The sequence below is a fragment of the Cryptomeria japonica genome, chromosome 5, assembly GCF_030272615.1.
Source record: "Cryptomeria japonica chromosome 5, Sugi_1.0, whole genome shotgun sequence".
Taxonomy (NCBI): domain Eukaryota; kingdom Viridiplantae; phylum Streptophyta; class Pinopsida; order Cupressales; family Cupressaceae; genus Cryptomeria; species Cryptomeria japonica.
In genome coordinates this window covers 93,999,966-94,072,054 of record NC_081409.1, presented here as the reverse complement: position 1 = coordinate 94,072,054, position 72,089 = coordinate 93,999,966, and positions in this window count along the sequence as shown.

Genomic DNA, 72,089 nt, shown 5'->3' with positions numbered 1-72,089 from the left:
AATTAATCTTTTCGAATTAACTATTTAATAGATGAATTATTATTAAATAAATATAAAATATTTATTTAATTGCTCATAGCCAATTTTAGGTGTATACAATAATGACATTTTTACTTAAGTTTTTCTCATCCACGCTGAAGGAGGGGGGGTTTTACAGTTTTGCACTTTATAATCGCATTCGCCAATGCTACTACAAATTGCATAGAGTATGAGATTTGTTGCATTGATATGATATAACCTGACACATTCTCTCAAAAATGGAAGTGACAAGGATGCACTGCATCTATACCCAACTTGGTTCTGGAAGATACATGCTTCTCTTTAAGACTATTTCGCCATAAAATTGATGCACGGGCATGAGCCAGGTCGGGCCCCAAAGTGGGTCTGACTAAAAAAAAAAATCGTTTTCATGCAACTGACCTTTGAAATGCCTCACGAACTTTAAATATACCTCTGGAAATGATTGGCATCATTTTCGGATCATCAAATTGAATTTTGCAAACTTTCAGGCACTTGCGCCACATTTTCGCATTTAATCGCGAAGACATAATTTTCAAACCAGTCCAAACACCTTTCTGGACCTCGCCATCTGACAAGCGTGTACTCTGATATACAAGCATGAACTCTACCAAATGGTTTTTCAAGATGAATTCCGAGTGAAGAGATATTAATTGTCAAAAATACCAACTGGCTTTGTCGGCACTACAGACCTGATGAAGTCAACGCGCAGGCAACACATGATGCCTGTCTTAAAAATACCAAACGACCTCCATAGACCCTCAAATCTGAGACATAGGTACCTTGAATTACATATCAAAACTTAGAATTCTCAGTTTGACCAAAAGTCTAACTGGGTGCAAATGGTGCGCTCATGAAAATAGTAACTTTAACTAATACGGCAATGAAAGTACGGATCACTAAAACAGATGGCCTAAGAAACCCTTTTGAAAACCGATCAAACGGATTGGCAGGAGCTTGAAACTGGAAACATATCTTTTCATTCATGCCAACAATAACTTGGGGCAAACATTCTGACATGACATTCACCGAGGCAACTTTTATACTTATGCAAAACAGGGCTCCGACTAGCAGCTGAAACAGGGACTTGTCAAACCACACCAACTGCAAACGGATTGAGCTTTGAAAACTGAGAAAATGGATTCATAAGGACTTGAAATTTTGTAAGATAACTCACATTTGTACATATAATTGGATCCATTTTGAAATTATTCATGACGATCAACAGGGCAAAAGATATAGGTGGTCAAAGTGGGCTACTTGGTAAAATCTGCATTTGTGCCTAAAATGTACTTTCAACTCACCCCCTTGAAATGGGTACCTGATAAATTGATCCAAACTAAAATCTAAAAGTTGCACATCACTGCATAGGCCAAATGAAAGGTGTAGGACACACTTCCCAAGCCTTACTCTTTGAAAATCAACTAGCTCCATTTTACCCTCTCTCTAACTACGCCATTCAAACTGACTCATTTTATGATCATTTGGAAATGCAAAGCAAAATTTTGAAATGGGCCTCTAAACTTGACTCAAATTTAATGAGTCCCAATAGTGACTCTGACTGGGGATGGTTGATTGCAAGATCAACACAAGAATCTAGAATCTAGGGTTAAGCAGACCACCCAAAAATGGAATACATCTCTTCTCTTCTCAAAAGCAGGGCTTCCTTATTCAACCCAAACAGCAAGGCACTTTATTGAAAACAACACAACTAAAGTAAAGCAACTGCACAAAATATACAAACATACTCACAACTGATCATAAGCTACTCCACTTTCCTCAGCATTTACCTTTGTCAAAAATCTGATTCTCATCACTTGATATTATGATCCAAACAAAGGCACCTTCCAATAACAACTGAGCATAATCCTTATAATCCTCCTCTTTCATCTCATTACTATAACAGCTGGTGTGCATAACTTTTGTCTAATTTTGAACTTTGTAATCATACACTATTTCAACAAAGGTAAAATCATGAGACAAATCACTATAGAGGCCTTCCCACAAACTGCAATACATTTCACTATCCCAATCAATTCTATCATTTGCAAAGGCATCATCATGTTGAACTTCAAAAATAAAGCATTCATTCTCACCACCATAGTTCTCATCAGCACTCACCTTGTTATCATTTAAATTCATAGAATTGGGGGTATTACTAACCAATTGATGCAAACAAGGAACATAAATATCACGATCCAGATGTGATACTTCACTACGCTGATCACACTCTATACTATCCTTGTTCATCAAACTCAACACATCCGCATCCTGAATATCCCAATCATGGAAAAGAATGCATACCTCTAGCTGAAGAAAATCTTCAACTAAGTCTTTCTCATTCAGACTTACATCCACCCGAAAAACTTCCATTTGTGGTCTGAAATAATCATCACACAACCCATGCTTCTTATCTTCATCATGAAGTAAAATTTTACAACACATGCTACTGCTGTTCGGAACTACATCAGCATTACAAACTTGTTCAACACAAGGGGAAATTTCAGCATTTTCATCAAAGAGATCAGCACCATGAACATTTATATCAAAAGAAAAAAACTCCATATCCAGTTCAAGCATACTATCAACATTCACATTCTCTTCATGGTACTTCAAATTCTGCAAACATTCAAATATGGGTTCATTTAAATCTGAAAATAGAATATTATCCGCACTTTCACATACATTTTTATCTTCAAAAATACTTTCATTTTTGTATTCATGACTGAAGTATATAACTTGGTCTCCTCTTATATCATCTTCACAAGATGAATAATAAGAATTCTCATAACCATCATCAGCTGCATGACTGGCATTCATTTGCTGATCAAAAGAAAGTAAATAACTTGTGTCAAGATCACTCTCATTCTAAAATTGCTCTTCATTATCCATTTGTATACCTTCAAGGTGCTGAAAATCGAACTCAGTATCCTCATAATTAGCAGCACCACTCTATTCTAAAACACATTCATCACTGGGTATACTTGCATTGAAAACACTATCAGCATCATCCGCAATTCCATTTTCAGATTTATTAGACTTAAACAAAATCGGATTTGCATCATATTGCACATTTTTACTGGCACAATCAGCAACATTTGGTGATCCTTCAGTATTTGGTATTGCAACGTTAAACACATCAGTAGCATGTAAAGATTGATGGTCATCACCATCATTGTTTTCATTATCATTATCCTTGAGAGATGCACGATTCACTTGATAATTGGTAGCTACATAATCAGCATAACCGGCATATAAATCGAATGGTACATATCCCTTATATATGTCTATCTTTGTATCAGCACTATCACAATATTTCCCACTGATCATTCCATCAATACTATGAGAGACAACCGGCATTGCCAGCAGAGATTCTTGACTCTCATTTAAATTTGAATCACATATATCAGCAAAACTATTAGGAACAGCAGGGCTTGACATATTTTGACACGGAATGTTTTGATCAGTTTCACATGGTATTTCACCATTGAAGGTGCTTTGACAAGAAACAACAACAGATACAAATCTCTTGAATATCCCAAATTTTAAATTATTTTCAATATCCCTAGTTGTGTTAAAGGCTTCATACAAAATTTTGGGTTCTTTGTTTCTCAATAAAAAACCTATCTTCTTGTCAAAAGCACTCATATAAATATCCACACATACTTTATCATCAAACTTATACTTCCTGGAAATTTTAGACAATGTTTGTGAAAACCTTATGTTAAATGTTGATACCAATTCATCTTCCCTGATCTGTATATACATGAATTCTTTTAGCAAATCATAATCACTCACCTTTTCAGCAAATTGGTCTATGAAATCTGAAATTAATTCTTCCCATGAGGAAATACAATCTATCGGCAAAAAAGAGAACCAATCCCTTGCATCCTCTTTCAATGATTGAAGAAATAACTTCATGCACACATCTTCTTGACAAGCTTCAAACTCTCCCATCAAATCTGAAAATCTCTTCAGATGTTGACATGCTGATTCTGATTTCTTCCCACTGAATATTGGCAAATACTTTCTAATTTTCATGGGTATGGGATTTGGGTAACCCAGAATACCTTCAAAGTTCAGAGCAGCATAATACTTCATACTGAAACTTTTCCTATTACATGGTTGTGACATTTCACTGGACATGGTCATATTGGAAATACACAATGTTGAAAAACTTCACTACTCATTCTTCTTACTCCCACAAATGACTATACAACCTTGCGTTGAATAAATGAAACACTTCAAGCACATATCCTTATTCAAATCTATTCATAACATTACTTGACACAAAGCTTTTCCAAATTTGCATACTACGGAAGAACATATATATTGGACATTTCAGCATAATGGATATGCAAATTAATTTGTGATTCCTCTCTTTTCCCTCTTTGCTAGTGTTGTTCACTTAATGGGAAAACTATTTTACATTCAAATTTTCAGAACAAATGTCTTGCATTGAAACTTCTGAAAATACATGGGTGTTTGTAGCTATAAGACTTGTAGATCTGAGCATTTATTTCAACTTTCATCATTGTCTTTTACCTCAGAGTTGCCACCTCTTGCATAGAGGACATTTTGAACAGCAGAATACCATTCAACACAAATTCAATTCTCTACTTATTCCTATAATCTCGCTACAACCAATTCACTCCATGCTATTTGACACAAATCTAGAAAATACATCAGACTTATGTACGAACTGAAATCTTTTACTAAACTTCTCTATAAAACTTTTATGATGAAGAATTTATCTGTAAATCTGCATTAGCAGTGATAACCCATATCTCTGTACTATACATCAAACCATAAAAACCTTATGCAATACTAATTGCAAGGACATTCAACACTAGTATGAACCACAAAGTCACCACCCAAATAAGGAATTGGGGAAAAATTTGCATACAGCTGCAAGGACTTGCTCACAACTCAGCAACATGAATTTACTGTTACTCTTTTATAATATATGACATGAAAAACATATCATTCTACATATCCATAACAAGGAACATTCTCTTCATCATAAACTCAATTTCAAACTCTTTGCATACACAATGGACTGACTAACTGGATGAAATTAGGCAATTTCTATTCAGCTTCCCCAGCAAAGTCACCATTTTTGTTGTGGTGACTCGAATGGGATAATCTCAACATTATATGAAGTAAATTTTCTTAACTAGAGACTCTTAACAGTTCACATTCTCCCCAGCAGAGTCGCCATTTTTGTTGTTCATCAAAACTGATTAACCCAAGTACACCTGCAATTGATCTATGAAGTAGCCAATTCAATCTATGAAGAACCTCAGGGTTTGGACAACATGGCAAGGATATGAATCCTTCTACTCTTCGAGCTCTACAAAACCTGGGCGGGTATACCTTTGATGCTTAAAATTAAACCTATTACACAAATATGATAGCGTCAACAAAGTAGATAGCTCTCACAAGGCTTAACAACTAGGAGGTTACTGTAGATGGGCTAGATCCACATTAACATCTCAACTAAGTTGAAGCATGAGATGGATGAAACATTCCAACAAAACATAAAATAAGGTAGATATTCTGATTTTTTATTTTAAATCTCTGAGAAAACCCCAAAATCTGCAAGATCAGTGCCTTATCCAAGGGTAATAGAGTCATACATCAAACTAAAAATGAAAACCTTTATTGCAAATCCAATTTATTAAGAAAGATATCCCTGTATTAATGCCTGACAATAATACATTCTAAACTCAAACAGGGGATTATACATATCTAGACATTATCCTGAATCCAAAATGATTGCTCATAGAATTTAAACTCTTACTTGAAGAGTAGCTGAAAACAACCCTTACACTCCCACTTTGAGAGGACAAACCCAAACTACCTTGAAGACTGGATTTATTGAAAACAGATAATGCTTAGAGACAATCCAATAAACTGTGTATATGCCTTACACATACATGACTTGCAACAAAAATAGTTACAGCAAGAAGATACTCTATTACTAAAAGAGAAGCACTGCTCTATACAATCTTGAGGAATACTCAGAATTGGAAGCCATGAAAATAGGGAGCCATTCTCCAAATTTTTAGAACCCTTACAATGAGAAGAAAATGAGAATAAGAAGGAGAGGGGAAAAGATTAGGTCTACAACTGAAATTGCCAAGTGTCTCTTTTTCCAACTGAATTTCAATTTCTCTTCTTTCCCTTGGAAACTGCTCTCAAAATATCCCAAATTCATTTAAACTAACTCCACTACTGTATTCCTCATCCTGAGAGCTTTCCGGCGATATATGATACTTGGTATTTTGGGCAAAAATGGACCTCTGGGCGAATTAATCCTTTTATGCCTCCTTCATTTAAATTTTTCAATTTTTTTCTATAGTCTGCACTATATCATTTAATTTTGATTTTTCACCCCTTTTTGGCCTGACACCCTGCCACGTGGTAGTCTTTGATTCGCTGATGGGATCCACTGGGCACCACCTTAGATGACACATCATCTGTCTACCACTTGTCCGCCTCATCACTGCCACTAGGCTGCTTGCTCATCGCCACATCATCGCCACCTATACGCCATGTCAAATCCACTTGTACACCACCTCAGCGCAACTGGATGGGACCCGCGAGCTGGACCTCCACCTGGACCACCATGTCATCTTTCGTTGTTTCACAAGGTTTAACCGGCATGCATCTTCGAGCTCCGAAATCAAGTGAGTCATCGGATCATCTTGAACTTGCATAGTCTTTAACCTCTGTTACTTGAGCTTTTCGCCATTTCGCAGAGCTTCACTGGCATGCATCTCCCTTTCGCGAAATCGCGTCGGCCGTTGGATCTCCTGAACTTGCATGTTCTTTTACTTTTTGTTGTTTCGCGATGCTTATTTCTCGCACATCTTTACCCCGCGAATCAACGCACGTCGTCGGATCTCCTCCAACTTGCTCACTGGTTAAGCCGCTATTTCTCTGCAAAACTCACCTACCTCGGGATCTGTGCTTGCATGGGGTCCACCTAGTCACCACTTGTTAGCCTCTTTAATTGCCTCAAGAAGCGCGCCCGCGCACATGGGGTCCACTTGGGAGCCCAACCGGGACCTTGTGTCAAAAGCCCAAAGCTTTGACACTATACTTGTGTGGAGCTTTGCTTACAAATGCTAAAATTTTACCTTGCCCAATCAATGTGGGATAAAGCCTCATGCTTGGGAATACATTTTGCTTGAAATTTTCACATGTAGGGAGGATTTACTTTCTTCTTTGGCTCCTTGCCTGGGAATTTTAATGGAAATCGCCTTACCCATACCACACAAGGGAAGAAAATCAGCTTTATACCTTCCAATTTGCATCTTTTGAAACCTTTTAAATCTTTTTCAGCCACGCAAAGGAGATTAACACCTTCATTTGCCCTTGCTGTTGGAGGTTTTAACGCCTTTGCCAGTGTGCATTTTCTGAAAACCTTTCATAAACTCTCTTCTCCAAACATTGCATAGGGGTTATGCTTACACACCAGCCAATGCATTTCCTTGGAACCTTTTAATTGCCTCAAACTAGACACTTCATTCTACGCAGGGAACAATTTCATTTATTTAGAAGTTTTAACATTTACCCAATCCACTCCATGCAGAGGGAGTTGGGATGTTTGGCATTTACCATTGTTTTCACCGGCCTTTCCACCATGTCACGCAAGAGGAGAAATTGACTTGTAACTTTGAATTGCATTTGGTCTGCTCATGTCGGTTGTCGTTTGCATCATTAAAGTTTGATGCCCTTCCTCATCCACCATGCATAACCTGGCAATTTCATTTGCTAAGGTCTAAAAACCCCCACGTACCACAAGGGAGGAGGCACAAGCTGCTGATGGCATTTTGCTTAAAGGTTTCTATGCCCTTTTCAAACAGCTACGACAGAGAGGGAGGAGATGATCCTACTGCTTTTACACCTGCAAAATCTACATTTGTTGATTTAACCCTCTTGCTCTCCATTCAGGGACTTCATTGGTGTTTGCACAGGCTTCTATCAAGGTCTTGCAGTCTTGGTGATATTTTCCTTAAGCTTCCTTTGCCTTTGTGATTTCTGAGTTTCCTCACCGCCACTAGACATATTACACTGAGATGAAGTTGCAGAGTTTTATTGCATCCCATCCACTTGAACAGAGGATTTGTTAACATCAACATGAAGCAAAATCTCCCCCAATGACTTTTCAAATGCCTTTACAAGGTCAAAACCATTTTCTATGAAGCTTTCATGGAATTTACATAGATATGTGAATGGATAAACCCATGCACTACAGCAAAATTATAAATACTTTCTACATGCAAGCTACGACAAAAGTAAATAGCTCATATCCGGAACAATAAGATAAAGAAAAACACTAGAGCCATTAAATCTTTTTCCAACATAAGGGACAAGAATACAAACTAAGTGTAGCTCCCATAAAACCGTACTAGAACACCACCCTCAATTCTATCATTTATAATAATGTTTTTACTTAAGTTTTTCTCATCCACGCTGAAGGAGGGGGGGTTTTACACTTCTGCACTTTATAATCACATTCGTCAATGCTACTGCAAATTGCATAGAGTATGAGATTTGTTGCATTGATATGATATAACCTATCACATTCTCTCAAAAATGGAAGCGACAAGGATGCACTGCATCTATACCCAACTTGGTTCTAGAAGATACATGCTTCTCTTTAAGACTATTTCGCCATAAAATTGATGCGCAGGCATGAGCCAGGTCGAGCCCCAAAGTGGGTCTAACTAAAAAAAAAAAAAATTCATGCAACTGACCTCTGAAATGCCTCACAAACCTTAAACATACCTCTAGAAATGATCGGCATCATTTTTGGATCATCAAACTGAATTTTGCAACTTTCAGGCACTTGCGCCACATTTTCGCATTTAATCGCGAAGACGTAATTTTCAAACCCGTCAAAACACCTTTATGGACCTTGCCATCTAACAAATGTGTACTCTGATATACAAGCATGAACTCTACCAAATGGTTTTTCAAGACGAATCCTGAGTGAAGAGATATTAATTGTCAAGAATTACCAACTGGCTTTGTCGGCACTGCGGACCTGATGAAGTCAATGCGCAGGCAACACATGATGCATGTCTTGAAAATACCAAACAACCTTTGTAGACCCTCAAATATGAGACATGGGTACCTTGAAGTACATATCAAAACTTAGAATTCTCATTTCGACCAAAAGTCTGACTGGGTGCAAATGGTGCACTTATGAAAATAGCAACTTTAACTGATACAGCAATGAAAGTACAGATCACTGAAACAGATGGCCTAAGAAACCCTTTTGAAAACCGATCAAACGGATTGGAAAGAGCTTGAAACTGGAAACATAGCTTTTCATTCATGCCAACAATAGCTCAGGACAAACATTCTGACATGACATTCACCGAGGCAACTTTTATACTTATGCAAAACAGGGCTCTGACTAGCAGCTAAAACAGGGACTTGTCAAACCACACCAACTGCAAACGGATTGAGCTTTGAAAACTGAGCAAATGGATTCATAAGGACTTGAAATTTTGCAAGATAACTCACATTTATGCATAGAATTGAATCCATTTTGAAATTATTCATGTGGATCAACAGGGCAAAAGATATAGGTGGTCAAAGTAGGCTACTTGGCAAAATTTGCATTTGTGCCTAAATGCAGTTTCAGCTCACCCCCTTGAAATGGGTACCTGATAAATTGATCCAAACTAAAATCTGAAAGTTGCACATCACTGCATAGGCCAAATGAAAGGTGTAGGACATGCTTCCCAAGCCTTACCCTTTGAAAATCAACTGGCTCCATTTTACCCTCTCTCTAACTAGGCCATTCAAACTGACTCATTTTATGATCATTTGGAAATGCAGAGAAAAATTTTGAAATGGGCCTCTAAACTTGACTAAAATTTAATGAGTCCCAACAGCCCCAATGGCTTTGATACCATGTGAGATTTTGCCAAGATCAAGGGCACAATGAAAAGTATAAAAGAGAGACAAAAGAATGACAAGAACAAACTGTATTGTCATCAATATGCAAATAATCAACTAGATTCCCAATACAATGAATATAGGCCTACTTATATAGGCAAGGCCATATGGATGTACGAGCACACAATCATGACATGTGGCTCAATGAGAAACAGGGGTAGGTAAGAAATACTAGGGGTACGTAGGAGAAATAATATAATATTCCACAAGAGGTGGATGACCCACCGAATGTGGAGTGTAACAGCAAAATAAGACCACAAAAAGTGGAATTTCTCCTACAAGCTATATCCCTATGTGCACACTTCCCTAAGTGTCTCAAATCCAAACTATGAAGAGATGCATTATACTAAGTTAACTTAAGTAAAGTGTAATAATATCCATAATGAATATTTATTTATACCAACAAAAATCATTAGAGAAAAATTCACCATCATTATCAGTCCTCAAACATTTAATTTTCTTTCCAGTTTGCAATTCAACCATTGTTTTAAATTTTTTAAAATGGCTGAAAACTTCAGATTTACTCTTTAGCAAGTATACACGTCATTCTACTAAAATGATCAATAAATAAAACATAATATGTGGATTTTCCAATCGAAGGAACATCTATAGGACTAAACACATCAGAATGAATAAGATTCAAAACACCAAAAGATTTATGAGAACTCAAGTAAAACTGAAAACGGTTTTATTTTCCATAAATGCAATGCTCACATAAATCAAAGTCAATATTACAATCATTCAAACCTTCAATAAGGTTTTTAATTTTCAAGGTCCTCAGACCTTTTTCTCCAATGTGGCCAAGTCTCTAGTGCCATAACATAGTCTTCTCTGCAGGTAACTTTGTTTCAGAAGAAAGAGCTCCCTTAGGTACCCAAAAGCCATGTCCATCCGCTGAAGGTGAAACCCTCAAATCTTCCAACAAAGTATCCATAGATTTACTTTTTACTGAAGTGTTATTACACTCAACAGTGTATGCCTCTAGATTATACAAAGTACCTCCAATTACCATAGCACCCTTAATCATCTTACATCCTGCATCAGAAAAGACTACCTGCACACTTGCATCTATCAATTTTTTCACAGATAATAAATTTAGTTTTAATCTAGGGATATGCAGCATACTGGTAATCTTTTGTATTCTACCATCAGGAAACTTGATCCTAACTTTACCTCGACCAACAATGTCTAAATGTGAATCATCACCCAAGTATACCTTGCCTCTATTAAATTCTCCATATTCAGAAAACCAATCTTTATTGGAATTCATATAAAATGATGCACCTGAGTCAATTAACCATGTGTCGTTACCTGCATGAGTAGCCAAATTTGCAATGAATGCATCACCATCTTCCTTCTCGGACTCAGAATCAAAATAAAACTTATTCTTTTTCTTGTTCTTTTCTTCTTTGTAGTCCTTACAGATGTGACCTAGTTTACCGCAATTCTAGCATATGACTTTTGACTTTCCATGAGATTTGGATCTCCCTTTGGATTTGGACTTATTGTGCTTCTCATTCTTCTTGTCTTTTTCCTTAGGTCTTCCACGAATAGTTAGGGCGTCCTTTGTACTATTGGATACCTTCCTTCGCATCTCTTCACCAAGTAGTGTTGAATATTATTGCTGCTAGAATATGTTATTATCATTGATGTCAACATATTCCTTTGGTGATCTGATGTTTGGAGTGAGTTGATCTAATTGGTTTATCTATTTTCTATGATGAATCAACTAGAGATACTTCATTTTATATTGATTCCATGATGTTATGTTATGTTATGTTTTCAATGTTCAGTGTTGCAGTGTTCTAGTGTTCGATTCATTATGCTTCGATATGATCATATCTTGTGTTGCAGATTTGGGAGAATGTTTGGGATGTTCGTTTGTATCTTCATGTCAGATGGTTCTTGATTTGATACTCTACAAGCTATCTTTCTTGTCTGAGTTATTGTTGATAAGTGTTCTTGAGTGTTAGCGTGTTGATCAATAAAGATTTGATTGTGGTGTTGGTGTAGCTATTGTGGATGGTTTTAACGTGCTTGTTGGTTTTTTCTTTAATCATGTCCTATTTGTTTTGATGGTCTGCATTGATCATTGTGCATGTTCTTGATGATCTTATGGGTCCAGTGATATTCTTTGTGTTATGCGGTATTTTTGGTGGTGTAACATGTTGTGGTTGATCTTGGTGAGATTTTCGATGATGGTGCGCATTTGAGGAGTTGATTTAGGTTCATTTTATATTGTCTATGACATCATATTGGTCTGGTGGTTGATTTATGTATCGTGTGATGTAATTTTGTAATTAGGTGTTGAGGGTTTGGCTGACCTTGCAGTCAAGGTTGATGATTTATATAAATGGATGTAATATTCATGTAATTTGGGTGTTGGTGGTGAGTCTGCATTATTAGAGAGTGGTGTATGTGCGAACAAGTGAATTCATCTTTCAGTGTGGTGCATTAAGCAATGTGTATTGCAAGGCAAACATATGAGCTTAACCGGAACTGTCATCAAGCATTAGCAGATGCTATTTTTTGCAGTTCATCTTTTCCAAATTGTAGTTTCAATATCTTTGTAAGGTAGTGAACCTTCCCTAAGGGTTGTAGCCTTCTGGGTCGTTGTATTTTCAGCAATGAGCTTTGATAATATGATGAATCTATAAAGATCTAGTCAACTACTAAGAGGGGGGTGAATCAGTAGTTGGAAAATCAACTGAATTTTACCAAACTTATTTTCAACTTAGAATCAACTCACAAAGTTTACCGGTTTAGTCACTTTAACAAATTTGCAACCGCTTTGTTAAACCTTACTGTTTGACCTAATACTTCAGTGATATAATGCAACAAATCTTAAACTTAAATATCCTTTGACCAAAACCTTAAACCACTTCACTAATACTAATAATCATATTTCAGATCATTTCCAATCATTTAAATATATCTATGCAGATTTACCAATCATTCATATCAACCATACCAAAAACACATCCTTAAAATCATTCACCACTTGACATAATGATTTTTAATGTGGAAACCCAAATGGGAAAAACCACGGTGGGGATGAGTACCCACAAGTATTATTTGAACTCTTTTGAAGTTCGCCCTATTAGGAGCCAAGCCTAGTTAGAAGATTATACAAGAATGTTATGTTAGGAATAGATTCAGTTAAGGACCACCCGGTTAAGGGATTGACTACAAATACCATGTTAAAGGAAACCTCAGTGGAGGATTTGAAATCCAAGCGAATGGATCACCTGGTAGAGGATTTCAGCAACAATCCTTTTAGAGCTTACCCAATGAGGGGATTTCAAACTGTTGTAATGGTTAGAGAACAACAGGTTCTTTGACCAATTTGGAAATAGCACTTCCTTACTGAATCAAATCCTTTACTACTCATGTCTGCCTTCACATCATTCTACAGACACACCTTCTAGTTCGACAACAATCACTTTCGCACTTTATCAAATTTTCCAACCACTCTTTCAAACTATCCATCGACCTTATGAACAAATACATTAGGTCGGTAACACAACACAAACACTAAAATTCTCATAGAGATTACAAACACATCGGTTCAATCTTGACTGTTAGATTACATTACAATCAACTTTACATTCTTCTAGACATCTACAACCACTCCTAGATCATCGCACTTTGAATCTTGTAACACAACACATGTTTGTCACTTCAGACTATGAATATGATCATTCCCAAGATAAACGGTTATCTTTATGTGCCAGAACCTTCTAGAAACTCATCACGTGCAACATGCTTTCATGGAATCTTCATCACCGATCATCATTCGATCATAAATCATCACAACTAATCTCCAAGCTTCATTAGTTAGGGTTATGCATCTCAACTAGATAGGGTTACCGGTTGATCTTCACTTCTTCATTACCAATTGCTTTACTGCTTCATTATCGGTTGCTTTACTGCTTCATTACTGGTTGCTTTTGACATCAATGACAACACTTCCTAATATACTTCTTCAATGCAATCTTCATGCAATGCCATCATGCTCTAGGCAGTGTGCCTGAATAAATGTGCATTCCCCATTGAAATATTTACACATACTACTACAGAGTGTCATCTTATTGTGGGTAGGTTCCCCCCATGGTTTTTCCCTTGACCAGGTTTTCTACGTCAAAAATATTGGTGTTATGTGTGTTGTTGTTATTGTTGTTATCTTTCTTTCTTCTATAGTTGATCATATCTAAGATAGTGTTTAATTTGTTTAATCTGGTGAAAACTGATTCACCACCCCCCCCCCTCTTAGTTTTCTTTCCTTGTTGTTGCCAACAAGTGGTATCAAAGCTACATCCTCTGGAAGAAGCTTAACCACTTGAGGAGATATAGGATGGCAACCTATGTGTTCAAGAAGGAGAGTCCTAGATTTGATGGAAATAGTTATACTGTATGGAAGGACCAGATGGAAGTTCACCTGAAGTGTATCGGAGAAGATTATTGGAAGATTACAAAGAATGTCTACAATGTTCCTCTGGATGGACAGGATACTACTGATGAAGTCAAGGAAATTGAACATAACATAAGAGATAAGGAAGAATTGTTAAGTGCCTTGACCGATTCAGAGATGACTAATGTGATGGGACTTCATACTGCACATGAGATAGAGAAAAATTTAGAGATCTTGTATGAAGGAGATGCACAAGTTAAAGTTTCTAAGTTGCAACATTTGAAAGGAAAGTATAAGACACTGAAGATGGGAGAAGATGAGAACATAACATCCTTTATGGCTAAACTGAATGAACTTGTTATGAACATCAGATGTGTCAGTGGAACTCTTGAGGAAGATGAGATTGTTACTAAGGTGTTGAAATCCTTGCCTTCTTCTTACAAAGCTAAAGTTGTTGCTATTGATGAGATTCGAAGTGTGACTACTGTGACAAGAGACATGTTGGTTGGTAAGATAGCTTCATTTGAGTTGAGCGAATTTGGAGAACCACGTGGAAAATCTGAGACTCCATTTAAAGCCTCTGTATCCGAGAAGCTGAAGTATGATTCGAGAGAGTGTTCATCTAGGGTTTCAAAATATGAAAGAGAAATGAGAGAGATGGAAGAGTAGGAGAAAGAGTTGGATGAGCTTGAAGAACTTATTTCTCACAGATTTCCTAAGGGAGTCGATAAGTATGATGGAAAGCTTCCTTTGAAATGTTTATCTTGTAATAAGATAGGACATTTTGCTTCTAGGTGTCCTGAAAGGGTGTCTTGGTATGATAAGCATGAAAGACGTGATAGATTTGATAAGCATGATAGATATGAGAAGCATGATAAGTATGACAATCTCTATAAGCCTAACCAAAAGTACGAACATCAGAAGAGATGTTATTATGTTGCTGATGAAGGTGTGACATATGAGGAATCCAAGAGATGAATTTGTATTTATTTCTATCAAGGAATATGATCTAGTAACAGTTAATCCTACAAGCTATATTGTTGAGGAGAAAGATGAATGGGTAATTAATAGTGGTTGTTCACATTATATGACAGGTGATAAGAGTAAATTTGTGAATATGGAAAGGTATGATGGTGGCATAGTGATATTTGGAGATGATAAAGCTTGTGTGATTCGTGGTAGAGGTTCTATATCTTTTGATGATAAGAATAATACTGATGATGTCTTATATGTTGAAGGTTTAAAGCATAATCTTTTGAGTGTTGGACAGATGGTTGACAATGGATATGATTTGAAAATTCAAGAATGGTAAATGCAAGATTTTGTATGCCTCCAATATAGAGATTGCAATAGGGACTAAGACTAAAAGTAATATCTTTCAATTGAATGTCGGTGAGAAAAGTTGTTTAATTTCTCAGATAGATGAAAGTTGGTTGTGGCATAGAAGGATGTGTCATGTTAGTTTTGACTACATGATAAGGATAAGTTCTACTCAAGCTGTTAGAGATTTGCCTAAAATTGAGAAGCCCTCTAATCTAGTATGTAAAGAATGTCAATTGGGAAAGCAAAAAAGAAATTCATTTAAAAGTAAGTTGTATACATCTTATAGACTATTAGATCTTGTGCATACTGACTTGTGTGGTCCTACAAGAGTGAGAAGCATGTAAGGTGACAAGTATTTCATGTTGTTGATTGATGACTACTCTAGAATGATGTGTTTGACTTTCTAAGGGAGAAATCAAAAGCGTTGGAGAAATTCAAGATATTCAAAGCTAAGGTGGAGACTGAGACATGATTGAAATTGAAGTGTCTGAGATCTGACAGAGGAGGAGAATTCACTCTAATGAGTTTGATACATTTTGTGAGAGGAATGGAATTAGAAGATAGTTATATGCTCCTAGAACCCCTCGACAGAATGGAGTTGTTGAAAGGAAGAACAGAACAATTTTGGATGCTACTAGGACAATGTTGATTGAAGGAAATGTTGCGTAAACCTTTTGGAAAGAATTTGTTAGCACTGCTATTTACACATTCAACCAGATGCATATAGAAGGTGATTTTGGTAAGACTCCTTATGATCTTTGGTTTGGTCATGTTCCTACAGTTAGATATTTTAGTGTTTTTGGAGGTAAATGTTATATCAAAAGATATGAGGATATAGGAAAGTTTGATGCAAGATGTGATGAAGGAATCTTCTTGGGATATTCTACTAAGCGCAAGGCCTACCGGTGTTACAATAAGAGGTTGAAGAAGATAGTGGAAAGTGAAAATGTGAAGGTTGATGAATTTCATGGGAAGAAGACCAGAGAATGGGGATATGAGATTGATGATTGAGATATTGTTTCTCAGCCTGCAAAGACTGAGATCCTGAAGCAAAATGATCTGATAGAGAGTTAATTTGGATATTGTTGTTGTCGGTAAAGAAGTTCAAGAGCCAAAGAATCAAAATAATCAGAAGACTCTGAGGTATGTGAAATTGAATCATTTTGAGAATCATATTATTGATGATAAAAATAAAATTGTAATGACTAGGAGAAGACTTGTTGCTGAAGAGATATGCTTGATTTCCAAAATTGAGCCTAAATATGTTGTTGAAGCATGTAAGGGTAAGAACTGGATAAAATTTGTGGAGGAAGAGTTAAATCAAATTGAGAAAAATAACACTTGGGATCTTGTTCTGAGACCTAAAGACAAGAATGTGATTAGTACTAAATGGGTGTTTCAGAATAAACTGAATGAAGTCGGTGAAGTGGTGAGAAACAAAGAAAGATTGGTATGTAAAGGATGCTCTCAGATGGAAGGAATTGATTATGAGGGAACTTTTGCTCTGATAGCTACAATTGAAGTTGTTAGATTGCTGCTTGTATATGTTGCTTACAAGAATTTCAAGGTGTATCAAATGGATGTCAAGTCAGCCTTTTTAAATGGAGATTTGGAAGAGGGGGTCTACATTGAGCAACTAGAAGGATTTTCATTATTAGAAAAAGGAGATATGGTATGCAAATTGAAGAAAGCATTGCATGGACTAAAGCAAGCCCCTAGAACATGGTATGCTAGATTAGATAAGTATTTGATGAAGTTGGGATTCTATAAAGGTACTGCTAATAGTAAGTTATACTTTAAGGTTGATAAAGATAACGTTTTGATAGTTGAAGTATTTCTGGATGACATTTTTGGAGGAGATGATGGTTTGAGTATGAAGTTTGTTGATGATATGCAAAAAGGGTTTGAGATGTCTATGATAGGTGAGATGAATTTTTTCTTAGGATTGAAGATTGCACAGACCAGTAAAGGTGTTTTCATTTCTCAATCTAAGTATGTGAAGGAACTATTGAAGAAATTTGGGTTAGCTGATCCTAAACCTGTTGGAACTCCTATGGTGAATGGATGCAAGTTCTCTAAGCAAGATGAATCTTAGAAAGTTAATCAGATCTTGTATAGATCTATAGTTGGTGGATTGTTGTACCTGACTCAGACTAGACTGGATATCGTGAATGTTATTTGTCTTTGTGCCAGATTTCAAGTTGATCCTAAAGAGACTCATGTTACTGTTGTGAAGAGGATTTTCAAACATTTGAAGGGAACTATTGATTATGGGTTGTAGTATCCGAAGAATGATGATTTCATGTTATGTGCTTATACAGATGCTGATTGGGCAGGTGATGTAGATGACCGAAAGAGCACTATCGATGGAGCTTTCTTTTTGGGGAAGAAGTTGGTTTCATGGGAAAGTAAGAAATAAGATGTTATATCTCTATCTATTGTTGAAGCTTGATACATTGTTGCTGCTAGCAACAGTACTCAAGTAGTTTGGATGAAGCATATGCTGAAAGACATTAGAGTTGTGTATGATGAGCCTACTATTATGTATTGTGAAAATTCAAGTGCTATAAATATTTCCAAGAATCCGGTACTGCACTCTAAAACAAAGCATATATCAATTAAGTATCACTTCTTGAGGGAGAAAGACAATACGAGGAAGTAAAATTGGAGTATGTATCTACAAAGGATCAGATTGTAAATATTTTTACTAAGCCTTTGCCTGCAGATACATTTGTGTGTTTGAGAGACAAGTTGGGGTCTTTGCCCCTCCTAGTGAGAACTAGGTACATGGAGATGCATCAATTTGATGGACTTCACAATCTTATCTTCTTATCTAGGTTGATGAGTTGGTATTGCTACTCAACTGGGGTAGTCAGTGTGTTGTTCAGAATTGTGATTTTATCCTAAGGGGGATAGAAGCTTGATATGTTTATGTTTTTGGCATTGTTGTCAAAGGGGGAGAGAAGCATGTGAAAAACTATCTTATCTTTGGAGCTTTGTGTGCATGATCTTCATGAACTTAGGGGGAGTTTCTTGAATTTTGTTGGTGTTGATTTATTCCTTTGCATTGATTATTTTTCACATGCATATATTGCCATCAATTCCAAAGGGGGAGATTGTTAAATATTGTTGCTGCTAGGATATGTTGTTGTCATTGATGTCAACATATTCCTTTGGTGATCTAATCTTTGCAGTGAGTTGATCTGGTTGGTTTATATGTTTTCTATGTTGAATCAACTAGAGATACTCCATTCTTTATTGATTCCATGATGCTATGTGATGATTTGATTGAGTTAAGGATTCTGGTATGGAGATTAGTTTTCAGTGTTCAATGTTGCAGTGTTCTGATGTTTGATTCATTGTGCTTTGGTATGATCATACCTTGTGTTGTGGATTTGGGAAAGTGTTTAGGATATTCATGTGTATCTTCATTTCATATGGTTCTTTATTTGATGCTCTGCAAGCTATCTTTCTTGTCTGAGTTGTTGCTGATAAGTGTTCTTGAGTGTTAGCGTGTTGATCGATGAAGATTTGATTAAGTGGTGTTGGTGTAGCTATTGTTGATGGTTCTAATGTGCTTGTTGGTGTTTTCTAATCATGTCCTATTTGTTTTGACGGTTCACACTAATCATTGTGCATGTTCTTGATGATCTTATGGGTCCGGTGATATTCTTCGTGTTATGTGGTATTTTTGGTGGTGTAACGTGTTGCGGTTGATCTTGGCAAGATTTCCAGTGATGGTGTGTGTTTGAGGAGTTAATTTAGGTCCTTGTTATGTTGTCTATGACATTTTATTGGTCCAGTGGTTTATTTATGTATCGTGTGATGTAATTTTGTAACTAGGTGTTGAGGGTTTGGCTGACTTTGCATTCAAGGTTGATGATTTGTATAAATGGGTGTAATATTCATGTAATTTGGGTGTTGGTATTGAGTCTGCATTATTAGAAAGTGGTGTATGTGCGAAAAAGTGAATTCATCTTTTGGTGTGGTGTATTGAGTAGTGTGTGTTGCAGGGTAGACATATGAGCTTAATTGGAACTATCCTCAAGCATTAGCATATGCTATTTTTGTAGTTCATCTTTGTTGGATTGTAGTCCGAATATCTTTGTAAGGTAGTGAACCATCTTTGAGAGTTGTAGCCTTCTGGGTCATTGTATTTTGAGCAGTGAGCTCTAGGTAGTGTGTCTGAATGCATGTGCATTCCCCATTGTAATATTTACAAATACTACTGTAGAGTATCATCTTATTGTGGGTAGGTTCCCACCGTGGTTTTTCCCTTGATCGGGTTTTCCACGTCAGAAATATTGGTGTTATGTATGTTGTTATTATTTTTATCTTTCTTTCCACTACAGTTGATCAGATCTCATATAGTGTTTAATTTGTTTAATCTAGTGAAAACTTATTCACCCCCTCCCCTTCTCAGTTTTCCTTACTTCTTGTTGCCAACAAGTAGGGCACCCAGCACATCTTCAGACTTCAAAATAATAGAAGTACTATCGATAGCCATAACAAGAGAATCCCATGATTCAGGTAAAGAATAAAGCAAGATCTGGCATTTCTTCTCTTTGTCCATCTTAACACCAACAGATATGAATTGATCCACCAACATATTAAATGCTTCCAGGTGATTTTCAATTTGTCCACCCTCTTCCATCTTCAAGGAATATATTTTCTTCCTCAAGAAAATCTTATTTAATATAGATTTATCTTGATACATCTCACCAAGCTTAGTCCATAACTTATTTCAAGCAATTTCTTCGTGGACATTAATTAGAACATAGTCTACCAGGCACAATCTTATTAGATCCTTGGCTTTTTGGTCCATGACATCATACAAAACAACCACAATAGGATCTGCAAATCTTGAGACACTCACATCAACAACATCCCATAGATCTCGATCTATTAGTTGATCTTCCATCTTTAGCTTCCATATCTCAAAATTACTACCATTAAATTTCTCCACCTCTATTCTCCCTGACGAACTTACCATCTGAAAATTCCAGCAACATCAAAAAGTGTCTTTTCTTCAAACTCCCACTCAAATCAAGATTAGTTCAAAAAACCTAACAACCCACAACTGAAACCAAAGGTGATCAGGCTCTAATACCACTTGTGAGGAAGTTAAGTAGCATAACAACTTCCTACACTAACCTTGAGAGGAGGATAATACAAAAAAATTTACAGACCGTTATAGCAGTTACAGAAACTTAACAAAAATAGACACAATAACATGCATACCATAACACAGTGATTTACATGGGGAAAACCCTTTCAGGAGAAAAACCCCACAATCCAAAAGTTGCTCAATATATTATTCAGCAATCAATAACAAATTACAATAAACTTTCAAAGCAATCTCTTCATAGGAATACCACTAATTAGAGACTCAGAGGTAACTCAATCACCACAAGACTCTTACACCCAACCTCTATCTCACGCACCTCATATATGGGAGATACAATACAAGAAACCGTCAAATGGTATTACAAAACCATGGGCTAAAACCACCCAATAAAGTAGAGTCGACCTTATCTCCCTTCTAGATTCACTATGACATGTTAAAACACACATCAACACGTGTCCCTCCCTTTTACAACTCATTTATGTGTCTGATACATTTTATATTTCCTATTTCAGGAATACAAACTTTCAGAATCCATAACTTGAGAACTGAATGTGCTATTGACGAACCTGAAGCATCACAAAGCTCGTGAAGTGCTCTATTGCCTTGTAAATAGATACATCATTTACACCCATTTTTGGGGGCCTCTAAAGTCCTCAAAATTAAATTTAAACCTTTTATTGCACCCCTCCAAAACAAAAACTTTAATATCTTCAAAACTAATTGTGATCTTGTGACGTAACTTTACCAAAATGCTTATCTAGCCAACCAGAAGCTTTGGGAATAATTTCACACCATTTCATTCTCAAATGAAGACTTACTATAAATAGTAACCTCATGTAAATGTAAGGTTGAAACACCATTTTCCCAACAACTCTCTCACCCATCTTTCTTCTTTCATCTTACCATCTTCCATTGCTTTTTTCCTTGCATCTCATTCATCTTTATCATTTCATTTTCACCTAGTTTCATCTTTGTTAGCATATCCATTACATTATCATCTAGCTTCATCTTGCATAATATAGACTTGTTAATCTATCCATTATCATGTTCATACATTGCATTATCATCTAGCTTCATCTTGCATATTATAGACTCGTTATTATATGCATCTCATCATTATCATTATATGCATATACATGTATTTGTGATACTTTTATCATAATCATCCATACATTGTGCATGCATAAACTCATCCCTTTCAAGAGCACGCCAATATTATACATGTCCTCTCAAGGGGGCATCCTTGTCCTCGTCCTCATTTTCACTCTCATTATCTTTCCTCCTCATCACTCCTTGTGTAGACACTTAAAAATAATTTTTTTAATTATTTTTAATTCCTCACATAATTAATTAATTAATTATGTTAATTAAAATTCTTCTCAATATTAATTAAATATAATTAATATTGTCACTATAGCATATGATTGATTTATTTAATAAATCAATCCCTTTCTTTATTCTTCTAAAAAATCAAATCCTCACAAATCTTCCTCTTAGCTAATTAATTTCAATTAATTAGTTAACCTACATGATTTCTACAAATCATCTTCTTAATTCGTCATTAACCTAATAAATTCTTCTAGAAACTCCCTAAACTCACTTAACATTATTCTTCTAATTTTTTATTCCCTCCACTCATTCTCTCTCCTAGTCAAATTCTCCTACAAATATAAATCCCACCTAACATTTCCTCTAATTCCCCTCCTAATGAGTCGTTAATGGCTAATCATCATGATTAGCCACAAAGTCAACTCTTTGTCCTTTCATCCAGCCACTAGCTTTAAATGCTCTTTTTCTAGATGAATGTAAGATTTTCGAAATCTCACATTCCTTTAGACATTTCCCTCTCCCAAGGAATTTTTAATTCCTTTTTATTCTTATAATCCCCATAATATCCATTTTTGGAGAATTTTTAATTCCTCCAATGCATCTTGTAGAGTGTGGAGATACGAAATGCCTTTAAGGCATATTTCTTGGTCTCCACACCCTCTCTTGGACCTTGTGTGACCTCACAAGTAAATCTTAGCCCTTCATCTCAAATTCATCCTAGCCATCCGTTTTCCTCTCCTCTTCCTATAAAATAGGGTTCCATCCCTTCATTCAAAACATCTTGAAACCCAGTAAGCTTATGTTGCCCTTTTGAGCCCAGGAAATCATCTTGGCAACTTGATCATCTCATCCTTATCATTTGTGCACAATATTGGAGAGCCATCCACATCCAGCAATCAAAGGAGCACATCAAGTGGAGCATTATCAAGGGGCGCCTTCACTTCATCAAGCTCAATCTGAAGGAGAAGGTAAAATAGCAAGGTGAAATGGTCTTTTTATGATAATTTAGCATTCTGCATGTTTATTTCGTTATGTTTTGATCAGTTTACCTTTCAAATCTATTTTTCCCTCTTCACCTTGATTGGTTGGGGCATCTTCCATAATTCAACCATTTTCTTCCAAGCTCTATGCTTTAATCTTCTTTGAAATGATGCTACTTTGTAACGTCACTTCAAAGAGGAGAAAAATGTAAACACCTAAAATTGACCACATTTGGGCAATTTATCCATATTTCGTTTGATTCTCCATTATTTATATTAATTAAATAATATCTTATTATTTAATTCATATTATCTATTTTCTTAAGTCCTAGCCCAAGGTAAATAATTATAATTATTTACCATTATCCTTATTCCTTTCTTCCAAAAAATAAGTAAATTTGATTTAATGTAATCCCTCCTCACATGTCACATCATCACTTTTATTTATCCCCTAATTCTGACCTAATCTCTCTCTAATCATTTTTACATTCCCCAATCCTAATTTAGTGGAGTTGATCCTCAAGACGTATAAATCTAACCACTTTCCTAAATAAATATTTAATATTTATTTTAACCCCATTCCTCTTATTAATTAAATTCTATTTAATTAATTTCTTCATTTTCATCTATTTAATTAAATAAATTACTCAATTTATTTAATTAAATTCACCTAAACCTTTTCTAGCCTTTAATTAAATAAATCACTTTATTTAATTAATTCCCCTTTCTCCCTTTTTAATTAAATTTACATTTAATTAAATTGATCCTTGCAAATAAATAAATCTAATTTATTTATTAAATTTGTAGTACATGTTCTCGATAAGACTCTTTTTGGACTTATGTTTGACTTCAGTTGACTGTTCAGTGGATACATTATTGTATATTGATTCAGACTTTATGAGATGTTATTTTATACTTTAACTTGATATGTAGTGTATGCTTTCATGCAGTATTTCATTACTTATTTTAAATGAGATTTTTATGGATTACTGACATGGACTGACACATTTACTTTATATGTGTGTGTTAGGTCCCAGAGACAACTGAGAGGGGGGGTGAATTAGTTGTCCAATAAATTCAACCAAAATTAACTTAACCAAAACTTAATGCTTAATGCCAGTAAACCAAACTTTATGCCGGTAGACAGTTTTATCAATTAATTGCAGTACCAGTAAAGATTAATGCATGAAACAGAAAGACAACAACATCCACAACACATAACACAAATATTTGTAGGTGGAAACCCTGTAAGGGGAAAAACCACGGTGGGAAGCCTTACCCACAATCAAATGATACTACTGCAGATAGTATGTGTGTACAATATGGATTCTGCACATGCAGAAAGGCCAGCTGCCTATAGCTCACTACTCAATCACAAAATGAGAGTCACATTGACTACAATTGGATGGTTAAATCCAATGATAATGTACTGCATAAAATAGCATCTTCATATGCCGGATTCAGTACCGATTTAGTTTTGATTGCCTTCACAAAAAACCTTCCTTCAACCTTCAAATGATGTCTGCATGTATAGTTCTACTTATTTTTGCATATACCTTCTTACAATTCTTTTTCCAATCGCATATCAATCTCACAAATGAGATCTTACATTTATACCATAACCTAAGACCAATTGAATAGGTCGGCTCACTAAAAGATATTACAATAAAATCAATTACAAATAAATCATTAAGTGATACATGATGTCGACTCAATGCATTTACAATAATAATAAATCATCTCCATAATGTGTCTTGTTGATCTGGCATAGATATGTCTGCCAGTGTATAACCTGGACCTATTTGCTAGTAATAGAAAATATGCAAACCCGAATAAGCCAATAACCAGATCACCAAAACCAAGTGATCAAATAATGTCTTTGACAAAACCAAGTAGTCTCCAAGTCATTCCAAGTGTCGGTGAACTAAATACCGGTGGTTGTGCATAAGTCTCTGACTTGTCGGTGAACATAACCAAAGATCTCCAAGTGTTGACAAGTGATGACAGGTGTTGACATCAATGAAAAAACCATATCAACATATCCAAAATACCAACAGTATCCCCCTTTGGCATTGATGGCAACACAAGATGGAAAAAACATCAAAGTGCCAAAATAGAAATGCCAAAAACTAAAAACCAACAATCTCCAAAAGAGATCATTAACCAGAAATCAAAATACATAATATCTCTCCCCTAGGAATAATTTCTCCCAAAAGATATCTCTCCCCAAAGTGTTTTTCAAATGTTTTTCCATAATATCTCTCCCCCTTTGACATCAAATGCCAAAGCATTACGAAAACCAATTTTAAATACAAAATACCAACTTATTATACCAACTACTCCCCCTGAGAAGTAGCTCTCCTCATCAAAGCCAGAATAAAAGATTTCTTTGTTAATTCTGTCAGTTGATGACAAACATCTATTGTCTAAGTCACTACCGATGGTGGTAGGACTCCAAGTTGCTCTTTGAGATATTCAAAAGTTTCCTTAGGCAAAGGCTTTGTAAAAATATTTGCAATCTGCTCTTTAGTATTCACATAAACCAATTTCACTTCTTTTGCTTCAACATTCTCTTTTAGAAATTTGAATTTGATAGAAATATGTTTAGTCTTAGAGTGAAATACCGGGTTCTTTGATATATTAATTGTTGTCATATTATAACAATAAATAGTTATAGGTTCCTTGCATTTTACCTTTATGTCCTTCAACATTTGTTTGATCCATAATACCTATGTACAGTCAGTTGTTGTTGCAACATATTATGATTCTGCTATTGATAGACTTGTACAACTTTGTTTCTTGCTCAACCATGAAATTAGTTTGCTACCAAGAAAAAATGCTCCACCGGTGGTGCTTTTTTTGTCATCCACATCTCTTGCCCAATTAGGATCTGTGTATGCACATTAGTCAAAATTTTCATCTCTAAGATACCATAAACCAAGATTTGTAGTGCCTTGTAGGTGCTGGAAAATCCTTTTCACTGCTGATTCATGATTTTCTTTAGGATTACTTTGAAATCTTGAAACAATACATATTGCATTCATAATATCAGGTCTTGTTTGTGTCAAATACAGTAAACCTCCTATCATAGACTTCTATCTAGTCGGATTAACAAGTGTTGATTCATCCTTCAAAGATAATTTATCAGTTGTAGTCATAGGTGTGCTTATCGGTTTACAGTTTTCTCAACAATTTTCTGCAATCTATTGTTAAAACATCTATATGCCTTGCTCTTAGATGAATAACCAATAAATATTCCTTCATCACTTCTAGGATCAAATTTTCCAAAATACTCATCTCTTCTAATATAGCATTTGCTTCCAAATATTCTAAAATATTTAAGAGTAGGAGTATTACCAAACCATAGTTCATGAGGGGTCTTACCGGTTTCACCTTTGATGTGAACTCTGTTGAATATATAAACTGCTACATTGACCACTTCTCTCCAGTATATATGAGGTAGATTTTCTTTAGATATCATACTTCTGGTTGCATCCAAGATAGTTATGCTTTTCCTTTCCACAACTCCATTCTGCTAGGGTGTCCGGGGTGCTGATAATTGTCTTCTGATCCCATTCACCTCACATAATGTATTAAATTCCTTAGATGTGAATTTACCTTCTTGATCTGATCTCAAACATTTGATTTTCTTGCCGGTTTCATTTTCTACCATCACCTTGAATAGTTTTAATTTCCCAAATGCTTCAGATTTTTCCCTGAGAAAAGTAACCCAACACATTCTAGAATAGTCATCAATGATTAGCATGAAATACCTATCTCCTTGTATACTTCTAGTTCTTGCTGGACCACATAAATCAGTATGAATTAAATCAAGAACATTGTTAGTCTTCTCTGGAATACTCTTGAAAGTTGCTCTAACTTGCTTTCCAAATTGACATTCCTTACATACAGGATTGAGAGGTTTCACAATCTTAGGTAAATCTCTTACTGCCTTAGTTGTACTGATTTTCACAATGCAATCAAAATTTACATGACAAAGTCTCTTATGCCATAACCAACTTTCATCAATATGTGCAATCAAACATGCTTTCTCATTGTTGTTCAAATGAAAGATATTACCTCTAGTCTGATTATCGATGGCAATTTCCAAACCAATTCTATTTAAGATTTTGCATTTACCATTCTTGAATTGTAATTGAAATCCTTTCTCAACTAATTGACCAACACTCAAAAGATTATGCTTCAAACCTTCAACATAGTAAACATTATCAGTATTGTGCTTACCATCAAAAGATATAGTGCCTTTTCCTTTGATCAAACAAGCTTTATCATCTCCAAATCTTACTAAACCTCCATTGTAATCCTGAAAGGTTAAGAATTTACTCTTATCACCAGTCATATGATGTGAACATCCTGAATCAATAATCCATTCATTCTTATCTTCAACTTTAGCTACCAGGGCCTTCTCTACCAGTTGAATAGTAGGTGTCAGTTGATCTTCTATTATAGCAACAAAAGCCCATCCATTGTCTGTCAAATCCTCATTAGAATCATCAGTAGCTCCTTCATCAACATAATAACAAGATTTGTCTCTATTCTTCTTAAAATTGTATTTCTGATAATCAGGGTTAGGCTTATATGTTCTCTTAGCTTCTTCTCTTAATCTTGCATGTCTATCAGGACATCTAGAAGCCATATGACCAATCTTATTACAGTTAAAACATCTAAAGGGTGCTTTACCTTCATACTTACTTCCAATTGGACCTTTAGGCATTTTCCTTGCAAATAGTGCTTCAAGTTCTTCAAGTTCTTCATTTTCTCTCCTGCTTTCTTCAAGTTCTCTTGCATAGAAGGCTTTCCAATCAGATTTATCAGATGATGATGATGATGATGCAGTTGATGATGATGCCTTGAAAGCTAGATCTATCTTAATAGTAGTAACAGGACCAAATTCCTCAAGTTCAGAAGCTGAAAGTTTTCCAACCAAGGTGTCTCTAGATATTGATGCATTAGGCATTGTTCTCAATTTATTTATAGCAGTAACTTTCAGCAAAGCTCTTAAAACTTTAGAAACAATCTCATCTTTACTTAAGGTTCCTCCACAACCCAAAACAATTTCATTTACTCTTTCCATAAAAGCAGAAATTCTTTCTTCTTCTTCCATTTTCAGACTTTCATACCTGACCTGAAAGCATTCAAGTTTTGCATTTTTTACTATGCAATCTCCTTCATTCAATGTTTCTAGTTTGTCCCAAATAGCTTTAGCAGTAGATCTGTCTGACAATCCCATGACTTGTTGATCTGACAATGCGCTCAAAAGTGCTTCTCTTGCTTTGCAATCATTTTCCTCATCTTTAGCCAAGCTAGGTGGATTAAGTTGACCTTGAGTAGGAGCAGTATAGCCATTCTTTGTAACATCCTATATGTCCTTTCCAATGCAATTCAAATGTGTCTCCATCCTGATCTTCCATATGCCATAGTTAGTTCCATCAAGTTTTGGATTGTCCTTCCTGAAATAGTTAGAAGACATTGGATCTCCTCAAGTTGTTAATCTTTTGTAAAAAGAGAACTAAGCTCTGATACCAATTGTTAGGTCCTAGAGACAACTGAGAGGAGGGGTGAATCAGTTGTCCAATAAATTCAACCAAAATTAACTTAACCAAAACTTAATGCTTAATATCGGTAAACCAAACTTTATGTCGGTAGACAGTTTTATCAGTTAATTGCAATACCGGTAAAGATTAATGCATGAAATAGAAAGACAACAACATCCACAACACATAACACAAATATTTGTATGTGGAAACCTTGTAAGGGGAAAAACCACAGTGGGAAGCCTTACCCACAATCAAATGATACTACTGCAGATAGTATGTGTATACAATATGGATTCTACACATGCAGAAAGGCCAGCTACCTAGAGCTCACTGCTCAATCACAAAATGAGAGTCACATTGACTGCAATTGGATGGTTAAATCCAATGATAATGTACTGCATAAAATAGCATCTTCATATGTTGGATTCAGTACTGATTTAGTTTTGATTGCCTTCACAAAAAACCTTCCTTCAACCTTCAAATGATATCTGCGTGTATAGCTCTGCTTATTTTCGCATATACCTTATTACAATTCTTTTTCCAATTGCATAGAAATCTCACAAATGAGATCTTACATTTATACCATAACCTAAGACTAATTGAATAGGTCAGCTCACTAAAAGATATTATAATAAAATTAATTACAAATAAATCCTTAAGCGATGCATGATGTCGGCTCAATGCATTTACAATAATAATAAATCATCTCCATAATGTGTCGTGCTGATCTGGAATAGATATGCATGCTGGTGTATAACCTGGACCTATTTGCTAGTAACGGAAAATATGCAAACTCAAATAAACCAATAACCAAATCGCCAAAACCAAGTGATCAAATAATGTCTTCAACATAACCAAGTAGTCTCCAAGTCATTCCAAGTGTCGGTGAACTAAATACCGGTGACTGTGCATAAGTCTCTGACTTGTCGGTGAACATAACCAAAGATCTCCAAGTGCTCATAAGTGTTGACAAGTGATGATCGGTGTTGACATCAATGACAAAACCATATCAACATATCCAAAATACCAACAATGCGATGTATTATTTATATGTTTCGTGTTTGCAAGTGTATGGGATGCGAGGGGATGATTTTCCTTCACTCACTCCAATGAGACAGGGAACGTCATGATTCTCCTTCATCAGTGTGCATATCGTGTTTGTTTATATATGTGTCTATATGCACGTGTGGTTCATTGATGCAGGACATTGTAGGTACAAGTACCGGGTAGGTACGGGGTATCGACTCCACCTGGTTTCACAAGTCTGAGCATGCCTTATTTGTTCGATGGGAGTGAAGGAGATAGTTGTTGGACCCTAACTTGACCTGCAGTTACACTCATGTGAGTGTTATCAGTCGGTCGTCTTTCCCATTTGACTGGTATGTGAGCCATAGTGCTTTGGTATTGTCATTTTGTGAGTCATCATTTGATCATTCCTCGTTTTGTGTGCTTTTGACTTTTGAATAGCTATTTAATTGAGGGAATGATGTTATTGCATTGGTGTAATTAGTTAATTATTATGCTCTTGAGTTTCTTGATTTGATTAAATAAATGAGTTGCTAGAATTAAATGGTTAAATTTGCTTAATATATTGTGTTAAAGTTGTATTAAATATTGGAAAAAGAAATAAGTAAATACCTTGCCTTTTAAATTTTAAATGCTTATGTTGAGTTAAAGTCTCATGGGAAAGAAAAATAAATAAAGGCTTTTTCCTTTTTACCTTTTTATTAGTTTTAGATTTTATTTTGTTGAAAAGAATTGTTTCATGGAAAAGGTAAATTTGATTTCTTTTACTTTTTATTTAGTTTTATTCTGATTGGTTGGAAAAAAATTTAACCTAGAAAGTTTAGGTTGAAAATATATTTTTTCGTATATTCCTGGGAGTTCACAGGAAGAAAAAAGCAGTTTTTTTACACCGAGAGGCGTTCCTATACAGTCACGGCAGGCGGAGTGAAGGATAGAATAAAAGTGGAATATTCTGTGTAAACAATAAAGAAAACAGAAACATGATGGAAGACCAAGCATTACTATGATGGAAGACCAAGCACCGTCTGAAGCTGTGTGGATCATAATGTAAAACTATTCATAATTGAAAACTTAACGTCAAAGATAGCAGTTACATGCAACGATTGGAAGGAAGAAAGAAATAAAGGAAATTTATCGTCTTTAAATGAAATTGTTGTGTCTCTGAGATATATATCAATTTCCATTCTATTTGCAATCGAATTTTACCCATTCCATTTGAAACAAGAGAAGATCCAATAGAGGTGAGCAGATCCTATATATGTAAGTTTTGTTACTGGTTCCACAATTTGCATATTGCATGTTTTAAACTTTTCATATGCTTGAAGCGATTGTAATGTTTTATTTTTATGTTTGCTTCAGATAAAAACCTTTACCAATCCAGACACTTCACACATCATTGATTGCACAACACAATATTTAGGTGAGTAGCTTGCAATAGTTTCATTGAATTTTACAAGTTAACATTTCAGATGGTAGTAATTCGAATTGTGCAAGACTTTCTTACAACATTTAATTTTAAATTTACCTGCACCGATTTTTCCTTGGCTACCCAAGATTATAGATATTTGAAGTTTATAACTTGCAACACTTCTCCTTGTATAACCTGCGATGATTCAGAATCAGAGACCAAGGGAGGAATTAGTCTCATTCAATTTGTTGACCAAATAAGTATGCATGCAGTTTCAATGTTTTATCGTGTATATTCTCTTTTATTTAGGTTTTTCTTTAAATTTCTTTATCAAACCCTATATAGAAGAATGAAAATATTTTGCAATAGAGAATTGCTTTAACAAGAAATCAAGTTCAGGGTTTTCAAATCAAGAACTCCAAGAAAATGCTCTCCAAAGGTATAAAATTGCAGCAACTTTAAAAATCTTATATTTTTTGTTTAATGGTATGATATATTTCATATAACATGTTCTGGTTATTTCATTTTTGAACTTCTTTTAGATTTTGCCTTAACTTTATCATATAATAATTTTTTTCTAATTTCAAACCTTGGTTATTTTGCAGGACCTAATTTTAAGGTCACGTTTTAGAAATTAAACAAAAATGTGACAAATTGCAATTCCACTTTGTAGTGGACTGTATTTTTCTATTTAGATAATGACAATTGTAAATCTCAAAAGTCAGTTATAAAATTATATTTTTCTAAAATTAAGTGTTCATTCATTTAACAATTAAAAAAATAGAAATTAGTTTAATTTTAGATTTTGAAATGATTTTCATGTAAAAAGACAAAATACAATAGAAATGTTGTTGATATATCTAGAAAAATATAGAAAGTTTCCATTTAAATCTAGATTTTAGTTTTAAATTTATACTAAAATTGATTGATGATTCATTTTTTATTTTAAAATTTGTAGTGATTTGCATGCAAAAAGGAAAATAGAATAGAAATGCTGTTAATATATTTAGAAAATAGAATTAAGTGTTCATTCATTTAACAATTAAAAAAATAGAAATTAGTTTTATTTTAGATTTTGAAATGATTTGCATGCAAAAAGACAAAATACAATAGAAATATTGTTGATATATCTAGAAAGATATAGAAAGTTTCCATTTAAATCTAGATTTTCGTTTTAAATTTATACTAAAATTGATTGATGATTCATTTTTTATTTTAGAATTTGTAGTGATTTGCATGCAAAAAGGAAAATACAATAGAAATGTTGTTAATATATCTACAAAAATTTTAAAAAGATTTTATTTATATCTAGATTTTATTTTTAAATTTATTGTAAAACTAATTGTTGATTCATTTAAAAAAATTAAAAAACACAATTGAGTTTAATTTTAGAAATTGAATTGATTTGCATACAAAAAGAAAAATAGAATAGAAATGTTGCTTATATATCTAGATTAATTCTTCTTCTTTTTTAATTTCACAAATAAAAGGATACTATTTAAAGTTAGTTGATTTATGCTAAAAAAATATAGATTAGAATATGAATACCATAATATATGCTTTAATTGTTTTAAAACATTAGGATCCTTATAATTTACAAAAGTTATTACTGTGAATAATATATATTAGTTACATATTAAATATAGAATACAAGTTTAGATAAAGAAAGTTATTTCTTATAAAATAGATGTTTCCATGTTTTGTTTGCAAAAAGATCAAGAGTGTAGTAAGATAAGAAAGATATAGAACTCAATAAGTTTTTTTTAATAAAAAAATAAAACTTGGTAAGTTAGAAGAAAATTATGTTAATTATTTGTAATGAAAGAATGGATTTTTCATATATTTTTCTATTCGAGGCATGTAATGCCCCACCAGGAAACCTCGAAGGGATAAAGCTAAAACACAAGAATAGAGTGCAATAATTTTTTTTTTTAAGTTACACAATATTAAGATACAACAAGATATCAAAGATTCAGATTACATAGTGAAAGACATCAACTAACACCTAAAGAGTTTCCCAACGTGATTACTTAATTACACATTTAACTTAACTCACACTAATAAATCCAATAAGTTGATTATCTTATAACAAGATAATTCTTAAACAAGGATAATTTCTTTCAGAAGATGAAAATATAAATCACAAAATGACGTTCATCCATTAAGATTTATCTATACCCTTCGTTCAAACTTTTCATTAAAATATAAGCCATGATGCATCTAATTTAACAACACACTTGAATTTTATCATAAACTAATGAGATATTTCCATGCAATACTTAATTTCATTATCAATAACTGAATGCATTCCATTATACTAAGCTACATTCATTCATGATCCAATTTACTGCATCTAAGAGAGGACTGTATACATGCATTTAAAATTAACTTCATTTTATCCATGTATACATTCTATCAAAATGTCATTCATACATGCTAACACTAAACATGAAACATAAGAATAAAAGCATCACATAACACCAAGATGATCTCGGAGTTCACCCCTAAAGGGCTACATCTTCGGGTCTACTCAACTGCAAGACCCCTCTGATAATTAATAAAGTTAAGAATACATGATGTTCTCATTATTTACAATCCTGCCATCAAGGCGAAACATAACCAATATACAAACAACCACATTGGTCAATAAATACATAAAATGATCCCTAAAAAGGAAAGGATCCAACTGAACATAATCAAGCAAATACAAAGGTCCACTGAAGCATCAGCAAAACTAATTCATCACCACTCAAGGTCTGACATGAAACCAGGTACTCACAAGGGCATAGACAACAGGACAACTCCACAAACATGCTCCTATCAAGACCATACAACCATACACTAGCGAACGTAGGGACAAGTGTCATCACACAACCTGGTATGGTTACCATGGCAGGTCTTCATAGGTTCCGGGCCCATACACTGGGTTACCCTAGCAACCTAATCCGAACCTCCGGCCCATCCAAGCCTCATGTGGACGAGCACACATCCTCTCGTGAAGACAAGGATGATGGTTTTCCATTTCAGGCCTTCTCATAGCATGTCGAGTCTGTGTTATCACTCGTCCCATGTGTGAGGCATAATTATCTTACTTAGAGATTAACATTCTAATCTACTGTTAGGTTATCACTTATTAGACTCACTTTCGATGGGTTATCCAGCAGCCACTTTGGGCACGGCCCCCAATCGAAAGCCACTTTCCCATACAACACTAGACTATACTCAAGTGACCTCAAAAACCAAGGAACACACATGGTCAAGCAAACGGAGTTCAAAAAGGAGGGAACATCCATCTGGTCAAACACGACTCAAAAGAGGTACACTTATTGACGGTACTCTAACCAGAGACCTAACCAACTATGGTCAACCATGAATCATCATTCGACACCCACATAAAGGATATGACCAATACAACACCACAACAAAATAACAGTCAACTCGAGACCGAGGACCGAAACAGGTACCCAAATCAACCATATGACAGGGTCCAATCAAACAAAGCAAGGCTTGCCATTACTTAAGCAAAAGCGAATACAGAAATTAAACTCGCATAGGCAATAACCAGAAGATACAATCTTTTCTGAATTGATTTAAACATTAAATGTCGATCAAGTTTTCTAAATGATCTAAGTTAGATTGCAGTATCTACTTCATCTAAGTAAAAGTTGTTCTTGGTTTTCTAACTCTCTAAGGTTCAATTGCATCGAACATACATAAATGCACCATTATGAGTTCTTAAACCAATTTCACATAAATATAATTAAACCACCATTAACCAACTAAATATGATATTTAATCTTCAATTAAAACATCATTGTCATACTGGTTCAAAAATAATTCCTCCAAATTCGTCTTTTCAGAACCAAGTTAAACTATACGGATCAAGGAAACATAAACATATAAGGAATCCAATTAAAGATAGTTCATTCCTAACTTAACAATTATTTCCTTACACATATAGAAAAGAATGCCAAAATTAACTATTAATTAATATACGCTTATTAATCCACGATTAATAAAATATAAACAATTAATAATTAATAACAAAATAACAAATTAAGTATCTAATAAGAAAAATATGCATTACTGATAAAATACAATTTTGAAAATTAATTAATGTATATTGCCACTTATACAATTAATTAATTACAAACTAATCGTAATTTATTAATTGAATGCCATAATTAAACTTTATTAAAACTTAATTTTAAAAAAATTACATTTAATAATAATAAATTATTATTATATAAAAAAATATATTAAAAAAACTTTTTTTTTTTAACGAAAATAATAAAAAAGGTATGGGGGGGAGGGTACCCACGTGGGCCCCCCCCTTGGTAGCTCACACTGCCCTTAGGCAACACTGCTACCCAAAGGTAGCATGCGCTGCCAAGGGCAGCGATGCTACCCTTGGAGCACGCCTTTCCCCTCCACGTGGTGGGGGAAACTCTGCCACGTAAGGGGGGTAAGATTTTTTTTTTTTTAATTTTTTTTTTTTAATTTTACTTACTGTGAATAAAAAACACAGTGAATCTCCCAGAGACTTAAAACAAATTTTCTAGCAGTATGGTTTCTTTTTCTTTTTCTTTTCTTTTTTTTTTGTTTTTATCAAATACCCAGATTCAAGAAGGGGAATCCCTCCAAAACAATGCCATACTGGCAAAATAAGATTTATTTACACATTTATAAACCACAAATCTACCAAACCCCAATCTAAATTTCAAATTAAAACTTAATCAGGGAACCTTTAATGGAAATTTAACCAAGTTTAACAAGAACAGCCAAACCCCCAAAATTTGGTTTTAGAAAAATAATCTGAACAACCAAATTTAAAACCTGAGAGTTGGGGAAGAAGGAAGGTGGGTTTGAGTTTGTGATTTCATTACAACTCTACCATTTTCCACAAAATAAGAGATTGTTTACAATCACAACCAGATTTCTATAAAAACTCCAAAAACAATCTTTTAAAAATATAGAAACCAATGAAATTAACCAGAGGCCTACCTGTTTAAGCAATCCTGGCAAGATTGAAGAAGAGCCCAATTCTCCAACTCAAGAAATTCCCTCTTTCTAAAACCCCCAAATTTCCCATCTAAAAATATTTTTCCAAAAATATCAACTTCCCATATTTTCCAAAAGTCTAGGTTAAATGGGAGAAGTTTGACCAAAATTTTATTTTTGGAATTAAAATTTTTTATTTAAAATAATTCATCAAAAATCATTCTTTTAAACTATGTCAATAATTAAACTTGCTTTTCAATTTAAAAATTGATTTTCTCAATTAACTGAAATTAACCTTTCTATTTCAAAGGAGCCAACAAGATTAAAATTAATTCTATTTCAATTAAATTTAAATCTTTCTTTTCCAACAGCGTAAACGTATTAAGTTTAACATTAAAATTAACTATTTAATTGAACTTGCTCCTAATTTAAATCGAGCAATTCAAATTAACGATAATCGCATAAAGAAACCCTGTTTAATTTAGTCCATTAATCTTTAATGCACAAACACATATTTAATCAAATTAAATACTAAGGACTAATCACTCAATTTAACCATACACACAAAACATGCAACCTAAGAAGCCAAACGGACAGACGACCCGCAAACCCAACCAAAGGGAATACCGACGACGACTGACGATACTCACTTGAGCACGACTATGGTCGAACGAGGGTCTTACGACCACCTAATCCAAATTCTAAAGACCAAAGAGGTACACTCAAACCTGCGAATCTAGGTGGAGACGAACCTCGCACCCATGCGGTATTGTACCTGAAATCTCCTGCAACCAAGAGTCATACATACATACATACATATATAAATTTAATGAAAGTGTTAGCCGAGATTATAACACAAAATAGGAGAATTAATAACTTGCATGCAAATCGGTGTGAAGACCACATAAACCAATATGCACTAAATCAAAACATTTGACTATAATCATTATATTATAATAAACTAACCAAGGTCAAACCGAGATTAAAAATTGATTAGGGTAGGGGTACTACAAAAATATTTTTCCAAAGATATCTATCTCCCATATTTTCCAAAAGTCTAGGTTAAATGGGAGAAGTTTGACCAAAATTTTATTTTTGGAATTAAATTTTTTTATTTAAAATAATTCCTCAAAAATCATTCTTTTAAACTATGTCAATAATTAAACTTGCTTTTCAATTTAAAAATTGATTTTCTCAATTAATTGAAATTAACCTTTCTATTTCAAAGGAGCCAACAAGATTAAAATTAATTTATTTCAATTAAATTTAAATCTTTCTTTTCCAATAGCGTAAACGTATTAAGTTTAACATTAAAATTAACTATTTAATTGAACTTGCTCCTAATTTAAATCGAGCAATTCAAATTAACGATAATTGCATAAAGAAATCTTGTTTAATTTAGTCCATTAATCTTTAATGCACAAACACATATTTAATCAAATTAAATACTAAGGACTAATTCCTCAATTTAACCATACACACAAAACACGCAACCCAAGAATCCAAACGGACAGACGACCCGCAAACCCAACCAAAGGGAATACCGACAATGACTGACAATGCTCACTTGAGCACGACTATGGTCAAACAAGGGTCTTACGACCACCTAATCCAAATTCTAAGGACAAAAGAGGTACACTCAAACCTGCGAATCCAAGTGGAGACGAACCTCACACCCATGCGGCACTGTACCTGAAATCTCCTGCAACCAAGAGTCATACATGCATACATATATAAATTTAATGAAAGTGTTAGCCCGAGATTATAACACAAAATAGGAGAATTAATAACTTGCATACAAATCAGTGTGAAGACCACATAAACCGATATGCACTAAATCAAAACATTTGACTATAATCATTATATTATGATAAACTAACCAAGGTCAAACCGAGATTAAAAATTGATTAGGGTAGGGGTACTACAAGGCATGGCATTAAGAGATGCACAATTTTAATAAATTAAAGAAACATTATATGTAATGAAGTATAGATTTTAATATAAAAGAATACAATGTTCAATCTCTTGTGATAGCTTCTAAAATATTTTTTTTAATTTCTATTTCATTTGTGATAAACTTTAGAAAGTATATAAGTACTTCATCATATGAAATAATTTATTCTAAAAAGAGAAGAAATTAGACATGAAAATTCATGGGCATTTGTAGGGATATGAATTATATGTTTACATACAAATAATTAATTAAATTATTTATTTTTTTGAACTTACAAATGTATTTTTCTCATAACATACAACAAATTTGAGTTAGAATAATAATGAGAGATACATATTTAAATATATGTAAGAGGACAAAACACATAGTGCACATGACCTAACCATGGTAGCTTATGTTACCTAATTAAATAAAAGAATAAAAACAATATTGTAGCTAGACATAAAAGAAATTATGTCATTCTTTATCTTTATTTGTTGATCAGTGTCTAATTTTACACACAAAGATAACTTCCAAGTTAACATGGGCCATGGAAAATTTGCTAATTTAGATTTGACATCAATATTATCATGTTTATGTATCTCTTATTATATTTAATAAATTGGTAAATAAGTTTATTTTAGTTAATTAGTATATTCAAGGTAGAGTAATAAAAGTTGTCAATGTAAAAAAAAATAAAAAATAAAAATAAAAGTTGTCAATGTAGTGTCTTTTCTATATAATTAATGTAAGTATAGATATATTATTTATCTTTTTATTTAATTAAATTTTGATATATGAATATTTTTAATGAAGTTTTAGATATTTTTAATATTTTTAATATGGGTGATGGAAAATTTGCTAATATAATTTAGATTTGACATCAGTATTATCATATTTATGTCTCTCTTATTATATTTAATAAAGTGGTAAATAATTTTATTTTAGTTAATTAGTATATTCAAGGTAGAGTAATAAAAGTTGTCAATGTAGTGTCTTTTCTATATAATTCATGTAAGTATAGATATATTATTTATCTTTTTATTTATTTAAATTTTGATATATGAATATTTTTAATGGTTTTTTGAAAGAAAATAAAAATAACATAGATATATTATTGAAAGGAGTCATGGAGTTTAATTAAATAAATAAACTATGGAAAACTAGCTTAAGCATAGAAGAACATCTATATCAATATAACAAATATAACTCTCAAATTTGAAAAATTAATGAATTGATCAATATTAACCTTTTTTATAAATTTAAAAACTATATGATAAAACTACAACCACCAAGTTGAATCATAACCCTAATCCTAATGCTTAAATCAAGTTAACGCTACCCTTAACAATAAAATAAATCAAACTTGAACCCTAATTTATCAATGACCTTAAACCTAATTGAATTGTAATCTTATTGGAACCCTAATCCTACCCTAATGGTAACCATAATCAATAATTGTAATTTGATTATAATCCTAACATAGACACAACCTTAATCAAATAGTAACTACATGCTCATCCTAACTCCAACCCTAACCAAATAGTAAAGCAAATTGAATCCTAAAATCAAACCAAATTGAACCCTATCCCTAAAAATAATTTAACAATAAACCAAAATGCCTAACCATAATAGTAAGCAAATTATACCCTAAACCTAGCAATAAACCAAGTTGAACCCTAAGCCCTTTTAACATAATTGAACACTTCACTTATTTAAACCCTAATTCTATTAGTAACATAACTTGAACCCTAATATAAACCAAATGGAATCATAACCCAAAATTGAACCTAATTGAACACTAAATCAAATTGAACCTTAATCCTAAACCTATTTGAACTGTAAACCAAATTGAACCCTAACCCTAAACATAATTGAACACTAAAAATAATTGAGTTGTAACTATTATTATATTACGATTAGTCTATTATTCCCATCCTAATTTAATTCTTTACATAATCTTGACCCTAATACTAAAGACTAAATCAAATTAATCACTAAACCAAATTAAACCCTAATCCTAAAACAAACTAAACCTTATCCATAACACATCATAATTGTTATTCTAACTCTAATACTATTTACAAATGCAATCTTAACTTTGAGCCTAACCTAATAACAAACCTAAACCTAACTATATCTCTAATACAAAACCTAACCCTATGCATAACCCTAGCCATGATGAAACTCCAACACTAACTAGAATACTAACCCTAACCCTAATCCTGAGTTAAAACCTCTAATAATTATTATTATATCATAATCATAATACTCTTACCATAATCCTAATTCTAACCCTAATCCTTAACCCAAACCATAACAATAACTCTTACCCTAATCCTAACCCTAACCATGATGTAAACCCTAATCCTAACTATAATGATAAGTCCTAACCCTAACCCTAATCCTAACCATGATGTAAATCCTAACAATAATCATAACCCTTACCCTAAACCTATCCCTAACCATAATACTAATTGTAGCCCTTAACCCTAACCCTAACTATGATAACAACCCTATCTCTAGCCATAATTCTAACCATAACCCCAAACCCTAAGCCTAACCATAATCTTAACCTCAATCATTTTGTAAATCCTAACCCTTATAGTTAACCATATCCCTAACCCTATCTATAACTATGATGTAAGCTTTATCCCTAGCCATAATCCTAACCATAATCCTAACCCTCTAACTCCAACCCTAACCCCAACCATGATGTAAATCCTAACCCTAACCCTTTACCCTATCTCTAACCCTATCCCTAACCCTATACATAACCTGAATCATGATGTAAACTCTAACCATAATCCTAACCATGATGTAAAACCTATTTGTAAGCCTAATCCTAACTCTAAACTCTAATCCAAACTATAACCCTAACCCTAACCATAGTCCTAAGCCCCAACACTAACCATAATCCTTACCCTAATTGTAACCTTGATGTAAATCCTGGCCCTGTCTACATTAACTATTGCCACTGCTTCGAATAAAAGAATTTTATCAAATAATATTATGATGTTAGTGTTACTTCAATGATAATTGAGCTAACTTAATCAATGAGAATAACAAAATAGTTACAATTAATATCATTTTTAATAAGCTTACCTTTTATAATCCTTCCACTTTCACCAAACCTATTAGAAAAATATCCTCCACATACTCCACTCCTTAGCAACAAATAAATCATATAGCACATATATTAAATGCTCCAAAGTAAATTCAAATTTATAGTAATACCATAAACCTAATTAAACCTTAATTTTAACCTTAAAATGAAGCTTTATTATATATTCCTAACCCTCACACCATGCTTTATTCTTAAACTCTAACTCTATTTGAATACTAATGCTAACTCTAACTATAATTAAACCCTAAATAAATTGTAATACTAACCCTAACCCTAATCCTAATCAAGATGTAAATTCTAACCCTAGCAATAACCTTAATTATAACCTTAAACCTAACCGTAAACCAATCCCTAAAACTAACCCTAATCTGAATAATAATATAAACACTAACTATCATCCTAATCCTAATTTTAAACCCTATCCCAAACCATGACCCTAACCCTTACCATGATTCAAATCCTAAACCCAACCATAATCCTAAGCCCCAACCCTATCCATAATCATAACAATAACCCTAATCATGATGCAAATCCTAATCATAACGTTGACCCTAAACCTAACCTTAACCATGATGTAAACACTAACATTAATCCTAACACTAACTATGATATAAACCATAACCCTAGCTATAATATTAATGTTAATCCTAATAATAACCTAAACAATGATCTAAATCATAACCTTTACCATAGTCCTAGCCACAACTCTAAACCATTACCTTAATAGTAACCCTAACCCTAACCCTAACCTAACCTAATCATAACCCTAAACCCTAACTCTAAAATTAGAGAATGGCTCTATAGCCCTTCGGATGTACACCAATCATCTATTGCAATGTATTAATAATATATGAGGGGTATTAATATCTTGGTCCAACCTAAGGGTTGGATAGTTTTTTCCCTAAACATAACCCTTACCATGATGTACACCCTAACCCTATTCATAATTCTAAACATGATGTAAACCCTAATCCTAACCATGACGTAAATTTAAACCATAACCATAACCATAATAATAACTCAAACTAGAAACCCTAACCTAAGCAATAACCCTAACCATAACCATAACTCTAATTAAATTCTAACACTAACCTTCAAACGAAGCTCTATTATATAGCCGAAAAACCTAACAACGTGCTTTATCCTTAAATCCTTAGCCTTCTTGAGTTATAACACTAACTCTAACCTTAATTTCGTTGTAATGCTAACCCTAATCCTAATTAAACCCTATCTCTACCCCTAATACTGATTCTAATTGAACCTCAACCCTTACCCCAAGCATTATCCTAAAATAACAACTCTAATCGATAACTAAAACCAAATATAACTATTATTTTATCTATAATACTATAACTCCCTCTAATCTAGACCCTAACCCTAACCTGATAATGACCCAAAACCTAACTTTATATCTACTTATTAATTATAATCTTTAACCTAACTTTATATCTAATTATTAATTATATATAACCTTATAATCCTAACTATATAACCCTAACCCTAATTATAATTATAACCCTAACCCTAACCCTAATATTAACCTTAACCCTAATTACAATCACTAAGATTAACCTGAATCGTAACCCTTACCCCAACCCTAACCCTAATCCTAAGTACAATACTAACTCTCATTATAATTATAACCCTAACCCTCATTATAATTATATCTCTAATGCAAAACCTAATCCTAAGCATAAACCTGACTATGATAATAGCTCTAACCCTAACCCTAATATTCAACTAAAGCCCACATAATTGTTATTCTATCATGATCATAATCTTATCTATAACCATAGTCCCACCCCTAACTATAATCGTAACCCTAACTCTAACCAAGTTTTAAACCCTAACCCTGATATTATACACTTAATAACTATAAAACAATATTATAGTTTCAAAATAAGAATATAATAGTATTATACTTATCGTATAACACTATATTAATATAATATTACTAATAAAACTATAAAAATAATATTATAACTAACAATAATTTAAAATAATAATATAATACATTTAAAATATTTCAAATTTATATTATGAATATTATTTTCAATAAATTATAAAATAATATCATAATTATCAAAACAATATAAATTAATAATAATAATATATTTTAATATTATTTCACAAACAAATAGAAAATAATAATAATTATTACAATAATAATATTACATATTATTGCAACAAACATTAATAATATAATATTATATAGTTCTATATTGAATTTTTTTTATTGTTTTCCATGTTGTGCCGCGATTGCTACTAGCTTACATATATTTGATTTTAAACACACACACACACACACATATATATATACACACCAAGAGATATCCTTCTCGAGGTGCCTATTTTTATCATGTACCCCGAACTCTAATAGGTGCCTCAAGAAGGATATCTCTCGACGTATTATATATATATATATATATATATATATATATATATATATATATATATATATATATATATATATATATATATATAATCAAATATATGTAAGCTAGTTGATACAAAAAAATTAGAAACCCATTTGGAAGAAGGAACCTGGAGTTGGAATTGGTATGTAAGGTTGGAACTCTTCCACAAGTTTACTTCCTGGATTGCTTTGCAGGTTGGATAGTTTTCTTCTTGTTTTGAAATTAAAATTTGAATGTTTGAGTTTCTTCATGTGTGTTTGTTTAAAATTGTGAAATCTTATTGAAGATTCTTGTTTAATGTTGGATTTGAAAGAAAGAGTAGTTGTTATTGAATTTTATTGAATTCAAATGAAATGTGTGCATGTTGAAAGGAAATGGTTCAATTTTCTATTGGTTGTGTGTTTCATGTTCTTGCAAAAATTTAGTTGTTGGATTATTTCCTCTATTTTGTGTAGAAAGGAATAGATTTGGTTTTCTGTATGATTGCAAGTTTCTATTTGCCCAAGATTTGGGGGTTATGCTGGCAAAAATTGTCAATTTGCCTCTTGCATGATGCAAGGATTCTTCCTGTGTGTGAAGAAACGGAGAAATAAATCCAATTCCCTCTTATCTCTTTAAATTTCTTTTTATTTTGCCCAAGATCTTTATATATTTGGGTCTTTTGTATTTTATTGGTTTACAAAATTTCCTTATTAAAAAATATCATTGCAAAATTTGAAATTTTATGCACTGGGTTTTTACTAGTGATTGTGAGCAAGGGATGGTTTAATTTTAATTTAATTTAATTTAATTTTAAATATATATAATAAACTAAGCCCACGTGGCCGGCTAGTCCCACCACGTGGGACGGTAGTGTCTGCTACCGCGGGTAGCAGCACTACCGGTCGATAGTGAATTCTACTATGAGGTAGCAGCACTACCAGTCGGTAGTGACTGCTACCGGTCTGTAGCAGCACTATCGACAGGTAGTGTTTGCTGGCTTCCGACAATAGCACTACCCATGAGAGGCTTAGACCACCGTTTGCTTTTATTCCCCTTCGCGGCACGTGAAAAGAAAATTATGTTCGCTATTTATTATAATGCGATTTAATTTATATTTTAGTTTATTAATTTGTTAAAAAAATATTTGTATATATATATTTATTTCATTTTCTTGTCAAATCAAGGCTTTGGTTATAAAATCAGTTTGATAAATTTAGATATAATTTGGAAATAGATAATATGTTTCAATATAATTCATATTTTATTTGTTAAATATTTAATATGGATTGTATTATTTTGTTGGAATATTGTATGGGAAATATATAGAATTGAATAACGTTTTAGAATGATGTATTAAATGTAGGGTGTTTTATTTAATTTTCAATCAATGAATTTGCAAGTGTTTATGATGTTGATCTTTTCAAAGATTGTCTGAGTTCGGATTTTGTGGATTTAACTTTCCTTGCAAAGGGTTTATTTGGGTTGTTATTCCTCATCTATGTTCAGTCATCTTGTTGTGGCGTAATTTGTATCTCTTGATCAAGTGAGGTATAATGACCTCGTTGTCTTAACCATGTAGTGCTTATTCCTTATGATTAACCAAGAGTTAGTATGTCTTTGTTTTGGTCATTGTATTTGGATAGTGGTGTTATGGTTGTTTGTTGTGTCATAGGGTCCTCGTAGAGTGACCATGTTCGTTTAGTGTCCTATGAGAGAGTGGCTTTCAAGTGGGGGCCGCACCCGAAGTGGTTGGCAGGATAACCCCTCGAAAGTCAGATAATAAGTGATAACCTAATAATTGATTAGGGGGTGGGTAGTTTTAACATTATATAAGATATTGTACCCCGTGCATGGTTGAGTGCTCATATAGGCTCAAGATGTAGTGGGAAGGCCTGGAATGGCAAACCGACCACCTTGTCTTCACGAAAGGTTGGTAGGGTCCGCATGAGACTTAGATGGAGCTAGAGGTTCGGGAAAGGTTACCAGGATAACCCAGGATGGGGGTCGGGACCTATGGAGGCCTACATAGGGTTACCATCATAAGCTATGCGATGACACTCTCTCTTTAGGGTCGCTTGAGTTTTGTGATGTTGAGTTCACCAAGAATATTGTGGAGTCGTATTGTACTGTCATGGATTCATTTTGTTCTGTCATCCATGTCTTTCTTATGCTTGTTTGAGGGTCCTCTTCTATCTCCTAGCACAGTGAGGTGATTCCATTTTGGGATCACATGGTCGGGTGGTAGTGCCACTTCCCATCGGATATTCTTGTTCATACCTTCATGCGAGGATTGGCTTTGCAGGTGTTCCTATGTTTTGTGACCCGTGCTCTATCTCATGTTGGAGATTATTGTTCTTTGGAGACCTATGTGGTCAATTGTATCAATGAATTTATGTAACCTTGTACTTGGTACAGATGTAAACTTTATATGTATTATTGGAAGCCATGTATTTTTTTATGATCAATGTAATCCTAAGTTATGGACGTTATTTATCAGCTATCTTTATGATTTGTGTAAATGCTTTATTGAAGAGAAAATTATGTTGTTATCCTTTCAATATTTACATGGTGTAATCTGTTTATGTTTATGGTTTATGATGTTCTATAAGAAAATGATGGATAATTGGATTAATTGATATTGTGGAATTTAATCTTTTGTTTAATTCTTCGTTGGTAACCCTTTAGGAATTCTTTTGTTAGTCTTCCGCTTGTGTTATTATTGTGTAATGTAGTAATTAATTCACTTAATGGGATTTATACTTTTATATATATATATATATATATATATTTCACCCTTAGTTGCCTAGATATGTGGTTTTCCTTTGGGGTTCCTGGTGGAGCATTACAAAATCCCCCACTTGTATTTATGCAAGTTGCATCTATTTTTGTTGAAATAAAGTAATTTTATTTGAATTAAAATCTTTTTCCCCCCACTTTCATTTTCCTACATCTCCCACTTGCCTCCTAAACCCCTTCTAGATTCTTCTAATCACTTTCATTTTAGCCTGATTCATCTCCTAATTATTGTCACATTCCTAAGCAAAGAGAAGTCACTTCTCAAAGCCTCAAATGTCTTTGAAATGCATTAAAGGATTTATGTCTTCAACAAGTTAACCCTCAAAGTCTTCCTAACCATTAGTGGTTAACTCAACCTTCTTGCATGGTTAGAGACTTTCTCTCTAACTTAACCCTCATCTAACCCATTGGTCTCATCAAGCATTCATGGCTTTAACCTTGGTTATCCTATAAACCCTTGCACAAGAGTTTTCCCCTTGGGTAAAAGCTTTATCCATTGGATAACCCTAACCTAACCTTAACCCTTACTTCCTAGGGTAACCTTCATGTCTTCTCAAGAATTTAATGCTTCTTACATCTCCTCACAAGAAACCCTTTGTTGACAATTGTTACCATTTCATTGGTGAGAATTGTAAACATGGATTGATTAACTTTCAATTTTGGCCCTTGTTAAGATTACTCAATATTCACCATCCATTGCCCTATTTTCCCTATAAATAGAGCTCTCGTTCCTCATTTTCAAGATCATCCAAATTTCATGCATCTACATTATAATCTAAATTACTAAACATTTTTAGCCTCTCTTTATTAAAATCATCACAATAGCATTTAGAATCATTTTAATATATCATAGAATATTCATGCTAGGATAGTATATCATGCTAGGATAAATTTGCTAATCTTTTATCATATCATCGTCGTTAATACTAGCTTAATCATCATAGTTTCAATATCATACATCTTAGAATTCATTCATGCATATAAATCAAACATCACTAGTTTTTGGAGTTGTCATTCCTAAGTCACTTTGCTCTATGATCTGAGAGCAAAAACTTGACTTTAGGGATCCTGTGAGATAGAGAACAATGGGACATCCATTGGGAAGTTGAACTGATTGAATCATTTCATATACTTGCACCAAGAGTCTCATTGGTGTGTGGGTCTTTTAGATTCAAGTTATTCATTTTCATCACTGCATTTTCCTGCATACATTTCTGGTGCCCACCGTGGGGCCCGTCCCCATAAATAACATCATTTTTTGTGCAGGACAAGGATTACAAGCACGCTGGAATATCCTTTTAGCACATATGGAGTATACTTTAGCTCATTTGTGGCAAACAGGTTGCATTCATCACACAGTTTAGCGCATAGGAGCCTTCTTGTAGCGCTTTGGAGCTTATTTTTAGCGCATAACACTTTTTGTTTCTTTCTTGCACATCGCGCATCAAGGTATTAGTGTAGCACATTCAAAAATCAGAGTAGTGTGTAGGAGTCATCCTTTAGTGCTTTTGTACCTTTTTGTACACATCTGTTCAGAAGTTCAACGCATAACTCTGAAAGAGAAAAGGGATAGTTTGTAACAGAGTCAGAAAATTAGGCTTGTGTAAGCCCACCTAAGGTTTTAATTTTTTTCACTAACCTTCTTTTATTGCAAGTTACTAATCATTTCTTGCAGATTGGAGGAGTTAGATTTAGGAATTTGATTGTTCTTTCTTCCTAGCTTTTCAAGTTGGCTTAAAAGGAATTCATTTCCCATTGGCTAAAAAGAACCTCATCATTTCTTTGGTGCTTAAAACAAGACCTTACTTTCTATTTTGCGAAAGGTTAAAAAGAATTACAAACAAACCTTTATGTTTGCAAAATTTAAAAAGGATCTTACTTTCATTTTGGGTGCAAGTTAAAAATAACCTCATCATTTCTTTGGTGCTTAAAATAAGACCTTACTTTCTATTTTCCAAAAGGTTAAAAAGAACTACAAACAAACCTTTATTTTTGCAAAGTTAAAAAAGATCTCACTTTCGTTTTGGTACAAAATTAAAAAAAACTCATTGACGATTGGTTGCACAATTTTCATTTTGTTGACCAATACACGATTTTATTTTGTTGACCAGGATTATTTCCCAAATTTTTGAAACACACATTTTTCTATGAAGAGCTAAAAACAACACCATGCTTGTTGGAGCAACATCTCCAAATAGATCTTAGCAAATCATTGCCTTGAAAGTTAAAAAGAATAATGTTTGCCTTGTCTTGAAAGTGGAAGGTATATGCTCTCCCTTTAATTGAGTGACCAAAAAGCCAAACCACTCTTATGCTTTCTTTTACTTCAAACAATTAAATTCTTTTGAAGGCCTGCCCTCCCGAGTTGCCCATAGGACGTCATTAACGGCCGGTGAGAGGAGAACGACCTAAGTGGGAAATGACTTTATCACTAAGTGTTCCAACCCACTATAATCAAATGTGGAGGCTAAGGAAAGTCCCCTTCAATGGTTTTTCTCAGTTATTAGTCTTCCCCCAGTATCTTTAAGATACGTAAAGCCTTTGTTCTAAAGGTTGGAGAGCCTCCCGAGGGAGTTTATCACTTAATACCAAACAGAAGCCTGATTAAGAAGCTTAGCATTAGAAAATTTGAACCGAGTCAATCGCCAAACATTGGCAATATCACAGTGCAAGGGTGGGGAAGAATCCGCCCCCAAGATCACTCACCATATATCTCCCAAGATAACTACTCAATTGTGAAGCAATTCACTTTGGGTTAATTTCTGGCAAAGGCAAAAAAATGATCGCCTCCTAGGGCGTGAGTGTGACAAGGTTGTTTGAGTTGACGGAGTATCGAGACTAGTGGGCTATGATATTGTTGATGACCTTTGAATAAAGAGTCTACATGATCTATCTTTTTTTAATCCAAACCAGTGAAAACATCGGGGATTTGAAAACATCCTCAAAAGAACATACACTACTTGTTTAGCATAAACAAATTATTATCTCTTCTATATGTCATGTTTTCAAGTCATTTCATAAAATCATCTATCAAATCACAAGTGTTATTTTTCAACATCATAGCAAAAGCATCAAAACCAAAACTATCAAGACAGTTAGCGCGTAGGAGCAACAACCTAGCGTATCTCAAGCATTCAGTAGCACATTTGCCCCAAAATTTAGCACTTTCATCACTCAACTTAGCGCATAATCAGTATCGTACTGGTAAAAATTTGAGGTAGTGCTTATCAACATTATTATAGCATGTTCAAGCATCAACCTAGCGCATTCAAGACATCTTATAGCGCTTTCATATCAAACATTAGCACATAACAGGGACATATTAGTGCATAACCTATCCAGAAAATTTATTATCAAGCAATCTGAAATAGCGCTTTGGAGAGGCAGCATAGCGCATAGTGAACATTTTGTAGCACTTCAAGAACTTTCTTTAGCGCATCAAGTCTCTGTCTTAGAGCATGATCAATTTTAGTGAAAAACAGAGAGCTAACCAGACGCTTTGGGAAATTTTTATCAATAGTTTCAAATACCCTTTTGGGTCCTTTAGCAAATCCAACAAACAAAACTTCAAAAAGATCATTAGTGAGAAAATTCCCAAATCCAACAAAGCACTCTTAGATTGATTTTTTCAAATCATTAACTAGCTTGAGATCAGACTTCATCCAACAAAATTAAGGAGTATCAAAACAGTGATCAAAGTTCCACCATATTCCAATGGATCTTATCAAAAATAGTACCTAGTTGGGTCCTCAAGTTGTCGAATCGAGTTCCCATATCGGGAGACTTTATCCATATCATTTGACACACTTTGTCATGGAGGCGAATCAAACTAAACCTCTACTTGATAAAAGTAAACTTGAGTTTCCAAAAGAAGTGTCCATATCCAACATCAACATCAACATCAACATTTGATCATTTGTGTATGACCACTCCTCATATTTTGAGAAGAACAAGTCTTCATCAAAAGACTAAGTTGAAGAAGAGACAACCTAGTTCTAAGACACTTGTTAAAAGGAATAAATTTCTCTATATCAATCGTCAACTCTTTTCATCACATCGTGCATTCTTGTGTCATATTCGATTGTATATCCAAGGAAAAATAAATGAACTTGACAAAGAGCCTTTGAGAAGTAGGGCTTACATTCAGAAAGTGGCATTCAACCATCGCCTAAATAGTATAGGAAGGATTAACCCCGATTTGTTCCCAAAGTTCCTTATCACTTATAACGAAGCTTGGCCTAAGCCACCAACTCCACCAAGAACCCAAATAGCAGAAGAAGAATTCATCACAATAGAGATATATTAATGCCTGTTGTCACTCTATCTCAGATAAACAAACAAAAGGAATAACAACCAGGATCGAGTATGGGTCGTAGATTGTCCAATCCTTTTGATGAGTATGCAAATATGGGAGAAACATAGATCAATGAAGAACTTCTCCAAGAATGTCAAGAAAACGCAGCTTTCCAAAAACTTGTAGAAAGACTTATAGAAGCAAATAAGGAAAAATATATATTCATGCTAACTAGCAAAGAGGTCAACATTTCAGAAGATTTCCATACAGAAAACTTAAGGAATATAGATGAGATAATTTTAAGAACAAGGTTAATAAACTATGCCTATCAAGAACAACACAGAGAAGAAGAGATGCATGATCCAGAAAAATTACGCAACCAAGATCGCACCCATGAACAAGACAACACCCACGAACAAGACCATACTCGCAATCGGGACAATCTTAATGAATGAGGGGAAACTCCCCATCGAAGGACAACTTCACCCATGGCTTCTCTTACACAACAACTCCAAACACTACAAAGACAAATGCAGGGCATACAACAAGGAACTACAGTATGATACTCCTTGGACGAAATTTGTCCTTATCCTTTTGGTAGGAGATTGAACATGGTACCTTTCCCCCAAATTCAGATATACCAAAGTACGAAAAATATGATGGTAAAAGTGATCCTCGTGATCACGTTCGGGAATTGTGTACCATGAGCTTAGAGTTTGCTCACGATAACACTTACTTAATGAGATTATTCCCAAGAAGTTGGGGAGGACAAACAATGGATTGGTTATCTAAACTTACACCTCCCATCGGATCATTCGATGAGTTGGTAAACAAATTCATAACACAATACTCCTATAACATTCAACACGCAATCACCATGCTAGAAGTGTGTAACACAAAAAAAAAGAGCAATGAAACATTCATGGTGTTTCTGCAATGGTGCAGGCGCATGGTTTCGAGATATCCCCGAGATGTGCCTGAAAAGGAAAATATGGAAATCTTCATCGACAATCTGAATAGTGAGATGAGTTATCAACTCAAACTCCAATGCATACCATCTTTTACAAAATTGATAGAAAATGGAATCCAAGTAGAGGAAGCTTGCATCAAAAAAAGGAACATTGAAGTTCTTTAAGGAAGGTGTTAATTCATCAAATACTAACACCTTTAACAATCAAAATAATAACACTTTGCACAAATCCAGATTTTGGACAAGGAACAAAAACATTGTTAATGATGGGGTGGTTGATGCCAACAATGTTAAGTCTAAACAACTCGTGTTGACTTTATTAGGCAACCCACCATCCAATAATGATCAAAAAAGTGCTAATCAAGGCACTAACACTTATCCGTGAAATACCAATCAAGGAGCTTCAACATAAAACACCAATAAAAATCATCAAGGAAACAACAACACTAATAAAGGAAACAACACTAACCAAGGAAACAACACGAATCAGAGAGGCAACACCAATACTTTTCCATATCGACGCATATACACACCATTAGGACAAACCATAGAATCGACGTTTTGGGAACTCTTGGCCAATAAGATCATCACATTGCCAGCCACAAGCAACTTTGAACCTTAGGTCAAACCACCTTGGTGGAATGACTCATATTATTGTGATTTCATCAAAACAAAGGACATAACACAAATGATTGCATGAGGCTGAAGAACATAGTTTAGAACATGATCGACAGGGGCGATTTAACAGTTGATGGTCACAAAACAAATGGCGACCATGAAGCCTTCAAAAATCCTCTTCCAAATTACAACAAGGGAGGAGCATCAACATCAAACAACACCAAGGGGCTCGTATTAATCACCTATACGAGAACACCATCAATTAAATATCGACATATGAAAATCATGTAAATGTCATAAAAATCAAGGACAAACAAGAACATGCGTCGATAAATGTGACAACCAGAGCACATAAATATGTCTTGAAAGGGAATACATCAACATCGACAACTCTCCCCAATACTCAATATAACTTGGTTGATCAACTACGGAGAACTCCCACTCGGAAATCTATACCTGAGTTACTCAAACTTTCGCCAAAACATAAGGATATCTTGGAACAAGCACTTATCGAAATAGACATTCCAAATGATCTAGATATTGATCGATTCCAAGCCATGGTGGCCCATATGGCGGGGCCACATAACATATCTTTTTCCGAACACAATGACGTCTCCTTGAGTCATCCGCACAAAACCCCGCTCCATATCGAAGTCTTAGTCTATAAACATCGAGTAAAAAGAGTGTTAATAGATGGAGGAGCTTGTCTCAATATCTGTACTTTAAAGCTTATCTGTGCATTGGGCTTCTCTGAGCAGTCTATTGATCTAAAAAAGAAAATTACCATCAAAGCTTATCATGATGAAGAGATATCATTTGAAGGAACTATAATACTACCCATTCAAGTAGGTCTTGTACAAAAAGACACCATGTGAAAAGTCTTGGACATAGAATTGACATACTACTATTGGGTCGTCCATGGATCCATAAAATGCAAGCAGTGCCTTCCACATACCATCAATGTATCAAGTTCCCTTATAACGGACATGAAATTTCCGTATCTGCAGATAATAACCCTTTTCAGTATTGCAATGCTATGGGGGCAGCTCAAGATAGCCTGGTTCCACACAACAGGGAAGCCCAAGCTTCCTCAGCATCCAATCATCATCAAGAAGAACTCAAGTCTCTATCCATAGACTTTAAGAAAAAGATGAAATTCAAGTACCAAGGCATGGGGGAGTACTCTTTTGAACCCTTATGTCTATCTAAATTGCCAACGTCACCAAAATCTTATAAATAACCTTCTACATCACGACATCAAGCAACCCAACCCATCACCAAGTTTGATGGTAAATTTATCCAACTGGGCACACTGGTCGATGAATCAGAAGACAAAGACATCCTTAGTTGGCTATACAAGGATGAATAAGAAGTCAGAGTTGCTACCATAGAAGTGGTCGTACCAACAAAATAGTATGGAAACGGGTTCTGGATCATGCAACGAATGGGATACAATGACAAAGGACCTATTGGCAAGCATCAAGAAGGCATTATAGAACCCTTGCAACCTCCTTCACAATTTGTAAGAGACAAAACAATACTTGGGTATGGACAACATGTGCGACCTATGCAGAAGCAAAATAACCATCAAAAACCTCAATGGAGAGAAAAGAAAAAATATAATGAAGACTCATGGCAAGAAGCACTAGACCAAGTAGTAGAAACAATAAGGAAAGAGCAAAAGCATCAAGAAAATGAGAACCGACAAGAAGAACTGACCATTCAAAGGGAAGAAGCTTCTTATAAGAAAATGCATCATGTGCAAGATCAAACCAAGGTGAAACCACCACCTAAAGAAATTGCTACTCACATAGGGGAAACAATATATGAACAAATGCAAAGAGTGCAAGCAAGCACCGACCCTAAATTGGAACAAGCTACTAAACTGGTGTCAATCATCAGTGATCTTTTCTCCCCATACAACATACCTGTCAGATACTGCGAGGTAACCTGGGACAATGATTCTGAAAGTGATTCCAATGAATATGAGTGGGATTGTTGTTTTGATATCATTGAAGATATTTAGGTGGATACCATCCACGCCTACACACCCCTTTCTCAGAAGGGAAGAGGCTTAGAATCTTGACCGCTTGAATTCGGACCACGACATATCTACGAGGCTAGTGAGAACAAGCACCGACAATACAAATAAGGCAACATCGAAGATAATACCATCGAAGACCTCGAAAATATCATAGACCTCTATAGTATCCCAAACAACTATAACAATGACTCCATCATGACACTTACAATGGCTGATCTTAACCCACCAAATGACTCCTCACTCATATATCCTGATCTCATTGACTGGGAAGAACCTGAACATCATGATATACCAATATTCCTAAATGATGAATCCATTATCCAATACTTGCATTCAGTCAACCTAGAAACGTGCTCTACCAGTGAACAAAATAATGATATCTGCAATCAACGGAGTGTCAAGTCTCTCAGTCGCAAAAATAAAATAAACAAAGGATCTAATGGTGAAAACCAGTCAATCACAAAAAAGTAAAAATAAAGGATGCATCTGAGGGTGAAAAACTTTTTGAGGCACCTAAAGATGGGAGACTTGACACTCTTCCTAAACTTTATCAAGAAAGGTCACCAATATTGATTGAGCCAACTCAATCAATAAACATCGATATTGTGGCAACATTCAAAACCATACATCTGGCAGAATCACTCACGGGAGAAGAACAACCAAATTTTATCAAATTCTTCAAAGAAAAGCAAATCATTTTTGCTTGGTCTTATGCTAACATGCTCATAATAGATTCGAATCTAATCATGCACCATTTATCCATCGCTCCAAGAGCTAAACCGGTCAAGCAAAAATTAAGAAAGATGAATCCACATGTGGCATTACTGGTCAAATCAGAACTAAAGAAATTATTAGATGTCGGATTCATCTGGCCTATAGACTATGCTGAATGGAACTCAAACATTCTACTAGTTTCAAAACCTAACAAAAGCATCAGAATATGCATTGATTTTAGAGATGTCAATAGAGCATGTCCGAAGGATGACTTTCCTCTACCAAGCATTGACATAATTGTGGATTTAACAGCAAGCCACACAATGTTATCATTAATGGATGACTTATTTGGCTATAATCAAATCAAGATAGCTCCAAAGGATAAGATAAAACTGCATTCACTTGTCCATGGGGAATGTATTGTTGGAACATCATGCCTTTCAGCTTGAAAAATGTTGGGGCAACTTATCAAAGAGCCATGACAACAATCTTCCACGATATGATGCCTTCATGGAGGACTATGTGGATGATTTGCTAGCTAAATCATTCACCCGGGCAGAACACCTGGGCATACTAGATAAAATCTTTCAATGATTGGAGAAATTCAAGGTCAGACTAAACCTTAAGAAGTGTGTCTTCGGGGTCACATCTGGCAAACTATTAGGCTACATTGTATCAGAAAAGGGCATCGAAGTAGATCTAGCAAAGGTACAGGTTATCATGGAAATGCCACCTCCCAAGAACATTAGCCAACTCAGATCTCTGCAGGGACGGTTGCAATCCATTAGATGATTTATAGCTCAACTAGTAGACAAATGTCTCCCATTCAATCATCTGCTTCATAAGAATATACCTTTCATATGGGAAGACAAGTGTGCAGAATCATTTCACCAGCTCAAACAATATCTGATGAATCCGCCAGTTTTGGTACCTCTGACAGTAGGCAAGCCACTCATTCTTTATATATCAACAACAGAAGTATCATTGGGGGCACTGCTAGCACAAGAAGACTCAATAGACAAAGAACGAGCTATTTATTACATCAACAGAACTTTAAATGGATATGAGCTAAATTATACATTCATTGAGAAGGCTTGCTTAGCAGTGGTGTTCGCCTCTCAAAAGTTCAACCACTATATGCTAGCCCACACAATCAAGCTGGTAGAAAAAATCGATCCTCTCAAGTATCTACTCAGCAAGGTAGCTCTCACATGATGATTAGCTAAATGGGTCATGATTTTGAGTGAGTTTGATATCCACTACATAGAACGTCGGGCTATCAAAGGATGGGTTATTGCAAATCAACTGGCAGAAGCATCACTACTAGACCAACAACCAATGTAGGTGGAATTTCCAGATATGGATGTACTCACTGTCACACCCAAGCAATGGACCCTATACTTTGATGGATCCTATACACAACATGGATCGGGTGTCGGCATCTTGTTCGTCACTCCAGAGGGGCACACAATTCCAAGATCTTATAGACTGATGTTTCCATACACCAACAACATTGTTGAATATGAAGCTCTAGTAATAGGAATCAAAATGGTTGTGGAATGGCAAATCATAGAATTGAGAGTCTATAGGGATTCTCAATTAGTTATCAACCAAATCAACGATGACTATCAAACAAAGGATGATAAGCTAATGCCTTACAAGAAAATGGTGGATGATTTCAAATAGTACTTTGTGCACATCACCTTTGAGAAAATCCCAATATTGGACAATAGAGTTGTCGATGCAATGGCCACTATCACTTCACTGCTGCAAATTCTAGATAAACAGAGTCGTTACAAGTTCCAGGTAGAGAAATTGTTTTCCCCTACCTATGACAATTCCTCATCCCAAGTCATTTATGCCCTAACCAGTTTGGATTCACCTCTATATGGGACGATAAATGGTTATCTCAAAAACAATACTCTCCCACCCGACCTATCTCGCAACCAAAAATGCAGCTTTATCCGACAAGCCGCCCACTATACCTTAACTGTTGACACGCTTTATCGTCAAGGTCTAGATGGTACTCTTCTTTGATGCCTCGATCATAACAAATTTGACTATGCCTTACACAAGCTTCACAAAGGTATCTGCGCTACGCATTCAAGTGGTCCTACTCTTGCCAAGAAACTTCTGAGAATGGGATATTACTGGCCGACAATGGAAAGAGAGTCCTATAAATTTTCTAATAAATGTCCTAAATATCAAATTCACGACAACCTTATCCATGCACCAGCACATGAGCTACAACCGTTCACCACATCTTGGCCTTTCTGTCAATGGGGACTTGATTTGGTAGGGGAAATTCATCCTTCCTCTTCAAATGGGCATAATTTCATTATCACTGTAACAGAGTATTGCACCAAGTGGATTGAAGCAGTCCCAATGACCATTGTAACTGGAAAATAGATCTCATCATTCATTCTCAATTATCTCATTTGCAGATATGGCATTCACAGTTTCATTATCACAGACAACGGGCATCCTTTCAAGAATCAAGATGTGGGAGAGCTATGTGAATGATTCAAAATCCAACATCACTTTTGCACACCATACTACCCACAGGGAAATGGTCAAGCAGAGGCATCAAATAAAACAATCCTAAAAATCCTCACGAAAACAGTAAATGATGCTTGTAAGGATTGGTATGTACAACTCAATCTGAAACTTTGGGCCTACAGCACAAGCATCCAAACACCTTTAGGGGCTACACCATATTCATTGGTGTATGGTTCAGAAGAAATTCTACCTCTTGAGGTTGAAATCCCATCTCTCCAAGTATCTTTGAAGGGCATCATACCAGATGAGGAATATCAAGTAAACAGGTTGCATGAACCGGAGCTTCTTGATGAAAAATGACAACATGACTATGACCATCTCAAGACATATTAGCAATGAATGTGAAGAAGCTATAATCACAAAGTCATCCCAAGGGCTTTCAAAGTCAGTGATCTCTTCCTAAAGGAAAATCCTCGAAATCAACAAGATCGAGAAAAGTTGGGTCCCTTTGTTATCATATCAGCCTACGGATCAGGAGCATATTAGTTGTCAACTTCAGAAGGGGACGTTCTCAATGAACCAACTACCAAATCCATATGAAGAAGTTCTTCACTTGAGTCATCCAATGCACAGATCAAACGAAAAAGCAAAAAACAGAAAAATACAAAAAATATAAAAAACAAATCAAAAAGTACAATAAAAACAAGTGGTGAAAACCTGGCAACAGGCCCTATTTGTGAGAGAACAACTTCTCTATCTATTATTACTCATATCTTTGATTCATCTAGTCTCAGCTAATAAGCCATCACCAAACACTTATTCACACAACATTATCCCGGACATACTTAGCATAGTCACTGTCCTTGATTATCTAAAAACAATTATCCATATCATATCCCACCATGGCTTGGTGATCAACGCATATATCCACATTGACAAATATCTATGACTAGGAGCAACATTCCTCTCATTCAGGCAGCAAACAAGGATCACAACATACTAGGGAACCATTGTCAAAACTGCTCATCAGGCTAGAAAACAGGATCATTATCCAACTGCAATTTTAACACACACACGATGGATGATTTTCTGAATTATTATTTGTTTACATTTTAGCATAATTTTTGACTATCTGTATCTTGATTTCTGAATCATTAGATCTCCTGAGCTACTCAAGGATGCACTGAGCTAGAGAAGCAACGAAGGAATCTAACATTTTATTTAGTTTTCTATTTGTGAGACGATCATTTGTATAGTGCAAATTTGTCTCAAGACATGCTTGGAAACATATCATTGAAGACATTTTTCATTTTTCACATACAAATGGTTAACTCTTGTCTGTTTTACGCAAGCAATACTCAGGTCATCTTGGTTCAATTATACCTCGATGCTTGTGTCACCTTTCAATATCAAACATCCATGTAAGTTTTACTTAGGTCATTGTGGTTCAATTATACCGTGATGCTTGTATTAACTTTCAATATATCAAAATCTCAATGATGACAAAAAGAGCACAAACAAGTGACTTAACGGGAATGACAACGACATAATTAAAGTGATCATTTAGTTGCATATCATTTTAAAAATTGTATTTAATTGCATATCATTTTAAAAATTGCATTTAGTTGCATATCATCTTAAAATTGCATTTAGTTACATATCATCTTCATCTTGCATTTAGTTGCATATCCTCTTAATATTGCATAAACATCTCACATCATTATCATTATCATACATCTCATTTTCAAGATACATCTCATAAATCAAATTAATCGATGCAATACATCATCACATTATCACTCATTCCATCATGAATCATGCATTCACATCATAATCAAAATAAAAAAATCAAGAGCATTATTATCTAAGCATCTAATCATCCTCATAGAATCATCATGTCAAAACATAATGCACATCATAAATCAATCATCATCAATAAATACATCACATGTGGATCAGCAGTGCCATATATATATATATATATATATATATATATATATATATATATATATATATATATATATATATATATATATATATATATATATATATATATATATATATATATAATGGTCGAAATGTACAAGGGATATCATGTTTGACAAAATACAACAAAGATGATCAAATACAATACAGACAGGTCTCTCAGGTATGACTATCTCCTGAGGAAGAAGGTCTGGCAGTAGCTGGATCTCCACCAGGTGGATCACATCGAGTAGGCCCCGTAACACCTTTGCTCTCTGTCCTCATATGACTATTGTTGTATCAACTAGACGACACTGCAGCATAGCTAGGAGCTATGTGATCTCGAGGGACCACCTCCTCGTATAGATGCCTATAATACTCGGACTTCTTGGCCAAGTATTGTATCCCTCTCAATGTGTCCTGAACTAGAGCACCAATTATGGATCTCTCTAACCTATCAACAAGGACCTCAGCTAGGCCCCGACGCTCTATCTTTGTATCTTGCTCTGCAATAACCTCCGTAATATGTTGCTATTGCGCTAACACTTGTGCATACAACTGCTGCACTGAGACCTATAACCCTCTTATTTGAGAATCATGTTGATGGGTGGGTACCCTAATCTGAACGGGTACCTGTGTCGTGGTCTCACCCACACCTTTCCCTGTCTGAGGCGGCGATGGAGGTAGAACATCAGATCTCCTCCTCTCGGCAGGTCGCCTATCATCCTCTATCCCACCCACCGCAGCTAGCATCGTACCTACCCTACCACCCTCGCCAGCACCAAGAAGGATACCTCCTCCTCCACCCCCTCTACCTCTCCCTCTATCTCCTCCTCTCCCTCCTCCACCACCACCTCCCTCTCCTACCTCATCTCCCTCCTCCTCATCCCTATGTCTAGCTCTCCCTCCTCCTCATCCCTATGTCTAGCTCTCCCTCGCCTTTATGGATGCTCATCCTCATCATCATCAAAAGCGGATAGCAACTCTGCCGAATCAGATATATGTGCCACGAAGTAGGCTAAAAACTCCTCTATCATCCCAGAATCAACAACCCGGCCCCATAATCCCATATCTATCCTACCAATGACATATACTCCTTAACAACTAATCCGCTATCTAGGGTAGGTCCCCACTTTGACACATCTTGTCACCGACGAGCATATAAACAGGCTCCTTGTGGCATCCCTTGTTGTCTACCATATTGCCATTGAACACGGTTGTGCAAGAATCGATCAATAATAAAGGGTGTTCACCCAATCAAGTACCTCGACATATATACAAGGGCATCTCTATCCCATCCTCTACCCACACCTCACAATCCATATATGGTCTCCAAATGATCGTATCAATATCATCTAGTGCCCTCCACCAATGCTCTAGTTTGCCCAGCTTACGTTGGACAACTACACCTATATACCCATAAACAAAAGCCTGACCAATTGACCTATCCCTGTTTGCAAGCGGTCTCGACACTGCTATATGCTCCAAGGCCCACACCTGTAACACTGTCACCCCGACTGATAAACTAGTATATCCCAAATATACCACCTAGTGAAGCTCTCTGTATAGATGGGCCAACATACAGGACCCCCATGAAAACCTGCATCACCATGTCCTCAAGCACCAATCCACATCCAACGACTAGTCCCTTCGACCTACGGTTAGGACACAGAAACCCACCAATAAAACCTGCTAATACTGATGGCAGTGGAGTGTAACCTAAATCCAAAAACTCCTTCCATGAGATCTCATAACCACTAATATCATCATCCTGGAAGATGCGGCGGAGAGCCTCTGTCCCACCCTCCTCAGTCTGCTCGTAAGGCAATAAAGCCCCAACCATAGGAATCCGCAAAATCCGATAATAGTCCTCTAGTGTGACTGTCATCTCGCCATCGCCAAGTGAAAGGTGTTCATATCACTGTGCCCCCTCTCTGCCAACGTTGTCAATAAACCCCGATTAATGATATATCGAGGCATGTCTCATAAAGAGGACAACCCACATCTCTTAATAACATCTCTGTCAGCCTGTGACAAATGTGGAATGAGTGTCCATGGCCTCATAAATCGCTCTCAAGACTGGCGCATACCAAGCTCTGCCTGCAAATCAACAAATATCCATCATCAGTTCTCAATTCCATCCAATCTATCAGAAATCAAAGCAAATCAAATTGAAACAACAAAGCATATCACAAGCACATCAGAAACATATTCACATCAATCAGTGCATCAAATCAAGGACTCATAGCGCAAATCCATCCAGGGCCAATACCAAAAATCAAGGACCCATATTGAAAATCAGAATCAGACTCATATCGAAAAATAGACTCATATCAAAAATAAATCAGGACCCATATCGAAAATCAATCAAAGATCCATATTGAAATAAAAAATAAGATCCATATTGAATTCAAGGACTCATATCGAAAGCAACATCAAGATCCATATCAAAATCAAAATCAGGATCCATATCGAAATCAAGGACTCATATCGAAAGCAACATCAAGATCCATATCAAAATCAAAATAAAGATCCATATCGAAATCAGGGACTCATATTGAAAGCAACATCAAGATCCATGTCGAAAGCAAAATCAAGACCCATATCGAAAATCAAAGACCCATATCAAAAATCAAGATCCATATCGAAATCAAAATCAAGATCCATATTGAAATCAAAATCAAGATCCATATCGAAAGCAACATCAAGGACTCATATCAAAAGCAACATCAAGATCCATATCAAAAATCAATCAAGGACTCATATCAAAAGCAACATCAAGTTCCATATAGAAATCAAAATTAGATCCATATTGAAATCAAGACTCCAACTGTAAAGTGGAAAAAATCGCGATCGAACCCTAGTTGTTCTCCCCTCTTCTGACTCCGAGGAGAGAGAAGGGAGGTTCGCTAGGATTCGATGGTTTTTCACTTAGGGGAGAGACTTTACATTCAAAAGAGGGGTTGAAACTCATAAGATCCAATCCCACACAATGTAAGATTGGATGCTAAATGAATTTCAAGGGTTAGGAAAGCAAGGCTACCCTCTTTTGTAAAGAATGTTGTTAAGGAAATTAAGCTAGGAATGCATAGAAAGTCATAAAGATTCGCTTATAAACTGAGTTCGGGTTATAGGATGAAGCTGCGGACCTGGAATTAGCAGTAAAATGTCGATACGGCGCTGTCCTGCCAATTTGAGCAAAAGTTGTCGGGACGATGGTGCCCGGCGCCATGGTCCTCCGAAAAATCCGCGAAACGAAGGGGGATTTGTTCGTCTTTGCACAAGGATTCCAGATCTTCAATTTCAGCCGCGTACCTGCAACCTACACACAGAAAAGTGAAGACGATTGGGGGGTTAGGGATTAGGGGTTTGCCTTTAGGTCAAACCCCGGTTTTGGAATTAACCAAGAAATGAGCAAGAGCTGTAAATGTAAATGACTGTAAAACAAGTACTAATACCTTGTTCTAAGGATGTTTGTATCCTTATGTGCGAAGGTTTAGATGTTGTATGTTGTATGTTGTATGTTGTATCATGTAGTATGTGATCTCCTCTTCAATGGTTGAATCCTTGTCTTGAATGCAACACTTAGCCTTGAATGGAGACTTGAAATGATCAATTGTTTGAAGGAATGCTTGAATGCTTGAATGCTTGAGTATAATTTCCACGCTTTGTACACATATCCTCTTCATCATGTATTTGTTCTTATCCAAATGAGAGAGAAAAATGTAGTTTATATACTTGTCAATTAGGGCTGATAGACTGATTTTCCCGACCTTAGGCCGACCAGGAAAGTTAATTTCCAATTTGCAAACAAAAAGACCTGAGACCCCTTAGGAGACCGGGCCCAAAATAGGACCCAGGGACCAGGGCGCTGGGCGCCATGGTCCTGGGGACCAGGGCGCTGGGCGCTCTGGTCCCACCTCCCGGGACATCAGGGTGCAAGGAGGTTCAGGCCAGGGTACTTGAAAAATGCAGTTTTCAGTGTCGTGAGCAAGTTTCAGGGTCTCCATTCAGGTTGCATGTTGCGTCGCCATCGTGAAGACCGAAATGCAGTCGAAATTGCAAGTGTCACAATTTTAGGATGCTACATTTAGCCCCCACTTTAGCGAGAGTATGTATGCTCATACTTCCGGTAAAGTACAAGGAAACAACATTGAAAGACTTTCACCACGTCAAGGAGGCAAGATACACCAAGCCCCCAGTGGACTAAGGATCTTACGACTTCGATTGACAAAGTAAAAGGGAAGATCACGAGGGAGAACCATTACTGTCAGTAGTAAGGTTCCCTCACTATGAGTCATGCAAGAAAGATATCAAAAATTTTCAAGGCAAGGTTAAATTTGCCAAGAAATTTTCAAGTATCTTGAAAAGATATGGACGGGATGTATGCCCCCCTACGTTAAAGCGATCGCACACGCCTCACCGGGGGTGATTGATTTAAGGTAGTGATACATATAAGAAATGAGAAAGGAGCACGTTATCGCAAGGATTTAGCCCCCAAGTGTGAGATAAACCCAAGGATAATAGACACAAAACACAAAGCACGAGGTGACTTCGCTTTCCTCGGGGTCAGTATGCTGTATGATAATTCATGTATATATATCATATGTATGTATGCATAATTGTTCTTCATTCCCCAATCAAGGAAGGTCACCTAGAAGAAGGGAACACATGTGTCTTTTGAGTCAACATGAGAGAGATCGAGAGATCTCAATGTTTTTCATCATCCTCAAGTAGACAACACCAAGGACAACAAATAGAAGAATGAGAATAACATATAGAAGAAGTAACAAAAGAGAGGAGGAGAGAATCTGCTATGCTAATGTAACTAGTCTAGCATGTCATCTACCCCCCGATCTTGCTGATCAATGTTTCGGGAAGGCAGGGAACACGCTAGAGGAGGAACATCCAACACAGCAGATGGAGCTATCACAAGATCCAAACAAGGGCTATGTTCATGTTCCGAGCCACATTGTTTTTGTCTAGGAGCTAGGATAAGTGCTTTAGAAAATTCATTAGATAAATGGTTATCAACATCAACAAGTTCATATTCACTATCAGAAGCAAGAGGAGTAACATTTTCATCATGAATAACATTTTCATCTATATCATCATCAAGATTTATAAAAATAGGATCTTTAACTCGCACCGGATCAAGACCATCATGCATCTTATGTTTAGGAGATTTAGGCTCAATGTCCGGCTAAGGAGAAAATGGAATAATGCTTGTTGAAGGTGTTTTTGGAGATTGTAAAGTTTGAGCTCTAAGACAACGCTTTCGTCGGCGTTCACGTGCAGAACGATTTCGTCTAGTCTTAGTAGGAAGTGGAGAAGACTGAGGAGGAGGAATGTTCTCATCCTTAGCACTTGGGTGTTTAGGTTGTGGTCTCTTAGGCTGGATAATAGGAGAAGAAGAAGGTCTCTTCTCTCTATAAAAAGAAGGAGGAGGAACTGCTCCATATAAAGGAGGAATTTTTGGTTTAGGGAGAAGACCAAGTCCATCATGACGAGGAGGTATAGGTCTACTCTTAGGAAGTTTATTAGGTATAGACATAGTCACATCCATAGGGATGGGTTGAGAATCTTCTTGAGGAAAGACATTAGTTTTATCTTTCAAAGGAAGAAGTTCCTTCTCAAGAATGATAGGAATATCAAGTTTAGGTGCTCTAGGTTCACTTAGAGATAGGATCATATCTGTTTTCCACTTTTGATAAGATTTGAAAAGATGATCACTTCGCGGAGGAAGAGATTGGAATTGTTTAGGCCAAAAGTAATCAATAGGAACACTAGAGGTTCTTTCAGCTGGTTTAAAGAGACTATGATTGACAGTAACAACTTCACCATTATGGGGAAATTTCAAACACTTATGAATAGGAGAAGCAATAGATTTCATGGAAGATAGCCAAGGATAGCCAAGCTTCACATGAAATTGTTCGGAAGATGGAATAATAGCAAAGTTCACATCAAGAGATTTGTTATGGACCTTAATAGGCAATGTAATAGAACCAATTGCAGGAGAAGAAAATGCATCAAATAATTTCACAATCACATCTGTTTTGTCATATATCACTTGATTCAATTGCAAAGTAAAAAGAAATTCTTCAGTAATAACATTAACCATGCACGAAGGATCAATAAGCACTCCACGGCAAGGTGTATTCTTAACTTTTGCAACTATGTATAAAGGACCATCAGGTGCCCTAATGGTTTCACTGGAATCAAACGTGATAGAAGGTTCTTTAGAGATTTCTTGCTGCTCTACAAAGTTAATCACATTCGGAGTCATAGACACAAGACCATCAGATGAGAGAGAGGAATTATTAGCCTCAATTGCATTAGAGGTATGAGAAGGCAATGGATCAGTGAAAATCTGAAGATTTTGGTTAGGAGGAGCTACAGATGTGTTGCCTTTATCATTCACTCCAGAAACAGAGATAGTATTGTTATCAATCAAATCTTGAATTTTACCCTTTTAAAGAAAAACATTTTTCAGTATCATGCCCAGGCTGACGGTGAAATTGACAAAAAGCTTTGTTATCAAAATAAGGTGAAGTAATCTTTGCAGGATCAATTTGTCTTATAGGAGGAAGAGTAAGCACATTTTGTTCCAATAACTTATTCATAATACTATGCAATGATTCATTCAAAGGAGTATACTTTCTTTCTTTCTTGAAAAATTTAGAAATAGGAGGCACACCTGATGCTGCATTCACATTGTTGTTGATGATGTTTTCATTGAATTTGATGGAATCTCTGTTCGGTTTAAACTTCCCAAATGGTTGTTGACTGCTATCACCCTTATCACTCGGAGCCATAGGATGTGATTGTTCCATTTGACTCACAGTCAGTTGATAATTGTGAAGAGTTGCACACAACTGTTGGAAAGAAGTAAACTCAGAAAACAGAAGTTTGTCTCGAATATCTTTTTGTAAATTAGAAATAAAGATTCTTTGAATATCATTGTCAGGCACTGGAAAAGAAATTTGAGCATACAAATGCTTATATCTACCAATGAAATCAGTCACTTTTTCTTTAACACCTTGTTTAAAATGCATTAAATCAATCAAAGTAACTTTAGGACTTATATTGTTTTGAAATTGTTGAATGAAAGCATTTGCAAGTTGTTCGAAAGAAGTAATAGAATAAGAAGGCATCGAACAATACCATTGTAGGGCTTTGTCTCTTAATGTTCTCGTGAATAGTTTTGCAAGCAACCTTTGGTCATAAGCAAAATCAGTACAAATTGTTTGAAAAGTCTTAACATGTGTTAGAGGATCTCCTTTACCATTATAAAGTTCCAAATGTGGGATTTCAACATGTTTAGGAGGGATAGCTCGAACAATGTCAAGAGAAAGTGGGCTCGCAACATCAAATGTGGGCACACTAAACTTAGATTGATTCATAGAGGCAATTTGTTGCTGTAAAGAAGAGACAGTTTGTGCAAGATTGTTAATGGTCGCTTCGGTCGAAGAGTTCATATTGGATGTGTTAGATTGAGATGGAGGTGTTATGTTATTGAAAGAAGGTAGAGAGTAAGGTGGTGGGACTCTATGATAATTAGTCATAGGAGATGATTGGACAGGAGGAACACTACAAGGAGGAATAGAATGGTTAAATGAATTGCCCCCTTGCGTCATGTTCATTTGTGGAGATGTAATAGGAACACTCATTGAAGGGACGAATGAAGAAATCGGATTGAATGAAGGAAGAGGGTTAATTGAAGAAGAAGGGTTGCCCCCATGACTAGTAATCACGGGAGGAATGTCTTGTGTAGAAGTAGCCATGATGTTTGATGTAAAGGTAGGTATACTAGCAATAGGAGTTGTCAAAGGAATAGAATCATTGACTTGTGTAGGAGGTTGTGTATAACCCAAATTTTCAGCACAACTTTTCATAGGCATCACATTCGAATTCACAATGTGTGAAATACCACGCAAAATATCAATTCCATTCTTATCACTTTGAAGCATACGTTTTAGACCCTCAATTAAAGGAAGAGCTTGACTATCAGGGTATTCTTGAGACATCCATTGTCGAAAATCATCAAATTGGTTATCCAATTTCGAAAGTTGTTCTTCAGAAACCTCATGGAGAGCTTCTTCATCATTAGGAGGATTAGAGGAATTACCCATGTCCTCGTTAAAAAGGCTATTCAAATTAGGTTCCATCTCCTCAGTAGTTAAACCTCGGAAAGACTTAATTCTACGGCTTCGTCTAACGGGAATAGTGTAAGTAGGGCTTATTGTTGTAAAACTCATGCACTAGAAAGAGAGAGAAGATTTTGAATTTAGAGGTAGCAATTTTCAGTAAAATCAGCCAATCTTCTGGATTTAAGCTGTTAAATGCAATCACAACAGTCTCCCGAAATTTCGAAAAAAATGTCCGGGACCATGGCGCTCGGAGTGCAACACGGTCCTTGCAACTTTTTTCGAAATTTGCAGGGATGAAAGGTATGATGATTTTAGAGCTAATCTGAAAAAAATTGAGTGATTTTACGATCTGTAGATAGGCCAAATTAAAGTTGTAATCTCAAAATTGAACCCTATCAAGATTGTCGAAAAATGCAAAATTTGAATTTTTGAAAAGAGAGGGAAACTGAAATTTTGAATGTTATGATTTTAAAGGGAATGTCAAGAGCAATGCAAATTTTGAATTTTGAAAATTGACTCAATTTCACGCAAAATTCAATTTTGAAAGCGGAAATCAAAGTTGTTGTAATTAAGCACTTAATTTCAAAAGTCACAAAATGCAAGAATTTGAATAAAGCACTGAAATTTTTAATGAATGATAACACACTTTTCAGATTTAGGACAGTAAGAACACAATTTTGACACAAATTTTCAATTTCAATGATTTTTAAATGTTTAGAAGCCTTAATCCAAGCAATCACAAGACCAACTTTGACTGCTATTTTGAAGGTGTTAAAATTGATAAAATCAGCCAAAATTCTGGATTTTAGCAGGAAAATACAGTAAGATCTCGCTCCCGAAATTTCGGAAAAAATGTCGGGGACGATGGCGCTCGACGCCACGGTCCTCGCAACTTTTTTCCAAATTTTCAGGGATGAAAGATATTGTGATTTTATTGCGGAATCCAAAGTTACAGCTGATTTGGAGATGTTTTGATCAGTGAAATTGTCGGACAAAAGTTGGATCAAGAGGGTTTCAAAAATTAGGGTTTTGACACTTAACCACTTAATTTTCAAAATTAAAGCATAGATATGAATTGATAATTTGTAATAGAAGGACAGATCTGAAACAAGCATTAACAATTAAATATTTCACAAGCTTAATTACTAAAAAGAAATTTTAGGGTTTTTATGCAATCACCTCTAAAATTTTGCAAAAGATCAAACCTGGAAATGTAATCAATTTTTTCAGATCTAAGCATGAAAAATCAGAAAGGATGTTCACGTCGGGTTCACCAAAATGTAAAGCGGAAAAAATCGCGATCGAACCCTAGTTGTTCTCCCCTCTTCCGACTCCGAGGAGAGAGAAGGGAGGTTCGCTAGGATTCGATGGTTTTTCACTTAGGGGAGAGACTTTACATTCAAAAGAGGGGTTGAAACTCATAAGATCCAATCCCACACAATGTAAGATTGGATGCTAAATGAATTTCAAGGGTTAGGAAAGCAAGGCTACCCTCTTTTGTAAAGAATGTTGTTAAGGAAATTAAGCTAGGAATGCATAGAAAGTCATAAAGATTCGCTTATAAACTGAGTTCGGGTTATAGGATGAAGCTGCGGACCTGGAATTAGCAGTAAAATGTCGATACGGCGCTGTCCTGCCAATTTGAGCAAAAGTTGTCGGGACGATGGCGCCCGGCACCACGGTCCTCCGAAAAATCCGCGAAACGAAGGGGGATCTGTTCGTCTTTGCACAAGGATTCCAGATCTTCAATTTCAGCCGCGTACCTGCAACCTACACATAGAAAAGAGAAGACGATTGGGGGGTTAGGGATTAGGGGTTTGCCTTTAGGTCAAACCCCGGTTTTGGAATTAACCAAGAAATGAGCAAGAGCTGTAAATGTAAATGACTGTAAAACAAGTACTAATACCTTGTTCTAAGGATGTTTGTATCCTTATGTGCGAAGGTTTAGATGTTGTATGTTGTATGGTGTATGTTGTATGTTGTAGCATGTAGTATGTGATCTCCTCTTCAATGGTTGAATCCTTGTCTTGAATGCAACACTTAGCCTTGAATGGAGACTTGAAATGATCAATTGTTTGAAGGAATGCTTGAATGCTTGAATGCTTGAGTATAATTTCCACGCTTTGTACACATATCCTCTTCATCATGTATTTGTTCTTATCCAAATGAGAGAGAAAAATGTAGTTTATATACTTGTCAATTAGGGTTGATAGACTGATTTTCCCGACCTTAGGCCGACCAGGAAAGTTAGTTTCCAATTTGCAAACAAAAAGACCCGAGACCCCTTAGGAGACCGGGCCCAAAATAGGACCCAGGGACCAGGGCGCTGGGCGCCATGGTCCTGGGGACCAGGGCGCTGGGCGCCCTGGTCCTGAGGGACCTGGGCGCTGGGCGCCCTGGTCCTGAGGGACCTGGGCGCTGGGCGCTCTGGTCCCACCTCCCGGGACATCAGGGTGCAAGGAGGTTCAGGCCAGGGTACTTGAAAAATGCAGTTTTCAGTGTCGTGAGCAAGTTTCAGGGTCTCCATTCAGGTTGCGTGTTGCGTCGCCATCGTGAAGACCGAAATGCAGTTGAAATTGCAAGTGTCGCAATTTTAGGACGCTACACCAACCAACTCAACAAATCCATATTAAAAAGCAATTCATATCGAACGCAACAAGATCCATATCAAACCCAGACTCAAATCATACTACAACAACATATCAGAATCGGACATCATCACAAAGCATGACTCACATTGGATCATGAACCATATTGGAGTAATCAACGGACCCATATCGATATCTACACAATCTATCTAATTTGTTCGACTCACGACACATTCTTCACAAATGCTTTTTTACCAACTTTGGACCCTACGCGCTAAACCAAGGCTCCTAAGCGCTAAGCTACCACCTATGCACTAGCCTTTTCCATCAATGTGCTAAAAGACAAACCCTACGCGCTAACTAGCACTCTATTTGAGCTATCTTATTTACCCAACGCGCTAGGTTATCCTATGCGCTACCTGGCCTACCCATTGCGCTTCTATGCAAACCCCATGCGCTAAATCATCATATGCACTAATCTACCCCCTGACCACGCTCCAATGTGGCCCTCAGACGCTAAACCTCCTAGGGTTTTGCTACGCACTAACACTATTATCGTATGCGCTAGACAACCTACTCGATGCACTAAACCGGCAAAATCCGACCAAAAACTAAAAAATATGATAAAAATAAATAAAATCAATCAAAAACGAAGATGGATTTTGGCCACTTACTAGTGGGCCATAGGCAATAGGTCTCCAATGTAGCCTGACATGCTCAAATCGGTGCGAGGAGTAAGGAATTGACATCGTCATTAGAACTCCAAATATCACAATCACAAAGAGACAAGTTGCAAATAATTTTTCAAAATCACTTTTTAACTTTTAATAGGGTAAAATCAAAAAGGTTAATAAGTGGGGCATGCATTTTAATCCCACTTTTTCATTTTTAACCTTACGAACATCATTTTCAGGAGATGAATCAATAATGTACATTCAATGCAGTTAATATTCTCATATTGCAATTAATTAAAAAACACTCATCAACTTGACAATTTTTTGCTAAATCCTTGATTCATCTCCCAAGGGGGCATTATCAATATCGTTCATCAAATCTACATCTGGGGCATCATATCGACATTTCGACACACAACATCATATAGATCAAACTTTGGCAGCATATCTAGCAATTTTTTCTTTGAATCAACATGTGCACACACGTCACTTCAAAGAGGGGCAAAATGTAGACGTATAAATCTGACCACTTTTCTAAATAAATATTTAATATTTATTTTAACCCCATTCCTCCTATTAATTAAATTTTATTTAATTCATTTCTTCATTTTCATCTATTTGATTAAATAAATTACTCAATTTATTTAATTAAATTCACCTAAACCTTTTCTAGCCTTTAATTAAATAAATCACTTTATTTAATTAATTCCCCTTTCTCCCTTTTTAATTAAATTTATATTTAATTAAATTGATCCTTGCAAATAAATAAATCTAATTTATTTATTAAATCCCCCACTTGTATTTATGCAAGTTGCATCTATTTTCGTTGAAATAAAGTAATTTTATTTTAATTAAAATTGTCATGCCTGTGAAGTGTGTACCTATTACACCTGCAGTTGCAACACAAAACACTCAATAAATCATTACAAGCAATGGTTAGAAAATTAATCAACGAGAGATAAAACCATAGCTAATCGATCTATTGCCTCCTAGTAAATGCGAGTATGAATTTTGCTCTCAAATCTGGTTATGCAAATTCCAGTGACTTGACTACACTTAAATGGAGGATTTAAATGATAAAGATGCATAAGCTAGATGAGATAATGATTTAAGCTATATGATTCTATGATATTTCTATGAAATAAGCTAAGATTT